Source organism: Salvia splendens, chromosome 5, assembly GCF_004379255.2.
Source record: "Salvia splendens isolate huo1 chromosome 5, SspV2, whole genome shotgun sequence".
Classification (NCBI taxonomy): domain Eukaryota; kingdom Viridiplantae; phylum Streptophyta; class Magnoliopsida; order Lamiales; family Lamiaceae; genus Salvia; species Salvia splendens.
In genome coordinates, this window is record NC_056036.1 from 6,707,229 (window position 1) to 6,765,910 (window position 58,682).

A 58,682-nucleotide genomic window follows, 5' to 3' on the forward strand; every position below is an offset into this window, starting at 1 on the left:
GGCAGCAGATGATGCCCGGGATGCCAGCCGGGGGGAGTCCGCCGGGGGGGTTTCAGGCGATGTCGGGGTGGGCACCCAGTGCCCAGATGATGCCGGGGTGGGCACCCGGGATGCAGATGATGCCCGGGGGGATACAGGCGACGCAGGGGACGCCGGGGGTACCGGCGACGGGGGGATCCCCGGCGACACAGGGGACGCCGGGGGACGTCTATCGCCCCAGTTTCGATTTTTCGACTGGTTCGTCGCACACATCGACCCCAACGGAGGCGCAGCCGTTGCCCCAATTTGACACTTTCTCCTTCGATGAATTGGGGTTAGATCTTCTCGGTGTTCCGGATGCTCCCGTTCAAACGGGGGGCGCAGGGCGGGGTCGTGGCGCCTCAAAGAAGAAAAACAAGGGGAAGAGGGTCGGCGAGTCCTCGCAGCCGGGTGAGGACGACAGCTCGGTACGGAGGAGGTGGACGGACGCGGAGAACGTCGCGCTGGCCAAGGCGTGGGTGAGTGTTTGCGACGATCCTCTCGTTTCGAACAACCAGAGGATCGTCAACTTGTGGGGCAAGATAGCAGCAGCCTACCAGAGGTTTTGCCCGGAGGGGAGACGATGCACCGGGGAGGATTGCCGGAAGGGGTGGGACCGAATCAGGGTTGCGGTCTCCCGATTTTCGGGCTTGTACACCAACGCCCTCCGCATGATGAGCAGTGGCCAAACGGAGGAAGACTACAGGAGGATAGCGGAGAAAGCCTCCCCCCTGAAGGGGGTGTATAAGGACTTCACCTACTGGAACTGCTATCTTGTGCTGAACGACTCCGAGAAGTTCCGAGTACGTGTCGACGTTGGCTGGCCGAAGAAGCAACGACTGAACTATACCAATGATTTCAACGGCAGCAGCGGTGGTTCCCACGACCTCCCCGAGACGGCCCAGAAGGTACCGACCCCTTGTTCGTTCGCTCGTCGAACTCGCCCGGTTGGGCACAGGCGGGCTCAACGGGAGGCGAGGGGGGTCGCCGGGGGTTCCCAGGAGGTCCAGTCGGCATCCCCCTTGGCCAATCCACAGCGGATCTCAAATTCTTCGTGCTTCAACAAACGTGCGCTCAGATGGTCAAGACGATGGCCGAATGGCTGGCGGCGGTGGACCCCGTGGAGAAGAGTTTGCTTCAAACATTGCTCCTGAGCATGCAGGAGGATTTGGAGGCGGCACGGAGGGAAGCCGCCGGGAGTAGAGGCGGCGGCGGCGACGGAGGCGGAGGAGGCGATGGTGCCGACAACGACGGAGGAGACGACGACGGAGCAGAGGAGTGAATTATTGTACTTTTTTGTTAATTATTGTAATTTTTTAAATTATTGTACTTTTTTTTAATTATTGTACTTTTTAAAATTTTAATAGTATTATTAATGTTTCTCGTATATGTCTCGTAAATTATTCCGTATATTGTGTGATTGTTAATTATTTCATTTTTATATAATTGTTATTAGTGATGTGGCTATTGATTTGGCTGAGCTATTTATGATGTGGCTAGGCTATTGCTGGGCTATTTATGATGTGGCAGAAGGAGTTTGTGGCTATGCTATGGCTGAGCTATTGCTGAGCTATTCCTATTGTGGATGCTCTAATAAATATACTTTGTATTTAGATTTGATTCACATTATGACCAATTGAACTATGTACTGACTTGATTCGACTATTGTTTTGATTTTAATAAATACTTTCTATATCCTATAAAAATAAACTTTGTTTTTTCTATTTTGGATTGTCTTATAAAATTAATTCACTTCTATTTTTAACAAGTTTTTCTCTTTTATGAGGTGGACTCCATTTTCACTAAAAATACTCCAATTATTTTTTTCTTACTATCTCATACTTATAGTTCCATATTAAAACTCGTATCATTCTCAGAATTTTTATTTTTATGTGACGGAGAGATGAGTAAGTATTGGTTAAGAAGCATGATACGAAGTTGGGGAAACTAAATAGGTGATGAACAAATATATTTAATATAAGCCAAATCATCTCAGGGATTTCGGAAAAGAAGTACTCCCATGTCCAATAAAAATATATCCACTTTCTAGAAATTAATGTCATGCTGGAAATATTTCTGAAACTGTTGATAAACACTCACCGGATGAAATCTTTGCAGATGTCAGTGATTTGCTTGAAGAGCGTTGGAAGAAAAGTATATTCTGATTGAAATAGACAAAGAATTGAAAGAGCGTTGGAAGAAAAGGGCATCAAGGAGATAAAATTTCTATTTTGGATTCATTAATAGAGGTAGATTGCAATCCGATGAATTTGGAAAGATACATATCAGCTCTTTTTTATGTTGAATCTGTCGGGCCAAGGTGGGCTATAGAGAAAAACAAGGACTTGTAAAGCACTTGAGATCACGTATGCCATTTCCTACTCCATAAGAAATGGCATATGTGATCCTCATTAATCTTTCTCGTCGCAATTTCCAATTCTCTTTCATGGCCCGTAATACCTAGATATAGATATGTATCTATACATTTCTGAATGTTTTGTATTATACAAGTAATTACAAAGTTTTATTTTGCCAGCATGCCATAAGTATAGAAGAATTAAAGAATTGAGATTTAAATTTTATATGGTTATTTTGATCAATTCATAAATGTAGCACTCCTATTATTTTTATATAAAAAAGAAAACAAAAACACATATTCTTAAAAATTCACGTATATCAACGAATTTAATCCTAGATTTAATCCCTGAAATTTCTCAAATCCATCTTCCTCAATTTATTTCTATACATATTCAAATCGGAAGAACGGGTGCACCAAGGAAAGGGGAAAAATGGCTCAATTAGCAAGAAATGCAGCTCGTCTACTCCCTCGGACGGCGCCGTTTAACCACCGCGCAGCCCTAGCTTCGATCCACACCACCACCCCCGCTCTCGCCGCAGCTTCCTCCTCCACGCCGACGCCGTACTCGCCCTCCCTCCCACCGACGGGCTCCTCGCCCCCGGGGATGTCCAAGGCGGCGGAATTCGTGATCTCGAAGGTCGATGATCTCATGAACTATGTCCGCCGCGGCTCCATCTGGCCGATGACGTTCGGCCTGGCCTGCTGCGCCGTGGAGATGATGCACACCGGCGCCGCGCGCTACGATTTGGATCGCTTTGGGATTATATTCCGGCCGAGCCCTAGGCAGTCCGATTGCATGATTGTCGCCGGCACTCTCACCAATAAAATGGCCCCTGCGCTCCGCAAGTAAGGTTTCTGTGATCGAAGGGGTTTCCCCCAATTTAATTGGCGAAACATTTGATATGTTCGTGTATATGCGTTTTGCTGACATGCTATTACTTTTTCTTTTTATTGATGTTGCTAAGTTTGATTCATGATTGTTAATACGGATTTAGCTATTTTCTGCGTCTACACCATTTCCCCTTTCCGAGTTTGTTGAAGTAATGACCTTAAATCGCCTCTATAGTCAGCGATACCCATTGCATAGCTCTATTGATTATGAGGAGATGTGGATTATCACTGTTTATTTTGCACAAAGCTTGTTCCAAGAAAATGGTGATGTTTGTAATAGACCCAGGAAAGTTGGAACTTGTTTAGTTTTGGGGGATTAAGTTGTGAATAGCACTTAATCAAAAACTCTCTGGGTAAATCTCACATGTTGTGCCGTTCTCTTAATGTGGTTCAGAGAAGTGAAAAATATTTTGAAAATACTGCATTCTGTTTTTAAGCAATATAATGGATTGCAAAAGGCATGGAGCAGTGCTTTTGCAAGAAATGGGGGATAGTATATGTTGCAAGGTGGCAGTTAGTAGCAATGGAATACATTTGACTGTTAGATGAATCTAATATTTTATCTATATCCGTTGGTTGATGCTAGTATTTGGTCACTTAGGACGTAGGTTTCTTTGCTTTGATATTAAGGATGATATAATCTTTAGGGGGATGGGGGCAGCTCACGCTCCGCTTGAAGTTGGAACTCTATTCGTCATCTTCTTTCCCTTTGTATATTTACATGATATTGGATTGACCCTTTTCGTTTGGTTAATGGGTTGGGAGCTGTCTGATATTTTATCTGATTTGTGCAGTGCCTCTAGTATATATCTCTGTTACACTCTAACTAAGTGCTCAAAGAGTGCTGTGGGGACCTTATTAGGCTATTTAGAACCCTAAGATCCTATGTCTTATTTGACTTCTCAACTTTCAAGGCTGATTCAACACCTGTAAAGGTTTTGCATCCTCAACCCGAAGACTCATGATTTAGGACCACCCATTACTCCATCCCATAGATTGCAAATTATTTTGTTAAGTTGTTATTTTAGTTTTACAGAAAACTGGTTATCAAATTGGAATGTTGGATGTTATGGAGTGATGATTGGGTACGAGCTGCATGACTAAAATATGATGGCTTCGCCCACATAGGTTCAAATCCAACATGTGGAATTTTTAATACAAGCCTATGCCACAGGTGATCTTGATCGATGCTGCTCGAGCTGGCTCAAGCTTCAGTCATGTGACTTAAGCCCTTTTGAGTCTAAGGCATCGCTCACTTTGAGTTAGTCTTAAGAGTTAAGACTTGTCACGGTCAGGCAGTTACACATTCAAAACTCAACCATTCTAGTCTTGAGACCTATTTCGACCCAAATAGGATCAGCGGTCTTATTACAAAAATAATCAGTCTAAATCTTCTTATAATTACACTCTCTTGTCCTGCGTGATTAGAGATGTGCAGTTATGTTGAACTTTTGATATATGGTCTATTTTCTGCATATCTTAATTTTTGTTGAGTGTGATATACTCGATGGTGTCTTATAATTGTAAAGATTAAAATCTATTGGCCACTTGTGCTAATTGTCCATACAGAGTCTATGACCAGATGCCTGAGCCACGGTGGGTAATCTCTATGGGAAGCTGTGCAAACGGTGGTGGTTACTACCACTACTCGTACTCTGTTGTCCGAGGTTGTGATAGGATTGTCCCCGTTGACATCTACGTACCTGGCTGTCCACCCACTGCCGAGGCCCTCCTCTATGGACTACTCCAGCTGCAGAAGAAGATCAACAGGCGTAGAGATTTCTATCACTGGTGGACCAAATAAGCACACAGCTTCAGTTTGCATCTGTGGATGCGGGCTTGTGCAAGGTTATATGGAATCAATTGTAGCTTTCTCGAAAATAAATTCCATCGCGAGGGAGAGACGTAATCAGGTGTCACCGGTATCTGTTCCCTTGCTAAAACTCACTTTTTACTTTTTAAAGTTGTTTGGGATTTATACTCTTTTGTGATATACGTCAACAACTAGTGAGAACCTTCATTGGTCGTGTCTGTACTCTGTATTAATTTCAAGTAAGAATACTTCATTATGTGTCATTTAATTTGATACACATTGAAAATTGAGCATTGCTTTTAACTTTAAGAAAGGTGTGAAAGTCTCATGAATGTATGATGAATATGTATATTCTTTCAATCCTTCAATTATAACATCACTTTCATCAAGAATTGCATTCCCATACATTGGAGAGAATGGATTATACAAAACACTTCCAAATATCCAATTTTCTTGATTTTCACCTGGATCCCATTTTGGAGTTTCAGTATACGTTGTAATGATATATCACCATACAATATAATGCAATGATTATAAAGCAGGAAATGCTCAGAGCATTGTGACAAGAAATACATATAAAATACACATATATATATAAATATACACCTTTATCAATCCCTTGTAAATCTCCTAGTTTCAAAGCGCATTTGGTTTCTGTGGTTGCCTTCCATTTCTTCGTCTTCCTCCCGTCCTTTTCTTCTGTTCATTTCTGCACACATTTCCTCTATCATTGGCTTCCATAGCCGGACACGAGCGTTTATAAACCAGTTCGACACCTGCAGAGATAGTATAGTAAACGAGTCGAGCTTGAACTCTGAACACGAGAGCTTACGTCCAAATGAAGTCAACAATTATCCAGATTTAGATTCTGTACTCCAGATTTGAAAAGGCTTAACTTCAATATGTAGGAGCTTTTCCATACCTGATTCCTAGTTAGGCCACTTTTCAAAGCAAGCAAGTGCTTCTCCGAGTCCTTTGGATACCTGCAAAATCAAGACATACATGGGTGTTGTGGTCAGATTTCCGATGGAATTCGCCTATATAAGTGAAGTAGGACCATAGGCAAGAAAACGGGTGTTACGGGTGGAGGAAGTTCTGAAACATCCATGTCCTCAAAACGGAGACAGATGTTTCCGGGAGGCCTCGTTGAGGCCTCCACAGTTGATGATCTCTCTTGCTAAGCTGCTGCAGAGCCCATTGCTTCTGGATGAAGCATGCCTCGAATGACTTGTTTTCTCGCGTTACTCCCTCCTTGAGATGAGCTCCGATTGCAAGAATGTGGTTGCTGATCCTCTCCCGGAGGCTCTTGTACATGAACGAGATTGTGGGAAGAGCAAAACGAGCGTGCAGATTAGGTTCTAGCTCCGTCACAGCATGAAATGCAGAGGTGACCGTGTGGATTTCATCGAGGCATTGGCTGTATTGGTCATCAACCTGAAGACGAAACAAGAGAATATAAACATTTTTAAAGACTATACACAATGGAATCAATATAATGGGGCTAAGTAGGTATGTATATACCATTTGCAGTAGAGATAGGAGATGCTTTCTCTTTGCTTCTAGGCTTGTTTCTTGCATTTGAAACACAAACGCTTGATCCACTTCAATCTCGTTGGAGGAGCTTATTGAAGAATACGAGACGTTTATTCCAACATCTTCGATGTTCTCTAGTGCATAGCAAGCTATTGCAGCGAGTATTTCTTGCAGGGCCTCGAGAAACCTTGATCCTGACAGAAATGGTGGAAGTTGGAGAGGTTTGGAGCCTGATGATTGGTTCTTGCTGCTGGAAGAAGTATGCTCGGGCAACGAGTAGCTAGTCACACCATTGGAGCAGCATATCTCCAAGCACTGCTCCTGTGGTGTTGAGTGCCCCTGTAGAATGGAAGGCTTTGATGTCACGAGACTCAGAGATAGCTTGTTGCTATACTGAGACGAGTCTTGGCTGTGGGAACCGAACCCTACTTGCTCCATCACCGGCCATTCCCTTGAGTTGCAGCTACGAGCTGGTTGGGCCGGTGGTGGGAGGCTAGTTCTTCCAACTACCATCCCAGTGAGCTCAGGAGCGAAAGGTAGGCCTCCGTAGCCATGGGGTATTGGATCGAGGGAGGGACCGACGGCATCTAGGCCGTTCATCACAGCACTATATCTCATGTTTTGAGGACATCCCCGAATTGCAACCTTTTCCTGATGATTGTCAATGGAGGTATAAGGGAAGGTGCCAATGGATAGATTAGGGAGAGGAATGGCCTCTAAAAACCGATCAGCCCCATGGAACGGGCTGATTTGGGGGAACGAGGAGAAACTCATGGCTCGGTTTGCTGATAGGATATTATTGGGACAGAGAGCATCGCTTGCTGTGGCAACACGACTCGTTAGCTGGCCAGAAAGCTTGTTCATGGCATCTCCGACTATGTAAGTCGGAGGCAGCCCGAATCCGCCAACAGTTTCATCTGTTTGCATATTGATAAGGCCACTTCTTTCCAACATAACACGCAAGAGAAAGAGAAATGCAAAAATGTTAGATATATCAAACATTAGTTTTGAGGAAGCAATTTCAAAAATTTTAAACCGAATGTGAATAGCAATATAGCTTCATTAAACAAACACAAGCCAGTGTCAACATTTCTATGCTGATATATCAAACTACAATATTAAATATTCTAATGCTATAGAAATTTCAAACATTAGTTTTGAAGAAGCATTTCTAGAATTCAAGACAAAAACTAAAACCAAAACTGGAAATGTCAAATAGCATCATTGCAGAAGCATGTACAAAACAGGCATTATAATCAAGCACAATATCTGCTTTTTCCACTCTCAACAAGCATGTACATGTAACTATGTATGAAAAAAAAAGCATATAGGTAAGAAATCAATTAAGTAGAAGTTAGAACAAAAGCTCAACCACACACACGAAAAAATAGCAATCCAAATATGATTTCATGACAACAAGAAAAGGCAATAGTAAGACAAACCTGTTATCTTCGAAGAGGAATTATTGCAAGAACAGATGGCAGTGTGTTTGCTAAAAAAATACTACTACAAGGTTTTCAGAGAAATACTACTATAGTAGTATGATTTTTTAATAGGTGGGTGTAAGAAGCAGACATAAAAATGGAAGCTTTGAAGTTTGATTTCTACACTGATCAGTTCCTCCCTCAAATAATGTAAATTTGCAGAAGAATTTAAAAAGAAAAAAGAACACCTGAAAATCTTTTAAGTCCAAGCTTTTTTACCCTTTTACCTTTTTACGAGAAAGATTAAAGTAGTAGAATAAGCTAAAATAACCATGAGAAAAGAACAGAATATCTCTTGCAGTAAAAAAACAAAAGAGAAAGAGTAGTACTTCAAACTTCAAATTTCAGACTTCACAAAACCCCACCAACAAAAACACAATGTAGCAAAGAATAAAAAGATGCCCAAAAAGTGAGCTGTTTTTGCTTGCATGAAGAAGAGAAAAAAAGAACCCAAATTTCAAGAAACTGGTAAATTTCAGAGATTCAGAGAAAACCCATATCTAAGAAAAAAGTGAGTTGCTTTTTCTTGCAAAAGAGTGATTAAACCGCTAGATATTATGATTATCATATTTTGAAGGGTGAAAACACAAAGGGTCATAGAAATTCAAGTACAAAATGCATTCTCAAAAGCAAGAAAAAATGGGCATCTCTGCAAAGGATTAAATGAATCAAGAGAGAGGAGAGTAGAGTAGTATAGTATGTATAGTAGTATTACTGTTTGGTGTTTCAGTTCCACTCATTTCTCCTTGCAGCCTTTTGAGGGCCCATAGCTCTCTTTCTCTCTCTTGATTTCAAGCAATGATCACCAAAAACAAAATATGTGGATTCTCTCTCTCTGTGTGAATCTGTGATGAAGCAGCTTTGTGCATGGCAGGATTGCCATGGAGTAAATAAAGGGGATTGCTTTTTTAACCATTGCAAGAGAGAGAGGTGATGAGAAAGGAGAGACATAGCTTTTTGTAACTGAATTGAACCACTAAATGGTTATGGAAATTGGATGGGAGAATGAATACTATTGCACCACTAGTCTACTTTTAGTCCTCTCTCTTGAAATGGGATTATGTATACTGTAATGACTAATGATGATGCAACTTAAATTGCATATCTTTGACAAAATTTTATCTCTGTACGTGTAATAACAATACCTCCTTGCCTTTTCTATTTTCTGCTAATATTTTTTTATATGGATGGAAAAAAGCAAAATAATGGAATAGGAGTAATTAATAAGGTGTAAGAAATGTAGATGAAATAATTGTGAATTGCATGGCTTCAAAAAGGAAGAAATAATGTGATAAGATTCTGAAGTCGTCTGGTCGGATTCTAGAATATTCCGAACATCTTTTTTGAATAGAGAATTCTAGGTAGAAATTTTAATCTATACATATAAGGAGAGTTTTGTCAAAATGTACCAGAATGCCATTTTATTTTAAAAATTATATTAATGTTAAAAAATAATAAAAACTATATGATGGTTAAAAACGTGTGATTAAAAGGGCCTATAAATTTTGCAGTTACATAAAACAACAAATGTGTGATTAAAAGGGCCTATAAATTTTGCAATTACATCAGCAACGTGATATGAAAAAAAATGGACATTAGGATGACTAAAAGCCATTCATAGAATTCCAAACGTTAAAAATCTTCTATAAATTTGAATTCCTTTAATTAAAAGTATAATTTCAATGAAGAAATTTTCCAAGTTGTATATCATCACCCCATCGCCTTTATGATTTTATTTGTAGGTAATGAATTGTATTCTCTATCAGTTTTATGATTTACATGTTTTCTAAACTATGTTATGTTATCTTTTATGTTTATCTTATTTTAGTTCTTCTCTTTATTTTTGGTAAAATATTTTTAGTACTATTTTATTGCGGATAATATAGAATAAAGATGGAACTGTTTTAAATATATCACCATTTTTTGCAGCATCATGTAACCTTAATTTTGCATCTAACACTTGCCTGTCACAAGAAAGTGAAAAGAAAAGGTGAGAAGAGCCACATAGTAAGAGCATCTCTAAGGGGAAAGGTAAATGGAGAGGTAAACTAATATAACTACCATATTTATCTTTTTTTTAATGAAAAATCATTCTCCAATGGGAGAGGTATTTGAGAAGGTATTATACTTTTTCTCAATTTGAAGAGGTATCTTTACCTTCCCATCAATGGAGAGGTAAAATCTTATAACTACCATATTTGCCTTCTTTTCATGAAAAACCATTTTCCAAGGGGAAAGGTATTTGAGAAGGTATTACACTTTATATTTTTTAATACATTTTGTATTATTATTTTATTTTTAAAAATTAATTTACCTTTCTATATACATTTTCACTTTATAACGCGTTACTTTTTAGAAGAGTATATTTCTCTTTTTTAAGAATGTAAATATATAATATACATTTTTTATATACCTTCTCCCCTTGGAGATGCTCTAAGTTCAACTAACAATACCTTAACAAAAGATTAGTGAATCGTATGTTATTTTCTAACAAATCTACACCACAATAGGACACCACAACATATTACTTTGAAAAGAGTAGATATTAACTATATTGGTTTGAAAAGGGTAGATATTAGTATTTGGTAAGATATGGTTAGAAAAGAGCTTTGGAGGTCACCTGGTCTTCGTTTGACGAGTGGGGTTTGCAGCAATAAACAAAAGAATTTGTAATTTGTGGAGTTATATGAGAGAGTATTAGGTTTAGGTTCGTAATTAGGGTGTATAAGAGAGGTGGTGGTATGGTCTTATGATGGTGCGATTGGGCGTCGTGTTTTGCAATTGGGGAGGCGTCGTGAATAAAACTATAACCCGTGAATTAACATTTTTTGGTGGTATGAAGACCTAAATATTTTTTGTAAATAATTTGTCCCATTAAAATTAAAATTAAAATTAAAATTAAAATTGTAAATAAAATGCGTGCTCATAATTTGAGTTTTTTCTTCATTAATAGTAATACTTATTTTCATAAAGTACTTATATTAGTATTAGAGTGTGAATAAATGGTACTCCCCCGTCCCATAATAGATGTCACACTTTCCTTTTTAGTTTGTCACACAAAAGATGTCACATTTCTTCTTTTGAAAAAAGTTCTCTCACATCAATTATAAAATTATATTTTCTCTCACCACTTAATACACAAAATAACATCTCCTAAAATCTCGTGCCATCTCTCAAGTGTGACGTCTACTATGGGACGGAGTGAGTAGTATAATGTCATTTGCTGTAATTTTTTGCCTATCCTCTATTTTTAATATTGTTTGCAAGGAAATTTTTTAAACTTATAAACTATTCTTTTATTATTATCATATGAAATTATATTTATTTATTAATTGTGTAATTCACCATTTAATTCTCTATGATCAAGATTTAGATGTTTTGAGTATTACTATAAGTTATTAATTAATTATTTTATATTTATGGTGTTTCAGTATTAAATTAGATAGGTTATTGTATTATAGTTGTTCTACATATAGTATATTTAAAATAAATTAAATATATCTTCATGTACACGTTACTATTATTTCAACTAAGATGTAGTACTCCACTAAATAGAAGTAAAATTTCTTCTAATAACTAGGGGAAGTGAAAAGATTTAATACTATTAGAGAGTGAAAAGTGAAGATGGTCATGAAACATTATTTGGACTATAAAAATTTATTGCATTTAAGTGCTCTAAATCCACCCACTCACATATAATGTTTCATTCGATTTACAGCGAAACTATGTCTCAATTTTATGTAATTTTCTGTCTTTTCAAAATAATTGGTTTAACTTGTGGTTAAGGATTTTTTTTTGTTTTGGTCTATTAATATCGTATATTGTTTGGCAACAACAAATACACTCTTTCAACTCAAATTTTCCATCAGTATTCACTCTATTCATTAGATTATCATGTTAATGTATTTGTTGTAGGTGAAGATTTTTTTGTCTATTAATATATATATATATATATATATATATGTAGTTTTATTTATTATTTTTAATTATTGTGTTTTACGTACAGTTTCAAATTTTTGTTCACAATAATTTAATAAGTATTATATACATATTTTTAAGGAAAATACAATGTACCGTGCATCGCACGAGTGTGATGCTAGTTTAAATAGAATGAATCATTTATTTTTGGGATATTGGCACCTAATAACATGGAACTTTCAAAAAGTTGGGTTTTTCCCATGAACTTTGAAATTGACAAATAATATCACGAACTTTACCATGAGTTTGTTATTTCCACCAATGAAAAAATTCTGGCAAATAATATCATTTTTTTCGTAATTTCTCGACAACAACTTTAGAGTTTCAAGATTTTCAATCTTTGAGAATAGTTTTTCTTGAAGCACACCCTCCAAATTTGTTCTTCAATCTATTAATATAGCCAAAAAATTTTCATTAGTGGGAAATAACAAACTCGGGGTAAAGTTCGTGATATTATTTGTCAATTTCAAATTTCGTGGGAAAAACCCAACTTTTTGAAAGTTACGTGATATTAGATGCCAATATCCCTTTATTTTTTAATGCTACTCTTTGTTTTTATTTAATTGTGTTCATTAGTTATCAAATCTTTGCTATCCATATAGTATTTGATGTCTCAATTGCAATACATAGATAATAAACTGTTAGTCTACATGGATACGACACTAGTGTTTAACTTTGGCTTTATATTTAGTAAAACTATCCACTCTGTATTCTTATTTTAGGACGTGTTTGATTTGCTAGATAGATGCAGATAGTGCTCTTTAGTTGGGTTCATCAAGAGTTTGGTTTGGAGGTACAATAAATGGATGGCCCGCCGATAAGACCTAGGCTAGTTGAATGGGCGTCTGCCCTAATTGCTACGTTAGTTATCAGCCTTGTGTACAATGACTCAGTTAAGAAGTGCAAATTACCAGTATACACCCCTACCTTTGTTACACCTCTCTCACATTGTCTGCACTGAATATTTCTTACGACAACATTTTCCGAAGAGAGGTTAAGCGCAACGGTGCCTGAAAACGAATTATTTGCAAGTTGAGGTGCCCCCTGTTCCTGAACCGGTGGTTTCCGAACTGGCGGTTTTTTACGGTTTTTCACGGTTCCAAACAGTCGGTTTTTCGCGGTACCGGTTTGGAACCGCCTGGAACCAACGGTTCTAACACTGTTTCAGTTCGAAAATTTTTGAACCTGAACCGAACCACGGTTCAAAAATCGACGATTTCGGTTAGAGTAAATTCTCACTGTTTCGGTTCGGAACCGTAACCGTCAATTACGATTTTGGTTTTAACCGCCGGTTCAGTAAACCTTGGGCAATTTATTTGCAAGGTAGTACTATGGAAAATGGAGGTGGGGCATTTGCCCCATCTGATTATATACACTACCTCCGTCCTTGGTTACATAGGTTTTGGGCTTTGTCACAATTGCCCAAAATATCTATTATAAATGCGTTACATTACATGTTACATATGTTTTGGGCTCTGTCACAATTATTTGGGATGCAGTCCAAAAAAGTAATTTTTTCAAATAAATTGCTTATAAAATTAAAACTTTTCCTTTGGCAAATTATTTAAATCACAATTACCACGTGTTACAAATGTTACTTTCGAAAAATTTTCCATCTTTTTTGTCAAAGCATCAACCATTTATCATCAATTCATCATACACACTAGAGACATTTGTTATACGATACAAAACGTTCATATCAAATTAAAAAAGTGAACTACAAAAACAATTCATGGACTATATGTTTATCTCATTCTTAGTCCCTGAACTTTCAAAATATCCCCAGACAACCCTGGACTAAGCGTTTATCTCGAAAATGATATTTTTTCACTGTTTTGGGTCGAAAATACCATTTTGGGGGTTTGTGCAATTTGATCTTTTTACACTTTTAACATTTTAAATCTGATATTATTTTAGTGACGTACTAAATCTGATATTATTTCAGTGACGTACTAAATCTGATATTATTTCAAAATTATCATTCTTCTTCCCTTTTGCCATCCTTCACTAATACTTTGTTTCTTTAATTCAATATTAGATTTAATTTTATAAAATTAAATTTTAAAATTTAATTTTTAAATATCAATAAATTTTTTTAATTAAAACTATTAATTCATGGACACTATAAATATTGATTAAAACTATGAATTTTTGTTATTTAATATAATATTCAGCTGAATTGAAGAAGTACAGATTAATCAAGATGGAAAAATAAGAGCTATTCTATTTAGCCTTCGTTCGGTTGTTATAATTGCTTGTGATTAAATATTATGAAGTTGACTAAAAATTTGATACTACTAAAAATTTGATATAGGAGATTTTTTTTTGAAATTTTCTAGTTAGTTTTGATTGTTTTCAAATTAATAAACGAAATTATATTAGTCTTACATTAGATGCATATTTATCTCAGAATAAATCGTGTTATATGATCTATTCATGATTAAAACTATTAAATATTGATTAAAACTAAGGCGTCGTCGTACCTTATTGATTAAATATTAGACACTATTAAATATTGATTAAAACTATTAATTTATTATTTAATAGTGATTTTAATAATTAATAAAAATTCAATATTTAAAAATTGAAATTTAAACTTTAATTTTATAAAATTAAATATAATATTGAAATAAAGAAACAAAGTGAAGGATAGTAAAAGGGAAGAAGAATGATAATTTGGAAATAATATCAGATTTAGTACATCACTGAAATAATATCAGATTTAAAATGTTAAAAGTATAAAAAGACCAAATTGCCCAAACCATCCAAAACCCCCCAAAAGGGTATTTTCCACCCAAAACAGTGAAAAATGATACTTTTTGAGATAAACACTTAGTCCAGGGTTGTCTGAGGATATTTTGAAAGTCCAGGGACTAAGGACGAGATAAACGCATAGTCCAGGGACTATTTTTGTAGTTCACTCAATTAAAAAAGCCAAGTCAAAAAGATACAATGGAGATAGTAAAAAAAACTTAAAGTATACGATGAACTGTCATAGACTATAGAGTGTGATACAGTGAAACTAATCGAATTCTGGGGCTCGTTCACCTTCCTGGTTATAGGTAGAATTTGGTTCAATTCTAGGGTTTATTTGGTGTTCAAGGTTCTTGGTTCATTTGTGGGAAGCCCTAGAATTAAAAGTGAGCCAGCACTGTTCACTATAGAAATATGCATAATTGAATTCTTAAACTTTTGGTGGTATTTAAATCTGCATCGATTTACACACCAAGATATGAAGACAAATTTTCCATTTCACCCCTAAAATTTTCCCTTCCCGCAGCTGTCACTATGAGGAGTATTTAGTAAAATCACAATTATCAAAAGTCAAATTCATTATTTTAAACCACAAATCAAGACCCACCCACACTCATTTCTTGTTCATTGAACAACGAAATCAACTTTTCTAATTTTAGGCCAATCAATGCCAAATCCCATCATAATTCAAAATTCAACAATCCATATGAAAGAAAGTGAACATGCCCTCAATGGTCGTTTTAACTTACAACATAAGTACAAATAAGAGCTATGGTGATGAGTGGCTATTATCTCATAAGTCAATAATTTGAGCAAAATAGGTTTTGGGTCAAAAAGTCAATGTATCCTCATCTACTAAATCAAGCATACGGATTTTACATGTTGTTTCTTATTTTTTATTTCCATGTTTATGTTATTAAAAATATTAATCTGTAAACATGGGATGATGGGAAAACTAATTTGAATGATTTCTAGGGGTTTAAGTTACTAAAAATATTAATCTGTAAACATATGGGATGATGGGCAAACTAATTTGAATGATTTCTAAGTCCTAGGTATATCTTGAATGTATAGTAGGTTAATTCTGATTTTATGTTGTGCATAATTTGATATTTTGACGTGTTTATTGAGTATTGATAGAAAAAAACTTGAAAAAGGTAAGAGCATCCACAATAGTAAATAGGCCACCAAAGGCTAGCCACAACTCTTCTTGTCACATCATCAGCACTTAAAAACTCCTCATGCCACATCATTAGGACAAGCAAACTGGACAAGCAATAGGCTAGCCATAATAAACAAAATTATAAAAACAAAAAATTAACAATCACACAAAATACAAAATTAAATTTACGACACAGATACGGGAAAATTCAATAATATTATTACAATTTAAAAAAAGTACATTAATTAAAAAAAATTACATTAATTTAAAAAAACTCCTCTTCCACACACGAGCCCCCCGCCTCCGCCTCACTCCTTGCCGTCGTCGCCGCCGCCGCCGCCGCCGCTATCCGGGACCCCCAAATCTACGGCATCTGAGCCCGCGTCTGAGCCCCCCAACTGTGCCGCGGCGGCATCCAAATCGACCCGCATACTCACGAGCATTGAGTGAAGAAAACTCTTCTCCTCGGGGTCAGTTGCCGCCTTCCAGTCAGCTAAGATCTTGTACATCTGAGCCCGCGTTTGTTGACGCGTGAAGAAGGCGAGCTCGGCTGTCGACTTGGCAACAGGGGGATGCCGACTGGACCTCCTGGGACCCCTGGCGAGCCTGTTGCGCCCGCCTTTGACCAACCGGGCGAGTGCGGCGAGTAAACGCGGGAGGGGACGAGAACTCCTGAACATCCTCGGGGAGGTCGTGGGAACCGCCTCTGCTGCCGCCGCTGTAATCACCGGTATAGTTCAGTCACTGCTTCTTCGGCCAGCCAACATCGACACCTGCCTGAAACTTCTCGGAGTTCATCAGCACCTCATAGCAGTTCCAGTAGGTGAACTCCTTATAAAGCCTGGGCACGGGGAAGACTTTCTCCGCTATCCTCCTGCAGTCCTCGTCAGTTTGGCCACTGGTCTGCACGCAGAGGGCGTTGGTGTACAAGCCTGAAAATCGGGAGACCGCAGCCCTGATTCGGTCCCACCCTTTCCGGCACTCCTCCCCGCTGCGTGGCCTCCCCTCCGGGCAAAATGCCTTGTAGGTTGCTGCTATTTTAGCCCACAAGTTGACGATCCTCTGATTATTCGAGGCGAGGGGATCATCGCAAACACTCACCCACGCCTTGGACAGCGCGACGTTCTCCGCATCCGTCCACTTCCTCTGTGCCGGACTCTCGTCATCAGCCAGCTGCGACGACTCGCCGACCACCCTCTTGCCCTTGCCCTTCTTCTTCTTTGGCGCGCCCCGACCCCGCCCTACTCCCCCGTTTGAACGGGAGTGTCCGCATCCCCGAGATCTATCCCCAACTCCTCTAAGGAGAAAGTATCACACCCAGTGAACTGGGTCTCTGATGGGGTCGATGTGTGCGAAGAAGCAGTCAAAAAATCAAAACTGGGGCGATAAACGTTGTCCCCCCCCGGCGTCCCCTGCATCCCCGGCTGCCACCCCGACATCATCTGCATCCCGGGTACCCCCTGCCTGCCCGGCATCGCCAGCCCGCCCTGCATCCGCTGCCATCCCGGCATACTACCCCGGGATGCCATCCCGGGCATCATCTGCTGCTAAGGGTACATGTTGTAGTACCCGGCCATCGGACCCCATCCACTTCCCATGGGTACCGTGGGAGTTTGAGACCCGCTCATCGCTGGAGTAGACTCGTTTTTGTGCTCCATTTCGCATTGTTGCTCTTATATATAAATTAAGATAGAGAGAAAACTCGTTAAAACAAGTGGTGCGAATGAAAATGACGTGCAAATCGCGTATACATAGTGTTTCAAAAATTAAATAAAAAAATAAAAAATCGGCTGATCGATCGCTCGCCGATCAGGAGCCTGCAATGGCGGTCAGCCGATCGGCGAGCGCATCGGCCAGCGCCCGGGAATCGGCGTGCGCTCGCCGTTTTTCTCGCCGATTTGGCGCTCGCCTGCTGCAATGGTTCGGCGAGCGGACCAGCCAGCGTCTGAAATCGGCTAGCTGGTCCGCTCGCCGCCATTGTGGATGCTCTAAAGAAATGAAAAAGGGGAACATTTGGAGCCACTAGACGCGTCCAATGGTCCGCTGACTTCATGTCAGTGGTCGTCGAGTTCACCAGCTGTCAATGTGCAAGAGCTAGCAGCCCGCTTCAGAACGTGCCTAGACAGACATCACACCCAACGGTCCGCTAAGCAAGGGTCAGCGAACCCCGAGCCAAGACCTGGGAGACCCGAGAGCAGTCAGCGATCCGCTAAGAAATACTATATCAAGACAGAAAATAAACCCTGTTTCTAGCTTCTTCTTCGTTGCTTTTCTTGATTTTCTTTGTGAGTGGTAACTAGGGTATTGTAGTTGTCAATGTGCATTTGTGGTGTCGCATTTAATTAAAAGTTAGGGCCCCTTTTCTATAATGTTCATGATTCATTGAGCCCACAATATACTACCCAATTGTTCAGCATTATTGGATTCTACATATATGATACCATGTGAATTATTAAAATTAAGCTTGAAATTTGTGTCTTTTGTAAAATGATTTTAGACGTTATTAACATGATCCCCGTCGTTTTGAATCACAAGTAAAATAAAATCAATTATCGTACTCCTTTAAAATTAGAGCTACTTTTTAATTTTGACTCTATTGTACTGAAATTAGTGCAAAGTTAATGAAGATATATACCCTCCGTCCCATTAAAAATGCAACATTTGCTTTTCGGCACGGGATTTTATGTAGTGTTGTTTTGTGAGTGAATGAAGAGAGAGTAAAATAAGAGATAAGAAAAAGTAGAGAGAGTATTGTTTCCATTTTTAGAAACGTTTCATTTTTAATGGGACAGACCAAAAAGGAAAACGTTTCATTTCTAATGGGACAGAACTAAAAGCTTATATCCCATATTGAAAAATGAAAATAAAATATTGTATGATGTGACTAATAAAACAAAAAAGATAGTAAAACATTATGGAATATCAACATAAAGTCTTTTGTTACCCAATTTAAGCATGCGCCATTATGAAATTTAAATACGGAGTCTTAATCTTTTTAAAACATTTTTTATGAATAATATTTTTAAAATAATAAATAAATATAATTTTGGTTAAATTGATTCAATCGATCATGAATTAACCGATCAGTTTTGCCGGTTCACAAACGGTTCATTTGCTATTAACAAACATACTACTCCTACTATAATTTTCATTTTTCAATGTATTGACAAACCATTCATTCTATCAACAAACCTATAGTACTCATCTTAAAACCAATAACAAACATAAAATATCATACTATCACTTTGTAGTAAAAGAATACCAATTTTCATTTTTTTCACCGCAGATTGAAATGTACAAATTAAACTCAAATCAAGGTACAAACTGCAGAGACCTTTTTTTACATTTGCTATTTTGACGATCTCAACAACTCCCTTTTTTTCTGTTTCCTATCTTCTCTTTATTTAACACATTCTAATAGATGATCAAAACTAAATTGTTTTTCAACCCATGTTTTTATGAATTCCTTATGAACATTAAGAGAGAAAAAATCCTTACGAATTCCTCTCCCATGTTTTTAGAACCATACAAATTTAAGGACCAAGCTTTGCCCAGCAGAAACTTACCCAACTGCACACTTTTGTGCCAACTTTGAAGTTGAGGACTTACTCTATATATTCTGAATCGGCTGCGTTCAATTCCCACTTTGAATGAATCAACGCTTCCCAATTCAGCAACTTTCCTGCATAGCAATGGCCTTGGTCCAAACGAATTCTTGAATTATCGATTTCTGCTCAAACTGGCTCTTCGAGTCCAGAGACGAGCTCTCAGCTACTGCTACAATGGTATTATTCCTGATACTTACAACTCTCGGTTCTACGCACACTGAGGCGCTGCAGACCCTTGAGGCCGGTTATAATCTGTGCAAAAGAAGGGCGTGCCTGTGGATTTCTGCACGGATGGAGCCTCCAAAGTTAATTTCCAATGAATGAACAACGGGCAGTAATAGCTATGTCGTGAACTTTTACCTATTCCAACAGTCACTGATTATCTCGAATACCAGGGGATCAACCGTGGGTGGGATATCAAGGTGCCTACCCTGGAATCCAACGGCTCCAACCACCTGCATTGAATTCATCTCTGTCCATGGCACTCGCAGAGTTGCCAGCTCCCACAGTATGACTCCGAAACTATATACATCAGATCTGTCAATGCAAAGAACTTGACCTATTAGTGATATCCAAAACAAGAAACCAGTTGCTCAAAGTTATAGGGAGACCATTAAACTCACTTCTCATTGGATGGTTCATTTCTCAGAACCTCTGGGGCCATCCATTCTGCCTGTACGACCCGAAAGATTACAAATAAATACTAGTATATCAATTCAAATGTTTTTAGCACTTCAAAAAGAAGCAAACGCCAACTTTTTTCTTTTTCATTTTAATCTTCTCATGCATTACCGTCCCAGCTGCAGACTTCGAAGATAGGAAAGTATTGTGCTGCAGACGAGACATGCCAAAATCACACACCTGACAGGTTGTGGTGGATAGCAAATGTTAAGAGAGAAGGGAAAACTCAATGTCAAAATATATGGAGTTATATTGAACATAAATTGAACCTTGACAACCCAATTTGTATCAACGAGGAGATTTGGGGTCTTCAAATCTCGATGCACAATGATAGGATGGCTAGTATGCAAGTAATTCATTCCCTTGGCCTGCAAAGGATTTGCTCGTTAGTGCATACCAAGAACCCTGTATATGCAAATATCACTTATCGACCAATACCACATCGAAGGCCATTTTTATTCTCCTTTTTTCGTCTATCTGGATACCTGGTCGGTGCAGCAGCTTATATAAACTACCCCTGCAAGTAAAATAGGGTTTATATGAACAAACAGAACTGAGCCCAATAAATGAATGGATTATTGAGAAAAAACCTTGGAAGGAATTCAGTCAATATGGACATATGAGGGGGGCGTGTCACAGCTCCCATGAAAAGGACAACATTAGGATGTCTCAACCTTAACATGATCTCAATCTGCAATGCGCAATCAAAAGGATTTAAATGCCAAAGCGCATACACATGTAACAAAATCTTATAAAGAGCACCTACCTCGCATTTGAATTGTGCAAGTGCATCTCCTGAGATATCTTGTTTCATAAACCTCTTCACTGCAACTTCCTGTCATAAAATCACAGCAGCAAATTAAAACTACTGCAGATGAAGAATCTGGTACCACTACCTAGTGCAATGACAGTAAACAAGAAACAGACTTCAAAATCAGAAACAGCAAATCTTAAAATGCTATTAACTCCAACCAAAAATAACACATACATGCACCACAACAAGAAAAAGAAAAGAGCCCCCCAAGTAAATTTCTTATTAGCATGTGCAGTATTCACATACCGTGCCATTCCATTCTGCTCGGTATACCTCACCGTATGAACCTACAGAAGGAACAAGAACAATTAGAACAGTCAGTTTAAGAATACTGCAATTAAGTAAACATCATAACATCTCCACAGAAATCCTTAGCATACAACACGAGACATGTAGCATCATGTATAACAAACCTGATCCATTACAAATGTGTAAAGAAAGTGGTTTATACTCAAAGGTGCACCTGAATAAGGCATAATATTGTACTCAATCGCAGGGAGGAAGCTAATCAAAGGAGATTTGTGTGCGAGCAAACACGCCCTACAGGTAATGCTCCATTTTCATAAATTCCAACAAGGAAAATAAAATATACAGCTAAAATGCCTACCTATACCTATACGTTCACCAATCTGAAGATCCTCCCATAAAATTTCAGCAACTCCATTGAGCACAGGATCAATTTGCAAATTATTTCCAGAAGAGTCAACATCCATACCAAAACCAGCATTGACAGTTGAGATGACCTCGTCATTTCTATCATCCACTGGCGTGTTTTGCTCCCACCAGGGATTATTAAGAGATGACTTATGTCCTGCTGAATCTAGTTTAAACATGTTTTCTCTACGACTATTCCTGGTTGAAGATACTTGATCTTCTCTACAATTGTCCTCCTGTGGAAGATAAAGATCTTTGACATTATGATCCAACTGCTCTGTCAAGATTATTCCTGCAGATCTCTGGGCTACTAAATTTGAGTGGAAGGAAACCACAGATGGTGCACTTGAAGTACCAGGTGGAAGTGATCCATTCAGAGCCCTTTGTTCAGGCGCTGTACGGCAGGTTTTCAGACTCCCTGGAGAAGTAACAATACGCCTTGCATCTAATTCAAAAGTATGATGTTGGGCACTAGGTACCTCAGTAGGAATGAGTGTGCCTGGAGCACCCATTAGATCAATGATGTACTCACTGCATCAATATGGAAACAGAAAGTCTAGTTATCAACTATAATATTGTTCTCAGTAATCAAATGCTTAGATGACTTCTGAGGTACTATTTTAAGCCAGACAAGATTAACAAGAAATACATTTTACACAACATGATTTTGTAGGTGTAGTCTGAGAAGAGAGGAGAATTATGGCGAACCCCATTTAAAGATCCTGATTAGACTCAGAAAGAAATTCTGTTCACAGGGAAAGGCTATGTGCAAATGCATATATTAAACCAACATTTCTAAGAAGACATAGGCTCACACTGCATACAGCCATACAGCTGCACTATTCAGTGCAACCGATTCAATCGCATTCCGAGACCCAACCCATGTACTGGGGGGGGGGGAATCAAATTGAAGTAATGGGGTGAGGGTGGTAGGTGAGAGAGAGGAGGGTGCTCATTAACTTATTTCAATTACTGACCTAAGAAACCAAGCACCGTCAATAAGAATGCTTACCCCCACCCGTATTCCTTTGTTCTTTTACTCCTTATGTAAGGATTGAAACAAGAGAAAATGGCAGAACTAGCATATAAGCAAGTCAATTACCTTCCATCCTCTAATTTTATCATGTTCACAGCTCCTTCATCAGTACCAGTGAAGTAACTGCCTTTGACTAGCTTGCATGGAAGGTTAACCCTATCAGCAAGGACCTAGAAGAAACTATCACAGTTATTTTCTTCCTTATGCAGTGTGGTGCGAACATGCGTCATAACATGTTATCACATTCTAAAAACAATTCTTAATCAACCTGACCACTCCAAACAAGCTTAAATGATCAGGAGGTCCTGCTACCTTAAAGAGTAGAGCCCTTTGACGCGAATGACCAACATCAAGGGAGCCAAGGGGAAGAATGGCCGAATTCAAATAGACTCGTAACTCATGATTCCTTGCCCTCCACCTTCTCAACATTTCTTCAACATCACTAACAGGACCTCCCATTCTATCAACAATAAGGACAGCAATTTTCTGCGCTAGAAAACTTGTACTCAAGGTCTTGTCAACAGACATACAACAAACTATTTCTTCAAGTTTCCAGAGATCCACATCATCTATACGGTTGACTAGAACCACCTCACATCCCATATCTTCCAAATGAGACATTGCTTTAAGGTCCAAAAGTGACGGCATTTTCTTTGTGACCGCCAGAGTTGAATCTATTCCACAAACATCATAGAACCCATCTATAACCTTTTCACCGTAATTTACAACATTAAAACTCTGCATCACAAAAAACAAAGACCTATGAATCATCAAATGTACTAAAAGCTAAAGTGGGAATTACATAGAAAAATTAACAAAAATATAAATTGCAAACACTTTTTAGCTACACAATATACAAGCAGTGATAATTTATGTTGCTTGGATTCATAAACAGATTGAAGGAACGCAATTCAAACATATCAACAGCCCACATGATAAGAAAATTTTTACACAAGCAGGTTCACCATGGTGCAATGTCTGCTAAACTCTAACTTAGCACGGCTTAGTTCTTGATGGAGTAATAACAGAAAACACCCTCTATCTCATGAGATTTTTATTTTATTTATTTGTTCACATCACATGTAGTAAAGATGTTGGAATTGAACTCATGCAGAGACGCAGTCAGGCCTAGGCACACCTGGCAATTGTCCCTGGCAGTTTTCTTCGGCTATTATATTTAGATTGATTTTTATATTTTCCTCGATCTTTTATATAGTACAAATTTGTTCCTAAATGCAAAATTGTAATTTTTCCGATCCATTTTAAATTCGTAGCTTGGTCCCTGAAGACATGGTAGGAACCAAGAGGGCATTATATATGGACATGATCGTTCACAACCCCTATTCTTGGAAAATTTTCCGACTAAGTCACAAATATTTCTTGCAAATCCATAATACATGCGAATAGCATTTCCCGTAACTAAGTCACAAGACTCACAACCTAAAGCAATCATTGCATACAAAACACAAAAAAAAATACTAAAAAATAAAAACACAACAGACCCAAGAATTTCAATCAACCGACACAGGCAACACAATTCAAAAGGGAACGAAAAAACAAAACAAAATCTGGTAAAACGATGTACCCAAAATCGGAGCGACGTGAATTCCGCGAGGTTCTGAGAAGGTGCGCAGCCAAGGCTAATCTGCTTAGCAACGTTGATTTGGGCGGATTCCGGGTCAATACAATCCTGACCCGGATCGGAAACGCTTATTGCCAGCGCTAATTGCATCTGAAACTCCTCCTCGAAGAAACTGGAGTCGCTATTGCTCGAATTGTCACCCGAAGACGAAGCCGGCGGCGGCGCATCGGACGACGTCGATGTGGAGTTCAATTGGTGCGACGGCGCCGTTTGAGATGAGGAATCCAGTGGCGGCGGCCTCCTGTGATGGTGGTGATCGCGGATGTGAAGCTTCCGCAAAAAGTGTTTCATCTTCGACATTTTCGTCGCCTCTCATCGATCGGAGACAAACTAATTTGCAAGAATAAACAGTAGAATCGCGGTGATTTACTGTGTCGATTCCAATCCAAATTGATCGATTTTAGGAGAAAAAATTCTCTGAGTCCAGGAACACCATGTCAATCTTATTTGGTATGCCTCACTAATAATATTTTGCCAAATGAAAATGTATAGCATACATGGCCAAATAATTATAATGGCATATTATGATATTTTAAGAAAATTTTTATAATTCCCATATATAATATATACAATCATATATACACACAATATGTTAAATTATTAATTGTTCATTTCAAGTAAAGAATTAAAGTGGTTTGAGATTTGATAAGCACATTCTTTTTGTATAATGCTTTTTTTCCTTTGTATTTTTTTTCACTTGAGTACATATTTATTCATTTTTTATATTTCATCATATAATTTTCTAGAATCGTTTGTATCAAAATCTGGTCTTTTTTTAGTCAAGTAGTTATATATTATTGACTATATTTATAATTTATTGATTATATCTTTATATATATTTAATTTTTATCTTCATTATTTTATAATTATTTTTTACAGTTAAGTAAATATAAATTAAAAACAGGCATATTTATGACTAGTAAAGTCTCATCTTCTTAGATTTATAGTTGATGTTCCTTTATCAAGATAATCTTATTTTAATTACATAATAGAAGATTGTAATCCTTAATTTGAATACCCTAATAAATAGTTGTAGTATTTCAATTTCTTTAAATTCATATTAAATTTTATTCACATATTGTCTATTGTATAAGATCCATCATATCATTTTATTATTATTAACTATCTTAATTAATATTTTAACTTAACATATAATCATTATATAGTTTATGTGTAATGATAAAATAAAAAAAATAGAACCTGGTTGCGTAGTCATTCATATATTAAACTTATTGTGTGCGATGCTAATATAATTAAATTTATGTATATATCGATAAAAAAGGATAAAAGTTTCCATTAAATAAATAAATATAATTTATATTTTATATATCAATATAAAAGAATAACAGTCTCGATATAAATTGGTGGTACAATATTATAATCATTTTAGTGCAACCAATATGATAATCATTTTATATATGGAAATTATAAAAATTTCCTTAAAACATCATATTATGTCATTATAATCATTTGGCCATGTATGCTATACATTTCCATTTGGCAAGATTTTATTAGTGAGGTATACCAAATAAGATTGTCATGTGGTATACATGGACTAGAGAATTTTTTCTCCGATTTTAGGGGGATTTGTGGGGAGCTAAAATGCGCCGCAGTGGGTGGCGATTAAGGACAGAAGAGGTTTTAACTGCGCACTTGAGTAAGTCTGCATCACCTCTACCAAACAAATCCACAGTTGGGATTTTGGAACTGCCCAAGCAACTAACCATAGTATTTTTATTACTCCTAAAGTCATTTGAAATTTTATGTGGCAAAATTTTTAAGAAAAATATTTTATCGAGTAATTATCTATTTTTAAACTATCGACAATGTTGGTTCAAACAAAATCAGAATTCAAATACATATTCAAACATTTTTGTATTATACGCTATCGAGCAACGGATTTAAAAGATGTGGGATTACCATATCGTTTAGGTGAATCAAGAAACCTATAAAATCTTTAACAAGTGTTGATTAAATCAAAGCAAACTTTTCTTTTTATGCTTTTGGTTATTATACTTTTAATGTTACGGTTAATTTCCAGAATGAAACAATGTATAACTCGTTGGCATTAAATTTAGAAATTTATTGCTATCAAACATTTAATCCACACTAATAACAAAATTCTTAAACATTTTGTAGAGATCTAAATTTATTTACATCCTAAACAAAATCATTAATTTTCCTACACGAAGGAACTTATTTCAAGTATATGAAACTGCAGAATTAAGAGAAAGTGGTGATTACAGCGTGAGACAGAGTTGCAATGATAAGCAACAATGTCTATTACTGATTAAAACAGACATGTATAAAAACAGAGTTACAACTTGAACATAAATATCGTTTATGTACAATGACATACAGCGGAGACGGTTGTGGTGTTGCATTCTCCTAAAAGGAACCATGCAGCCTTAAGCAGACGCAGCCGCTGCCTCCTCCGCCATCTGTGAGACTGGGAGGAGGGTGCAGATGAGGTTCCGGTCTCCATAGACGTTGTCGACGCGCCCTGAGATAAGCAGAATCTTCCAAATTTAGTATCTCAAAGCCAAAGTAGAGAAATGGGGTAAAACTATTGTAGGAAAATGTGGCTGTTGACTTGTTGTGTCAGTGTTCGGTTGACTGAACCGAACAGAAGCCTTTCGGTTTGGTGCAGTTTTTTAGTGTCAGTGTTCGGTTATACTCACACTATATCAATCGACTCAAACATCTCAAATCTACGCACCTGTGGTTGGCCAAAACTTGCCATTTTTGAGCCACGCAGCAGGGAAGGCTGCATATTCTCGCGAGTACGGCTTAGTCCAGACGTCAGCCATGAGCAACGAGGGCGGATGAGGCGCACTCTGAAATCAGATCATTGTGCTCAGCTGTGTTGAAAGAAAGAAAACAACAAAAAAACATGGAAACTCTGTTAACTAAGAAGTCGTGGCTGGAATACCTTGAGCACATTGTTATTGATGTCGGCTTTGCCTTTCTCAATCATCGAGATCTCTTCCCTGATAGAGATGAGAGCGTCGCAGAACCTGTCTAGTTCAGCCTGCAAAAAAGAAGCGGAAGGGGGGGTTAGGTTCAGATTCTCGTTTGCTGGAAGGGGACAGGAGTCTATGTTGCTGTGGTGAGCTTGCTTAGTGCTACCTTGCTTTCACTTTCAGTCGGCTCAATCATGAGCGTGCCAGGAACGGGCCACGACATTGTGGGTGCGTGGAATCCATAGTCCATCAGACGTTTGGCAACATCCTCGGGCTCGATCCCAGCAGTGTTCTGCAGCAATGGCCACTTGCAGTGTAAGGAGGTGATAAATGGCACACAGTGTATGAATGCAATTAGTGTTCAAGACACGAACCTTGAAGCCTCTCAAATCGATGATGAACTCATGAGCGCATGTTCCATTGACTCCACGGAAGAGAACGGGGAAATCCTTCTGTTCAATCAAGAAGCAAAACATGTTAAACAGAGAGTGATGGCATAAAATTCTGCAGAAATGATCGTGTGATTTAGATAACAACGCGTGATGCAAGAACGAAAGAGACAGGACCTCCAAACGCTTGGCCATGTAGTTCGCATTTAAGATGGCAATCTTTGATGCGTCAGTTAATCCCTTTGATCCCATCATGGCAATGTAGGTATAGGATATAGGTAATATAAGAGCGGAGCCCCAAGGCGCAGCAGAGATAGTACCGAGTGGTTGAGATTGCTCGGGTTCTGGTATGCCTCCGGTGGCTATCTGTAACACAATATAGATACCCGTACAGAATCAGCCACCATTACATTTAAACACACACATATATACGTATGGATTACTGCAAAAGCATTTCAACATACCACTGGATGCGAAGGTAGGAATGGTGCAAGGTGTTTCTTTACCCCAATAGGCCCCATACCAGGTCCGCCTCCACCGTGGGGTATACAGAATGTTTTGTGGAGATTGAGATGGCAAACATCGGCACCAATGAAACCTGGGCTAGTCAAACCAACCTGTAGGCACAAAAGATTGATCATCAGAAGCAACAAACGAGCAATGTGCAACCTACGTGCTATCAATATCGCTATACCTGAGCGTTCATGTTGGCTCCATCCATGTAAACTTGTCCACCATTGTCGTGGATTATTTTGCAGATCTCGTCAATGCCTTCCTCGTAAACTCCGTGAGTGGAAGGATATGTGACCTGGCATTCAGCAGAGTTTATCAACACTAAGACAAATTCAATGAATTGTAGATTCAAAAAAGAGTCACAAGGCAATCCATACCATAAGAGCAGCTAAGTTGTTCTTGTTCTTTTCAGCAGCCTTCCGTAACTCCTCGATATTGATGTTTCCCTTGGAATCAGTTCCAACAGCCACGATTTTCATCCCACACATAGCAGCACTTGCAGGGTTCGTTCCATGTGCTGAGACTGGAATGATGCACACATCACGGTGGTGATCTCCTCTCGACTGCATTAGATGTTCACCAGAAACCAACAGTTACTAATGGTGGATTGTATTAATCACAACGCAAAGTCAAGAAATTTTCAGCTTTCATTTTGCAAATGTAACAAATTACAAAAAAAAATATTGTTTATTATTGGTCAATCTTCTACACTATAAGTACAAAAAAATATTGTATATTATTACCCTGTGATATGCTCGAATAACCATCAGCCCAGCGTATTCTCCAGCTGCACCAGCATTGGGTTGTAGAGAGAAAGAATCAAAGCCAGTGATCGTACACAATAGGTCACCCAAATTCTTGAACATTTCCTGCAAGATAAAATGATCATATAGAAGAATCCTTTGAACCTCCTGAAAATGAACATATGAATTTCAAATATTATACAAATACCTGGTAACCAGCAGCCTGTTCTGTGGGGGCAAAAGGGTGAATGTCCGTGAAGGCAGGCCACGTCACCGGCATCATTTCTGTAGTTGCATTCAGTTTCATTGTGCAAGATCCCAAGGGAATCATGCTGTGGCACAATGACAGATCCTTCGACTGAAGTTTGTAGATGTATCTAAGAATCTCATGCTCCGTGTGGTATCTACACCGACCAGTACAGAAATAGTCACATCTAATCTTACAAAGATGAGCTTAAACTGCAAGATATTTCAAGGAAATGTCCATACGAGTTGAATATCGGGTTTGTTAGAAACGGGCTCTGTCTCACAAGTCCCGAAGGGATCAAGTTCTCAACTTCTGATGCAATGGATGCAGCAGTGAATGGCACCTGAAAAACACAAATCCTCAACTCATGATAAAAAACGAGAGGCTAGAAACATGTCTCTAAGGATATACACCCTTACTTACAGGCTTGCCAGATGCAAAGACAGCAAACAATTTGTCCACATCTTCCAATGTAGTTGTCTCATCAAAAGCAACAGTTATCTGAGAGACAAAAGGTATACAGTTACTCACAAGCTGTCACAATTTACGGAAAAAATTTAGATAGGCAACGCTTACAGTGTTCTTGTCGACAACCCTCAAATTTATTTCATGCTTGTAAGCAGCATCAGCAATCGCCTTTGCATCTCTGCATGTGACCTTCACTGTATCAAAGAATGGAAGGCTTTGAACTTCTACAGTCCCAAGCTTCTTCAACCCAGCGGAAAATGTTCCAGCCAAACCATGTACCCGTTGAGCAATACTCTTAAGGCCTTCCGGTCCATGATAGACAGCATACATAGCAGCCATGTTTGCCAGCAAAGCCTATAACGTAACAGAACCATATTTTTGTCATAAAAACTCAAGCAGAGTTTCCATATGCACATTACCACTTTCATATTTGATTCAAGACACAAAATACTAAGATCGCACTCAATACATGACAGCCATGTTAGCCAGCAAGGCTATAATGTAAAAGAACCATATTTTCATTATAAAAAACCCCAAAAAAAAATATTTTCATATACATATTGCCATATTTAATTAGTAAATGATTCAAGACAAATACACATGCTAAGACTACTTCTCAACTATCTACTGCAGGCTTGCAACATGATTTCACAGAACAGATTCCAAGCACAAACAATTGAGATTCAGTTCACCAAAAAACACACTCACTTGAGCAGTGCAGATGTTGCTAGTGGCCTTGTCACGGCGAATATGCTGCTCCCTAGTCTGCATAGCCATCCGAAGAGCAGGCTTCCCCGACGAATCAACACTGACACCAATAATCCTCCCGGGCATCATCCTCTTGTACTCCTGCGAGGTAGCCAAGAATGCAGCGTGGGGCCCTCCATACCCCATCGGAACCCCAAACCTCTGTGCTGACCCCACCACAATATCGGCCCCCAACTCACCCGGCGGCTTCAGCATTGTCAAGGCCAGCAAATCAGAGGCCATCACAACCTTCACACCACTCGCGTGTGCTTTCTTGATGAACTCCCCGTAGTCCAAAACCTCACCCTCCGTCCCCGGATACTGCACCAGCACTCCACAGACATCACCGGAGCTATAATCGATGTCCTTCACATCGGAAACAACCACCTTGAGATCGAATCCATCAGCCCTAGTCTTGCAAACATCGATTGTCTGTGGATGGCAATTGCTAGCAATGACAAAGGTCTTCTTCTTCCCCTTCGAGATGTTGTTGCACATCGCCATTGCCTCTGCAGCCGCAGTCCCTTCGTCGAGGAGGGAGGCGTTGGACATAGGCAAGGCAGTGAGGTCAGTGATCATGGTTTGGTAATTCAGCAAGGACTCGAGCCTCCCCTGTGAAATCTCAGCTTGGTAAGGGGTGTATTGAGTGTACCAAGCTGGATTCTCCATGATGTTTCTCAAAATCACAGGAGGCACAAACGTGTTGTAGTACCCCATTCCAATGAAGGATTTGAAAACTTTGTTTTTGGAGGCTAAATCCTTCATGTGCTCAATCATCTGAGCCTCTGTCAACCCCTCATCGAAGATTGAGAACTTCATGTCACGTGCGCGGATGGATTTGGGGACGGTTGCGTCAATTAGTGAATCTAGGGTTTCGAATCCGACGAATTCCGCCATTTTGGATTGGTCCTCCGGCGTTGCGGAATTGTGGCGGCGGGGGAAGGTGTCGCTGGCTTTGAGAGCGTCGACGGAGATGGAGCGGGTGGCGACGAATTGGGCGAGGTTTCGGGAGTAGAATCGGCGGTTGACGGAGGAGGCATTGGCTGCAGCGGCGCCTTGGGCGATGGAGGATACGTAGCGTGAGGATTTGTGAAATGGGTGCTGCTTCGATTCGGAGAGGAGGCGGCGGAGGATGGCTCTGTTTGCTAGCTTCCTCGCGCGTTCCATTTCTAGAGAGAGAGGGGATTGAATTCAAGCAAAACGGAGTGGTTTTGCTTTCGCCTGAGCTTCTACTTCTCTCACTGAAATGATTTCATTTTTGCTTTTGTTGGTTTTATTGTTGTTGGTGGTGGGAAATGGAAATGGGTTGGTGGAATATATATACTATTATTTTATTGTTTGTTAATGAATATTCTATTATTCTGGTTGGTGAAGCGTGACGTGGCACCAATTCTTTCTGGTGAAAATAACGAATCTTTTCTGTACAATTTTATTTTTTAGGAGTATAAAAGTGCAGATTGTTTAATATTGTATGGAAGGAAATGAGTTGGAGAGGATTGAGATTTTATGGTTAAAAAAGATTTCCTTTTTTCTGGAGAAGAATTTTAAATTGGAAATTTTTTTATTTTTACTATGAAGTTAAAGCCTCAATAATATTGTTTCGAGGAGAGAAATATTGCATGGAAAAACCTCTTTCACATTTGGCTTATCTTGAATTTACGCCTCACAAAAGTATGAGATTTTTTTAAACTCATATCAGTTGAAAAGACAATTTTAGTATCCCAGATATTAGGAATACCTTTTTAATGAGTACTAAATATTATCTACACTGAGCTACAAATTAATTATTTAAACCTTATAAAATTTTTCATTTTTTTCCATTTTTGAAAGTCTATTTTTGAATTATTTCTCATTTTGTCATGAAACCAATCCTACGATGAAAATGAGTATACTTGAATTGGTTACGTGAAAATGAATATATTTCGTTGGTCTTTGTCGCAATGGAATATTGCATCGGTGCTATGTTGGAAAGAGAAATCAAACATTAAACTATTTTTATATACTTCCTCGGTCTACCATTTTGACTCAGACACAAATTCATTAATGATTTTGAATGTCTTGAGCGCCTTGTTTTAATTTTTGCTCAATTTGAATTGGTGTAGTGATGTTTTAGAAGGTCGGGTATAAAGTGTAGAAGCCTTGTAATTCTTGGCCATTTGTGGCAATACAAAAGTAAATTTTGAATTCTGGAATGGAAAATTTTCATCTACATGCATAGAACAATTTGTCAAAAGAGTTTCATCTCTCCTCTTTCAAAGTCGATCTCTGTTGTAGTAAATTAGGTAGTAGGGCAGCAAGATCATGCTGATGCAGACGTGCTCGATTTCTGACGAGGAGGAATCTGCAACCGAGTCTTCATCGAGTCATAAACTGTGAAACCAATTGCAACAGATGGTACAACCTGCAGGAAAGGATCAAGCAGCAGTCTTTTAGCTAGAGAGCAGAAAACTAGCTCGTGTCGATAAAGTTGTTTACAGGTGAAAAATACTGTACGAGACTTGAGGCCCGTGTTCAATAACTTAGCAACCATAAATGATCAGAAAAGCAAGATTTGTGTCTTATGTTCATATGTTACCTTGATGTAATTGATGCTTAGGCCAGCGAACAACTGCCTCCAACCGTGATTACGGACAATGGAAGCCAGCCCCTCCCACGTGCTCTTATACACGTGACCACCTTGTGATGAAGGTTGCAGATGCTCGACCTAGAACAACTCGGGATTAGTAAATGTGGTCGATATTATTTTAATCTATGGATGAAAATAAACAAGAGAAGGGATGGTGCAATACCTGCATCTGCCTCCTGACAACATCTAAGGGGTATGTCAGAGTCTGTCCAAGTACGCCAGCTATGGCTCCACAAGATAGCCGCATTGCAATCGACTTCTGGTGTTCTTCGGGGACGTGCCTCTTCAGCTCCTCGTAAACATAAAATTTAAGGCCAGCATATGGAAGAATACCTATAAGTGTCGGACCTGCACGAAGAAATTCTTTGATGTTTGTAAAATTTTGCAAAATTTGGATTATTATTATTAGTAGCAAACAAGTAGTAGAAAATAAGTGCATTGGCCTCTAATATAAGATGGAATAGTTTAATCAAATTTAACGTGGATGGTACCTAGGCCTCGGTATAGACCTCGGACTCCCCCTTCTGTGTAGACCGTCTTGAATACGTTTCCAATTCCAGTGTAAGCAGGATTGGAATGAAACTGCCTCGTCCCGTGCTTCAAATCTCCTCTTGTGTCTACAACCTTAAAAATAGGAATAACAAATGAAAATTCAATCACACAGGCAGAGACCTTTATGTATTTAAATCAAGACAATCAATTTTTGGCATTTAAACATTCGATTGAAAGAACAAATTTCATAGTACTATAATTTAACCGCTTATTATTTCAGACACACAAACTCATAAAATTTTGTTGAATCTTGAATTTCTCAATTTAACTTCAAAAAAGAGAAATTCAAACGCTTACCTGGTAGGCGAGTTTGGTGCGAGCCAAATCTAGTGGATAAGTGCATAAAACTGCAGTCCCACCAGCGGCCGAGCCAGCTAAGAGATCTACAACGGGCCCTGTTCCCAAAGCCGAGTAGTTATCCAAGATTTGTGAACGATACTGCTCGTAGGCCATGAAATGTAATGCTGCATAGGGTACAATCCTAAGTACACTTGCTCCATTTCCTCTGTATCATGAGAAAATAGGAAGGAACAAATAATAATGAGCTAAACGGACATTCTGGTGATGAATGATGATAAACAATTAAACAGATCACGACTCGAAATCAATGGTTTGACACTTACTTGTAAAATCCTGCCACACCTTCATGCTTCAGTAGCTTCTTCAACGAGGGGTAAATCCCAAGAGAATGAAAACCTTGTGTTCTAGTCTACAAGAGCATCGGCGAACAGAGTAGAAACATGTCAAATTCAAGCAACAAATTCATTTTCTTGTGTGAAGGTGAAAATGATAGGGTAGCTTCAACTCTATGTGGAGAAAAATCAAATAGTTAAGCTTAAGTAGCTACAGGAATATCTAGTTATCTACTGGTTTAGGTTTCAAAAATAAGAGATGGATGCTGGAGTCAGTCATGGAGATGGTGGCATACAAATCATGGCATCCAAACCACTACTCAAACACGATTTCAAATACTTTTATTTACATATAAGGAGCCTTGTATAATAGGATAAACTGCCATACATGCTCGAAGTTGACAAGTACAGAGTAGGTACTAACAATTTAATCCTCTGAAATTTTGGATTTCTATATATTGCAATCATATGAAACTTGCTCCCAACCATACAAATAGTCCAATTCACTAAGTAATTTGGGATTACAACATCAAAACTCGCCTGATTAGGGAACGTTGCATCAACAACTTTCATAGTCATGATCATTCAACCCTTTGATCTCTCCCATAATGGCAAATTACCTAAGGCTATCATGTGAGACTTGATCTCAACCAAATACCGGAACAATTAACCAAATCCAACAACACAAATATAAGATCATCATCACAAGGCAATGTTGCACCAACAACTTTTCATGTGATGATCATTCAATCCTTTGACCTCCCTATGAATGGCATAAACACCTCACACGAAACTCGATCTGACCAACAGAGCAAATACAAGGTTATAACATCAATATCCACTCTTGCTAAATCATGAGATCACATCAAAATCCATTCTTGCTAAATCACGAGATCAGAATTCAATAAGCACAAACAAACATTCAATCAACTAATTCAACATCAAAAAACAATTCAGCACCTGCAGAAGTATTTTAGTTCGTTCCAACGGGGCAACAGCCGTCTTAGCAATTCCACCAGCTGCACCACCAGCAATGAGCTCCTTTACATACACAGGAACTGTATCTATGTACTTGGCCTCTCTATGAGCAGAAGCTGCCCCAGCAAATCCAGTCACATTCGATGAAAGGGTAGAACCCTGTGAAGAATTCATCATCTTCAAAACCTAATCTCAACAATTCAATCCCAAAGATCCAGTCTTTTCGCCCAATTTTCAACCAAAATCAGGAAGAAAAGACTAACAACAGATTTTTTTTTATCCACCCTTCAATTTATAAAACTCCTTATCCCATCTATCTCTTGGAATAGAGAAGCAAAACGATTTATTCCCAACAGGCAGAATCAAAGGCGTGAGAACACAAATTATGTTCACAAGCCAGTCTTCTAAGCTGAAATCAAGATTCATCAACATTCACAGCAAGAATCGAAAAAACGATCGACGCCCTTCACAATCCAAACACAATCGCCATGAAATCGCGACAGGGTTTCAATCAAAATCGGATCTTTATACTCTCGAGAAAGAGAGTGAAGGGATTCAATCCCAGAAAAATCGTAATCAACAGCCAAATTCGAATCTCTAGAACAAGAAAATAAACCTCCAAAGTAGAAATGAATGAGGCGGCTTTTCTTAGAAGTATAAAAACTCAATTTGAATTTGTCTTCTAAAAATTGAATTCTTTATTATGAATTGATTTATATATCCACCTATTTCCTTGCTTCCTGGAAACTGGAAAGTATTGTTGGCTATTACCAGATTCTTAAAACGATATTTGACCGATAAAACAACTGATTATGAAATTCTTAACGAAATTTGTCCAATAAAAAATCAAATTTCAATTTATTTATGTTTAATGCTATCAATTTTAAAAATGTACTGCAGTAGTTTTAAATTTTTGAATACATACTAGAAATTTTTTAAATAAGAAAGATAAAAAGAAAATTTGATTACTATAATATTATTAATAGATAATAGAGCAAACTTTATAAAGATTTTTTTTATGACGGACCAAATTAACAAAATGGTGTATTCTTTTTATGGAACGAAAAAATAACCCCAAGTTTTTTTTCTTATTTGTTTTATTGATTCCATTTCCAATATTTATCGAATTGACATCATTCTTAAATTTGGTTCAAGTCCATGAATACAAGCATACAACTTCACTGAAAATAGAGTTTAGCTGACTTGGATTACATAGAACATACATTAAAAACACAATATAGTTGTAAAAATATACTAGCACGATACAACTTTTTTTAGTCTCTTTACAATCACAAAAAAAAAACTCATAAAATACTTATATTTATTACAAAAAAACAACAAATCAATTCTATTATTCATGTTCAGTCTATAATTTTTATTGAAATCATAAAACACAAGTATTTTTTAGATGAAATATTTATTCATATTTGGAAAGATTACACGTATTCCTGTACACACTTCTATTTGGTTGATTTGTATAGTAAATTAGTTAGTTTTTTTTTATATAATTTACTTTAATAATTCTATTCTCCATTAATAATGTAGGAGTATTATTTTAATTACATTTTCTTTTCCAAAGTCTGATTGAGGCATATAAATATATGTTGCCTTAAGAGCATCTCCAATGGCGGACGTCCGGTCGGACGTTCGCGACGGGCGACCGGAACGTCCGCCATTGTGGCGTCGAAGGTCGGATACTGACGTCCCGTGAGGACGTCGCGTGTCCTCGGACGTGCGGGCGACGGGCGGGCGGACGTCCGCCACTGTGGACTGGGTCGGACGTCCGGGTCGGACGTCCGGTAATTAATTTTTTTTTAAACTCTATATATACGGCTCGTTGAACTTCATTTTCATTCGCACCACTTGTGTTAACAAGTTTCTCTCTTCTTTTACTACATATTTCATTTCTACTTAATGGAGAATGATAGGAACTCTCCTGCCACGAGCGAGTCGCAGACTCCGGCGTTTCCCATCGACCTGGAGGGAAAGTTAGCGGAAATGCGACTACAGTTCCGACAATGTCGGGGATAGGTGGAATGGGTGAGATGATGTCCCCTTATATGTACAATTGGATGAGTGAGATGAGTGGTATGATGCCCAGGGCTGCGGGGATGGGGGGCATGACCCCAAATATGATGATGCCAGGGATGATGGCGGGGATGGGGATGGGGGGCATGACCCCAAATATGATGATGCCAGGGATGATGGCGGGGATGGCGATGGGGGGCATGACCCCAAATATGATGATGCCGTGGCCGGGGATGGCGATGGGGGGCATGACCCCAAATATGATGGGGATGGGTGGGATGATGCCTGGGATGATGCCGGGGGGAGGGGGTGGCAGGGGCCCACAAGCGGACGATGTCTATCGGCCAGTTATCGATATGACTGATACCCCCTCCACTTATGTTCCGGAGACTCAGTTCACCAGCTTGGAAACTTTCTCTTTAGAGGAGTTGGGGCTATCTCCAGTCAGGGAGACTCCAGGCAGGGGGAAGGGACGTGGCAAGGGCAAGGGGAAAGCCCCGGGCTCTTCCTCGCGAACGGTGGCAGAGGAGGAGGATGAGGATGAGACGGGAAAGAGGACGGTATGGAGCCCGTGGGAAAATGTCGCGCTTGCGAAGGCTTGGGTTTCAGTAGTCGAGGATCCCTATGTCGGTGTCAACCAACATATTGACAGACTGTGGTATCGCATCGCTGAAGCCTACCACATACACAAACCGGCTGGGGCGAAACGTCGCGTTCCCAAACAGTGTCGGAAACAGTGGGAGCGGTTGAGGCCTAAGCTTAGTCGATTTGCGGGCCTCTACCAAAACAATCTCCGCCAGGCAAGCAGCGGTATGTCCGAGGAGGATGTCCGGAACCGTGCCTTTGCTCAGTATCCCGACAGAGCCTTGAAGTTCAAACAATTCGATCAGTGGGAGGCCTTTCTCGTGGTGAAGGATTCCCCAAAGTTTTGTGGGGGAGTCGAATCGGGCTGGGCGAAGCGGACGAAGATCAACGCTTCTGGTGAATACAGCAGCAGTGCTGGTTCGCACGAGCTCCCAGAAGCCGACGAAGTGTCCCCGCTACCTCAATCAGACTCTCGCCGTCGTCGTCGCCCGGTTGGGCAAAAGGCTGCACAGCGGAGGGCTAGGGGAAGCAGCAGCGGGTCGTTCGAGGTCCAATCGGAGGCCCCTGCTCCCCTAGAAGATATCGACCGACTCGCCCGCGCGCAGTTAACGACTAGCTTGGTCCGGACCATGCATAGGTGGCATAGCACTACAGATCCTGTGTACAAAAGGATGTTGAAGGATGTCATCGATGGATGTCGGCGCGATTTGGGCATGCCACCCATTGGAGATGATGGCGCCGAGATTAGCGGCGGGGACGGCGGGGGCGGCACGGGCGAGGGCGACGGCGAGGGCGACGGCGAGGGCGGCACGAACGACTAGGAGTGAGCCGAGTCAAAAATTTTATTATGTAATTTTTTCTTTTTTATTTTGTAATTTTTTTTATGTTAATTTTTTTTAATGAAGCATTTTGCAATTTTCTCGTATTCCGTGTCAAAATTATAATTCCGTTACGTATATTTGTGAATTTGTGATTTTTTTTATTGCGGGAAGTCCTAGTGGGAAAGGCGATGGGAAGGGCGGATTGTGAAGGGGATGTCCTAGTGACGTAGCAGTGGGATGGGAAGTCGTAGTGACGTGGCAGGAGGTGTTTTTGGGATGTCCGAGTGGGACATCCGACCACTGGAGATGCTCTAAGTGTTTAAAAGAGCGTGAAATAATTACTGTAATTGATTAATTTGTTATCTCTATTATTAACCAAAACATCGAAACTGCTTTGAATGGCTTACGGCGGCCCCGCCGTTGCTCAGACCGCGCCACCAGGTAGCTCGGAAACAGTGAGGCAGGTGAAGCTGGACAAAGAATGTGAGTTGAGAGTTGAAGTCGGTCCCAATTTTCCTCTTCGCCTCCGGTTGCTCACCGGCACCGCCGAGATATTCGGAACGGAGATTCCGCCCGAGATTCGCCTCACTTTTCCTCCCGGTCACAAATTTGCTGTACGTAGTAGTGATTTTGATTATTTATTTCCGTTATTACGCAAACACGTTTGAGAGGAGTTGGATTATAGTAATTTAGACTTGATTCTTAACCCTCTCTTTGCTTTATATGTTCAATTTGACTAGTTTCTTCTTCAATTGCAGATGCTCAACTTTTAACATAATTTGTGAGAATAATTGGTGTTTTGTCCAATTTGAAGACCATTTGCATTAAGATGTGTAGCTGAAAGGGATTATGTTCAGATTATTGTTTTTATTTCCGTTATTGAGTGAGAGTTCTGATTGAAAGTTATGTTGAACGGATCAGGTTTTTACCTGGTATGGAGCTACAATTGAAATTGATGGTATTACTGAAACTGATTATACAGCTGATGAGGTATTGTTATTTTATCATGTTTATATACATTAGCTCCATCACTGCTGTTGTATTTAACTGTATCTCTGTGTGTGGATTAGACGCCCATGATCAGCTATATCAATGTGCATGCCGTGCTGGATGCTAGAAGAAATCGTGCTAAGGGTTCACCCAGTGATTCTGATGATTCTCAGGTAGCATTATGTTCATGATTGTGTGTGACAGGAAATAGAGTTCTTTTACTCATCTAGTTTCTCTTTATGTTGTTATTATATATTCTGGGATGATTTACATTTTGGCTTTTGAAAAGTGTTACCTGCCCTGTATTTTGCATATTCATTTAACATTCATAACCATGGAGAGAGCATCAATCCATAGTAAAACTGTGAGTGATCTGTCGATACTCCATTGCATGGAGGATATGAAGAACCTCCATGTTAGCTGACTCCACATAATGGGATAATATCTTGTTGAGTTGAGATAAGTAAATGAGTTACATGGGGGATAAGATAATGGGTTTGCCCCTACTTCATTGTGCTCTAATCTGTCCAAGGCGCAGCTCAATGTGATCCTTTAAAGACATAGTTCTTTGTGATTAAATGACATGAATTTCTGCTCTTATGTCATTTGTTTAGATGTATTAATTTACAAGGAAATATTAATCACCACCCAATGACAGTGGTCTCTTTAACCGTTTACCATGATATCTAGAACAATTGAGTCAAGGTTGCTCTATTGCACGTATGAGCTGATCTTGTGGTCTTGTTTCTTCAGGGACCAAGGGTTATTGTCGTGGGACCTACTGATTCTGGAAAGAGTACATTGTCAAGAATGCTTCTAAGCTGGGCAGCTAAACAGGGATGGAAACCTACCTTTGTAGATTTAGACATAGGCCAAGGATCTATAACAATTCCGGGATGTATAGCTGCAACTCCGATTGAGCTTCCTATTGATCCAGTGGAGGGAATTCCTCTTGATATGCCTCTAGTTTACTTCCATGGCCATGTAACCCCTAGGTAATAAAATTGGCCTTTTTTTAATTGAATCTATCCTCTGTGCTTGGTGGTTCTCAGTTTCCTAGTACTCACTTGTTGCTTTTTGAGAAGTTCGTTTTCTCAATTGTTATTCCTTACTCATTTGGATTTGGTGCTTAACAGTGCCAACGTAGAGTTGTACAAGGTATTGGTGAAGGAGCTTGCTCAAGTTTTGGAGAGGCAGTTTGCTGGAAATGTTGAATCTAGAGCTGCAGGCATGGTGATTAATACCATGGGATGGATTGAGGGTGTTGGTTATGAGGTATTTAATTTAATAAATTTTCAGATGGCAAATATGCCTTTCATGTGTTAAGGAAAGTGTTACCTCAGATCTTTTCTAATTATTTTCTTCTCTTGGCAGTTACTGCTGCACGCAATTGATACGTTCAATGCCTCAGTTGTATTGGTTTTGGGTCAGGTATCTCTTTTTTGCTGATTCGAGCATGACTCCTGGACGTGTTATTTGTTTGGCTGTCTGAAGGCGGTTCTTGCCTTTTACACCCAAGTCTTACTTGTGATATCGCTTCCTCTTGCTTTCTTTGGAACTTGAACATTTCTGCAGGAAAAGCTTTGGAGCATGCTTAGAGATGTTTTGAAAAGTAAACCTAATGTAGATGTGGTGAAGCTTCAGAAGTCAGGCGGTGTTGTCTCTAGAAATGCAAAAGTCCGTCAGAAGGCCAGGGGCTCTAGGATACGTGTATGCATCTTCAAACTAATAACATGGCTATTTAATTCTGCATTACCAGCGTTACTTTTTTTTCCCTCTGTTCCTCTACTGAGTTGCCCTTTCCCCTGACTGCAGGAGTACTTCTATGGCCCTGCGAATGATCTTTCCCCTCATTCTAACACAGCCAATTTCAGTGATTTGTTAATCTATCGTATTGGTGGTGGACCCCAAGCCCCACGCTCTGCTCTGCCAGTTGGCGCAGAACCAGTCTCGGATCGCTTAAGAGTGGCTCCTGTTAGTGTCAACCAAGACTTGCATCATCTTGTATTAGCTGTCTCGTTTGCTAAAGAACCAGACGAAATCATGTCCAGGTACACCAATTTCCTTATTAGTAGCATCTTGATGCTTACTTATGACTTCCATCAAATTTGGCTCGTCATTCAGTTTATCACTCATCTCTATGAGCACTCATGCAAGGGGAGAAAACTAAAACACTTTATAGGCTTCAAAAGTAGTGCAGTGCAACTATAGGATTTGGAAATGAGGAATGAAATTCTCTTTCTGATTTTTTTTTCTCGTCTCTGTTAGTAACATTGCTGGCTTCATCTGGGTCACTGATATCAACTTCGAAAGGTACAGACCTGAAAACCCTATTTCTTTTAGTGCAACTATGCTTTGAAATTTGCATAATCATATCTTGATCGGTGACCAACGCAGCAAGAAAATCACGTACCTAGCGCCCTCTGCTGGAAGCCTTCCCGGTAAATATTTGATTGTGGGAAACCTAACGTGGTGTGAATAGTGCAGTTCCGTTCGTTGCAAGCTCGTTTCCATCATCATTGGACTTGATCTCTCTAGGGTTTCTATTGTAAAACTGATGCAAGTTCCATAGTGTTTAGTGCAGAATTGAGGTCTTGCAGATGTCTGTATACTAACTAGTTTTATCATGACTTGTTCTCAAACGTGTTACTTTGTTATATGCATGTTTACTTTATTAGACAAAAACTCTTCTTCATTAGCTCTTTTCTAGAATAAGATAATTACAAATTTAAAATACCAGTACTAATTATATAATGTACAGTATATATTAATTTTAGAGTGAAACACCCTTGAGTCCTTGACAATATATTTATGGGAAATGATTTTTTGACATTATGGCATTGGCATAATAGGATTTAAGTTATAATTTTATACTACTGTATTTTATTTTTTATTAAAATTTTCTTTGTATATATACCTTAAATAAGGATAGCTTGAATTAACGAAATATGTTTGAATTATGAATACTTCTAAACTATTCACTATATCATGTAACAAATTAAAACATACCGCTTATTAATACTAATTGAGTTTAAGGTTCTAATTTAAGAATGTTTTAATTTTAATTCTGATTTTTTATTTTCTAAAATTTTAATTTTTGGAAATTTGTAAGATTCTGTAAATTTAATGGGTAGAAAGGTGAAATAATATTTAATACATTATGTTTAAGAAGAAAGTTGCAAAAATAAAATCTATTACTACAAAAATTAAAATTAGTTGATATTTGTTTATTGAAAATATAGTAATGAAAAACTTGGTATTTGTATATCAAAATTAAAAACTAACATTACAGCAAAACTTCTAAATGAAAGAAGACGTTCTGTTTTCAAAAAATAATACTATAGCACTTCAAAATAAAATAATGCGATATATAATATAATATTGTATTAGTATATATGAAATAAAATATTGGATTCTGTTTTCGAGCAGAAGAACGAGATAGCCAAATCCGTGGAGCAAGAACTCGAAAAGGTGATGTGTTCATTCACAAATCACACTATTCTGTTCCTACATTCCGTTATTCAAACTCTTTACGTGCATTCTTCAGGCGATGTCTGCTTATGGCTTCGAGATTGTCCAAACGCTCATCGTCGATATAGAGCCTGACCTTCATGTCAAGAAGGCTATGAATGAGATCAATGCAGGCAAGTTTGCTACTCCTAATGAGACAACGCCTTTGTATTGGCACAGTGCTCTCGATTTAAATTTGTCGTGTGTGTGTAAATAAACAGCTTCTAGGATGAGGGTTGCTACTAATGAGAAGGCTGAAGCAGAGAAGATTCTGCAAATCAAGAAGGCTGAGGGGGAGGCCGAGTCCAAATACTTGTCCGGGCTTGGGATTGCGCGTGGATGGGCTACGAGACAGTGTGCTGGCCTTCTCTGAGAACGTGCCTGGGACTTCAGCAAAGGACGTGATGGACATGGTTCTTATGACTCAGTACTTTGACACGATGAAGGAGATCGGGGCGTCCTCCAAATCCAGTGCCGTGTTTGTTCCACATGGACCCGGTGCTGTCAAGGACGTCGCCTCACAGATTCGAGAAGGCCTTCTTCAGGCCGAGAGCCTTCACCACTGACCTCACCTTGCCTCTGCTCATCATCATAGCTTTTGTTTCTAAAGATTGCTTTTTGTTTTTAAATGACCGAGTGTTATAGGTAGGATAATATAATGATAGAGTTACATTGCTTTTTCTTCAACTAGAACCGGTATACCAAATTAATTCTCTGTGTTGGCAATTGAAACTAATAACTGTCCCACATCGGTGTATAAAGTTCTGAAATCACTATATAAGTCTCATGGACCCCTCCTCTTATTACCAATTGATTTTAGGATGGAACTCATAGATTTTATCACTATGTCTAATCCCAAGATTGATGATTCAATATACATGCCAAAGAAATCAACAATGAAACTTTGGAAGTATGATAATAACAAAAACCACAACTACACAAGATGCAAATGATTTAAATTCAATAATGCTTATGCCAACTTGAAATATACTGGTTCCAAACTAATTTTCATCACATTAACAACTATTCTCAACCTTCATCAAAATGATCGCACATTTCACTCGTACACATTTAATGAATTGTAAGACTCGAAAATGAAACACAACTGAATTAGTAAGACGTTTCATCTCCATGCCCTCAATAATTCTTCTTGATTACATATTTCACTTTATACAAATTAAAAGGCCGCTCTCTCTCATGCTCAGTTTAGTTTCGGTTTCGGTTTCGGACAATAACACTCCACGAAACAGACTGACAAAAACAAAAAACATGGGAAAAAAAGGGGAAGGAGAGAAATGAAAAGTGATAAATTACATCGAAAACTCCTCGAAAAAGAGCCTTTAAGCTTGGCTTGAACAGTATAAGTCTTATAGCTGACGATCCTCTTCTTCCTCTGCATCGTTAAAACTCCAAGACCTTTTCTCCTTCTTCAGCTTCTGTGGCGGCGTCTGGTAGTATGGAGTCACGGCGGAGGATGAAGTGCTGTAAGACCGGAAATCGCCGCCGGTGGGTCCGTAATAAGGCTCTATTTGCATGTCGGAATCGTTTGATCTGTAATTCGCCATTGACTTATTTTGTTTTTGTTGTTGTTGAGTTGTTTGTGAGTTTTTATATCTGGAGCTGTAGTTTTTAAAGGAGGAATTATGGTTAGGCAAGTTAAACACTATTAAAATTCATAATTCTTGTCCCACATCGGTTTGGTAACGATCCTAGCTCACTTATATAAGTGTGGATAACCATCCCCTTATAAGGCCTTTTAAGGGATGAGTGACTCATTCTAATATGGTATCAAAGCGGCGGCGTGTTAAAATTCATAATTCTTGTCCCGCATCGACTTGGTAACGATCCTAGCTCCCCTATTTCTAATAAACACGATTTCCCATTTTATATTTTGGCATTTTGAATTGTATTTCGTGTTTTGATTTAAAAAAAATAGGGAGTAATTAATAGTAGTACTGTTTGTTTTGGATTAGTGTCTAATTTAGACAGCTAATTACGCTTTGGATTCAGGGAAGTACGACGTGGGCTCAAATTCACCTGCGCCGAGTTAATTTAAAAAAAAATCGAGTTACGATTGTATGGGTAGTGAGATTAATTAAGTAGATGTAAATGTTTGTTTTGGATAATAGTTTTTCCTCAATTAATAAAATGTTCCAAAATAAAAGAATAAAAAAGTTTATGAAATACTATCTTCATGTTGAATATACTATTTGGGATCACAACATGTGTCTGGAGTTGGTTTCTCATCCGCTCACAAGTCACAATTTGTAGTGACCACCAAGCAATTGTAAAAAAGTTGTGCAATAATTAAGTAGCATGGAGTAATTTAAGGGTTTGGTTCCACTTTTGTGCTCAAAGCAAGACAGGATGTACTATTCCACACAGCACAATATACTAGTATAATTTATAAATAATAATTAAAATATTAATTTTTTTAATTAAATATTGTGCTATTCCACACAGCACACTCTCTCTCCTCCTCTATTGAGACTTTGAGCACAACTGGGATTGAAGTAACTTTTCGAACAGGCTAATAATTCCAACGCAGGAAAGGAACAAGCGACTTAGAGCATCTCCAATTGCGGACGTCCGACTTAGAGCATCTCCAATTGCGGACGTCCGACCGGACGTCCGCGACGGGCGACCGGGACGTCCGCCATTGTGGCGTCGAAGGTCGGATACGGACGTCCCGTGAGGACGTCGGGTGTCCTCGGACGTGCGGGCGACGGGCGGGCGGACGTCCGCCATTGTGGAGTGGGTCGGATGTCCGGGTCGGACGTCCGGTAATTATTATTTTTTTTAACTCTATATATACGGCTCGTTGAACTTCATTTCATTCGCACCACTGGTGTTAACAAGTTTCTCTCTTCTTTTACTACAAATTTCATTTCTACTTAATGGAGAACGATAGGAACTCCCCTGTCACGAGCGAGTCGCAGACTCCGGCGTTTCCCATCGACCTGGAGGGAAACATTAGCGGAAATGCGACAACAGTTCCGACAATGTCGGGGATGGGTGGAATGGGTAGGATGATGTCCCCTTATATGTACAATTGGATGGGTGGGATGGGTGGTATGATGCCCAGGGCTGCGGGGATGGGGGGCATGACCCCAAATATGATGATGTCGGGGATGGGGATAGGGGGCATGACCCCAAATATGATGATGCCGGGGATGGAGATGGGGATGGGGGGCATGACCCCAAATATGATGATGCCGGGGATGGGGATGGGGGGCATGACCCCAAATATGATGGGGATGGGTGGGATGATGCCGGGGATGATGGAAGGGAATGATGCCGGGGGGAGGGGGTGGCAGGGGCACACAAGCGGACGATGTCTATCGGCCAGTTATCGATATGCTGTCTACTGATACCCCCTCCACTTATGTTCCGGAGACTCAGTTCAACAGCTTGGAAACTTTCTCTTTAGAGGAGTTGGGGCTATCTCCAGTCAGGGAGACTCCAGGCAGGGGGAAGGGACGTGGCAAGGGCAAGGGCAAGGGGAAAGCCTCGGGCTCGTCCTCGCGAACGGTGGCAGAGGAGGAGGATGAGGATGACACGGGAAAGAGGACGGTATGGAGCCCGTGGGAAAATGTCGCGCTTGCGAAGGCTTGGGTTTCAGTAGTCGAGGATCCCTATGTCGGTGCCAACCAACATATTGACAGACTGTGGTATCGCATCGCTGAAGCCTACCACACACACAAACCGGCTGGGGCGAAGCGTCGCGTTCCCGAACAGTGCCGGAAACAGTGGGAGCAGTTGAGGCCTAAGCTTAGTCGATTTGCGGGCCTCTACCAAAACAATCTCCGCCAGGCAAGCAGCGATATGTCCGAGGAGGATGTCCGGAACCGTGCCTTTGCTCAGTACCCCGACAGAGCCTTGAAGTTCAAACAATTCGATCAGTGGGAGGCCTTTCTCGTGGTGAAGGATTCCCCAAAGTTTTGTGGGGGAGTCGAATCGGGCTGGGCGAAGCGGACGAAGATCAACGCTTCTGGTGAATACAGCAGCAGTGCTGGTTCGCACGAGCTCCCAGAAGCCGACGAAGTATCCCCGCTACCTTAATCAGCGGAGGGCAAAAGGCTGCGCAGCGGAGGGCTAGGGGAAGCAGCAGCGGGTCGTTCGAGGTCCAATCGGAGGCCCCTGTTCCCCCAGAAGATATCGACCGACTCGCTCGCGCGCAGTTAACGACTAGCTTGGTCCGGACCATGCATAGGTGGCATAGCACGACCGATCCGGTGTACAAGAGGATGTTAAAGGATGTCATCGATGGATGTCGGCGCGATTTGGGGATGCCACCCATTGGAGATGATGCCGCCGAGATTAGCGGCGGGGACGACGGGGCTGGCACGAGCGACGAGGACAGCGCGGAGTGAGCCGGGGATATTGGACTATGTATTTTTCTTTTTTTGAATGACTATGTATTTTGTTTTTTTTCTAACTATGTTTTTTTTATGTTTTATGACTATGTATTTTTGCCCGTATTTTGCTTTCCCGTATTCCGTATCAAAATTATAATTCCGTTTTTACGTAATTACATTATTGTGATTTTTTTTTATTGCTGGAAGTCCTAATGGGAAGGGCGATGGGAAGGGCGGATTGTGCAGGGGATGTCCTAGTGACGTGGCAGTGGGATGGGAAGTCCTAGTGACGTGGCATGAGGTGTTTTTGGGATGTCTTAGTGGATGTCCGAGTGGGACATCCGCCCATTGGAGTTGCTCTCAGGAGAAAGAGATTTGGTTGACTAGATAATTAAGTACTCTATTTTATGTTTCTAGGAATGGGCATAATCAATTATTAATTCACACCTCTCTCCTAGTACACATAAATAAAACCTAGTCTTCTTTTTAGAAATAAAAGAATACTACTACTACTACAATTGTTATATATTATGGGGTGTTCGGTTGGCAAGATTAAATTTTATGATTAAATATATATCATGATAATTAGTCATAGCCTCCCCTCCAACTAAAATAACCTCACAACTTAATCCTAGATGGATAATCTCATGATATTAGTCATCCTAGATGGATAGTCTCATGATATTAGTCATGGCAACCGAACGCCACCTATATGGATATGTAAAAGGGCAGACTAAAACATTCAAAATTTAAATAAACTATTTCAAGATTTCAACCCTTGTAGCACATTTTGCTGTCGGTGATATATCACCAATTATCTAACAAATTTCTATTTCATAAACAAAATTTCTAGCTTCTAGAGTGGATTACAAGTTTTATAAGAAGAATAAAACATTGGAACTATATATCCACCGATATATATAAATAACCTACAATAGTGGAAGAAGTGAAACGAAGCGAAAAAGGTGAACTTAAAAAGACCAAAATAAGAAATCCAAATATCATCCAAATTCTTTTGACAATTACAGTAGAAAGACAGAAACCAAAAATGTTTGTAGCTTTGGGACAGCAATAAAGTTGGGAGATCGAAGTCCTCTCCAAATAATGGTACTTAAAATCTCCCTCTTTTACACGTTAAAACTAACCTACGAAGATAAGGGAAAATTTAACCTCTGGCACCTCAATCCTCTCTCTCTAGAGAAGGTCAGCAACGTTGGCTGGGAGCTCCTCCACAGTGACATTGTAGAACTTTTGAATGTCAAAGAGCATGCGCTCGTCATCGGTGGTCACGAAGTTTATAGCGACACCCTTCCTCCCGAATCGCCCACTACGTCCAATACGGTGGAGGTAGTTCTCCGGCTGGGTGGGCAGGTCGTAGTTGATGACCAGGGAGACCTGCTGCACATCGATACCACGGGCCAAGAGATCAGTGGTGATGAGCACACGGGAGGAGCCGGATCTGAACTCCCGCATGATGATGTCTCTCGTGTTCTGGTCCATGTCACCATGGGTAGCAGAGACGGTATGGTCACGGCTGCGCATCTTGTCGGTCAGCCAGTCAACCTTGCGCCTCGTATTGACAAAGATGACACTTTGGGTGATAGCTAGGGTCTCGTAGAGATCACATAGGGTCTCGAGCTTCCAGTCTTCCTTGTCCACATTAACGTAGAACTGCTTGATACCCTCTAGGGTTAGCTCATCACGCTTCACAAGGATACGAACTGGCTTGTTCATGAATTTCCTTGTGATCTCGAGTGCCTCTGGTGGCATAGTAGCGGAGAACACACCAACTTGAATCTTGGGAGGCAGCAACTGGAAGATGTCATAGATCTGATTGAACAAATCACAGGTTTTAGAAAAAATTAGTAACATAAGAAGCAAAACTTCAAAATAAGTGGAAACTGTGAGAAATATGGTATAACCGTGTAAGCAAGAACTAATTTCGTGGGAGCAGTGACTAGATTAGAGCAGAGAAACCAAATGAGAAGGTGAGTCAGAAAAGGCAAAAATGAGAACCTGATCCTTGAACCCTCTGGAGAGCATTTCATCAGCCTCGTCCAAAACAAACATTTTAATGTAATCAGGGCGTAGAGACTGCCTTCTCAACATGTCAAAGACACGTCCTGGAGTACCAACCACAACATGAACTCCACTGGATAGAATGCGCTGATCTTCACGCACACTGGTACCACCAACACAAGCATGAACTTTGACACCGAGGTAGTCACCCAAAGCTCTCATCACCTTCTCAATTTGCTGGGCAAGCTCACGAGTAGGTGCCAGAACAAGAGCCTGGCATTCAACAATGTTATAGTCTAGCTGCTGAAGAATCCCAGAGCAGAACGTTGCAGTTTTTCCAGTTCCAGATTGGGCTTGTTGAATCACATCAAGTCCCTTGCAGAAGGGGACAATACCTCTCTGCTGAATTGCAGACGGCTTCTCAAAACCTTTAGAGAATTGTATAGTAAGAACAACATAAAGAGGAGAGGATGCCATATTGCATCACTCAGTTCCAAGAAAAAGAATTTGAGATTGATCTCAATAATTTAGTTCCATCTTACATAAACATTATATATTCACATTGATAAGCAATATAGTAAGTTTATTTGAAATATTTTGTTCAAGTACCATATGCATAGATGCCTCTCAGAAGATTTTCCTGCAAGCCCATGGCATCAAAACTGTCGTAGACCTCATCGTAGCTTGTGAAGAATTCCTCGCCGCCTTCAGCTCCAAGTCTGTAACCATTTATTACAGTGGGTAAAGGAAACAAGGAGTAACAAAAAATAGTCGTGCTAGTAACTTCTTTGTGCAGTTACTAGACAACAAAATGGAAGCATGTGAATCAGAAAACTAACAGCTCGTTCATCTTTGTATCAAACTGGCGAGCATCAAATTGAGAACCTTCGGAGGCTAATCCAGCCATGACTGCAAGAAAAGACTAACATAAGTAAGCGAATAATAATTGTGCCATTAATGTAGATAACAATATTATAAATGGAAACCAAGGTGCACGCTTTAATTAGAAAAAACACAACTTAATAATAATAATAATAATAATAATAATAATAATAATAACTTCTACCCTTAACACCAGCTACTAGAGTGAATACAACTAAATCAATCCTAAACAACTACGACACTAAAAACTATTCTGGTTCTAAACTAACAAAGAAGCAGAAATAAAACATCACAAATCACACTCTTTGAATTATGATAACACCAAGAGATGACTCGTGTCTGGTTGGGGAAAGAATAGTATCAGTAACAAACATCCACATAAGATTGCACTCAACTACAATGTTCAACGATTCCAAATACATCAAAAAATAGGTAGAGGACGAAATCTCCTCCAGTTTACCGAATTAAACTGAATTCAATGCAGCTTACGGGTTTAACCATGCAGTAGCAGTACAAGATCGAGCCAGGAAAAAAAGAACGCATACAAAATAAGCTAAAAACGAATCTTCAAAAGTTACGTATCTCGAAAGGCAAATTTTTCAAAGAAAGCACAAGATTTCAGTTCAATTCTCACTCCGAGGTCAATAAGGAAATTAGTGGTTCTTCAGAAGGAAGATAACACGAGCAGGATGCGAATACAAGCTTGTCAGAGAAACAAAATCTCAGAAAATTAAATAAAATTCTTCAAACAAACAGATCTTCCAAATAAAAACACAAGCGATTCAGATAAGGGGAAAACAAAAGGTAAAATTTAAAAAAAAAGCAATCCATCCTGATCAAAACAATTGAGGCAGCTCAACATCAACCTAATCCGACGAATACATAACCACGAACAACAAGCGAGCTTTTTCAAAGAGAGAAACAATGAAGTTACCTGAATGAAAAAAAGAGATCTGAAGAGAGAGTCGGTGATTTAGATGTTGATTTTTGCGGCGACGAAGAGCCAAAACTCCTCGGATCTACGCCGCGGAGTTGTAGAGAGAGAGAGAGAGAACGTGGTGGTGGTGTGTGTAAGAGAGAGGTAAAGAGTTTAGACGCTGCAAAGCCTCTCTATTTTTAGGGGTTTGGATTGAGAATGTAATCCATCGTTTATTGACGGTTATGCCCCTTCCCTAAAACGACGCCGTTGTTAGGCCAATGGAATGTGTAGGGTGTGATCTGTTGGGCCTGAGTATGGACCCGTAGTAGTGGGCCAAGAATTGCTATTGATATTTTTAGGATTTTATTTTTTGGGTCCCGATCGATTTCCATAATTTAATACTAATATAGTTATTCAAATAGGTCCTAGGTTAGATTTCTTAGCTTAATTGATAATTGAGATGCATTTTCAGCTACTCATTCACAACATTTTCAAAATGTCAACTGCAAGTAGATTATGTCAACTCAGGGGTATTATCGTCAATAACCTGCACATCAAATGTCAATAGTCTGCACATCAAATGTTAACAACTTATAGTTGACATTACATGTGTAGTTGACATGAATTATATATGTAGTTGACATTATATGTATAGTTGATATGAATTGTATATGTAGTTGATAAAAAAAATTTTAAAAATTAAAAAATAAAATTAAAAAAATACCATTCTTCCCTTTAATAATTAATTAATCTAAAAATATATTCTATGTGGTAAATTCTGGACCACTCATTTAATAAAAATTAGTGGCTGGTAATGCATCTCAATTCTCAATTAGGCTAAAAAATCACAATTGATCACAACCCTATTCACAAATATGAAATGCTAAATTAATATAATTAAGAATTAAACTATATAATCATTCATAATTTCACATAGTTAACGTAAAGCTACTGAATTTTATTTATGGTTTCATTATGGTTAATATATTTTGTTTGTAATGATAACTTAAATTTCTTATTTTATTTTTTTCTTGTCAAATAGCATGCAGTGATTTGCGAGATTATGATTATGAAAAAAAAGAGATTATGATTGATTATGCAATTTCATTCTTATAGTATTATTTTACCATTTTACATGTATAAATAATTATATTAAGTATAAAGGTAGCTAATAATAATAGGTAAATGACCTGAAAACTATTTATTTTTATATTAAGTCCTGATCTGTCTAATGTAATGAGTAAATTCTAAAAACAAAATATACGAGTAATATATATTATTTCATGTATTTTATTTTATTAAATTCATATAACTAAAAGGATGAAACAATTTATAACTTATGGTGCAAAATTAGAAGTAAATACTCCCTCCGTCCCAAGAAAGATAACCTCTTCCTTGGACGGCACGGAGTTTTATGCAGTTTTATTTTGTGTGTTAAGTGGAGAGAGTAAAGTAAGGGAAATGAAATAAAGTAGAGATAAAGATTTATAGTAATGGGTCATACTGGATGGGACAAACCAAAAAGGAAAGTGGGTCATCTTTAGTGGGACGGAGGGAGTACAAGTTAGAGTGTCCACTATAATACCGGCGCGGCTATAGCCACAGCGGGGGCGACGGCGGGGTGGTCTATAGTGCGTGGGACGTCCGCCCCGCGGCGGACGAAAAAAACGGGGCGGACGGGCATTCGGCGAGAAATGTGCGAGGACGCGCCGGTAGGCCATCGCCGCGCCTGTAGTGCGCGACGATATGCGCGTCGGGCGCCCCCTTCCGATTTTTTATTATTTTTTTCAAAAATTAACCCTATAAATACCACTCTTCCACCACCCATTTTACACCCTTTTTCACACACTCTCCATTCATTCACTATCTACACTTTCACTCTCTAAAAATGCACGATGGAGACGACGAATCACCTTGCTCGCACGAATCGGGATATGGCGGCAATCCTTTACAGCCGTCGGGATATGGTGGCTATCCTTCTCAGCCGTCAGGATATGGCGGCTATCCTTCTCAGCTGTCGGGATATGGCGGCTTTCCGTCCCAGCTGTGGAGTTGGAGTCATCTCCCTGCCGTGGGCATCGAGTCCAACTCCTCCTCCATCTCAGCCGTGGAGGTCTTCTCCCACGTCCCAACCTTTTCAGCAGAATCTGAGTCCCTCGGCGTTTGGAGATTACAGACCCAACATCGACGCGCTTAACCAGCCGTGTCCGGAGACCCCTTTCCAATCCAGCCAATCTCCTTTCACCGAAGCAGATCAAGACGCACTGGATATCATGATGGGTCTGCTCAGTTCCAGCGTACCGGATATGGCGGGTGGAAGCAGTGGCGGAGGCGGAAGAGGTTGTCGCGGTGGCAGCGGAGGCGGCTCGGGCAGCCGCGTCGGGAGTGGCGGCGGCGATGGCAGCGAGGCAGCGGCGCCGGAAGCTGGACACAAACGGGGCACGCACTACACCAAAGCGGAGTCCATTGCTGTGGCGAGGGCGTGGGATGCTGTCACATCGGACCCCATAGTGGGCACCGATCAGACCGAGGGGAGCTTTTGGAAGCGCGTCCTGTTGGCATACAACGAGTTCAAACCTCAAGGCGCCAAACCGCGTGACGGAGAACAGCTCCGCAAAAAGTGGTCTAGAATTCTGCCGACCACCAAGTGGTTCGCGGGCATATACCAAACAACCTGCTCAATGCTGAGAGTGGCCGAAGCGAAGCCGCCGTGAAGGCACTGTCCATGGGCCAATACAACACGAAGGGCTGACCGAAGTTCACAATGTGAGAGGAGTATCAAGTTCTCGAGCACTGTCCGGAATTCAAGGTCATCTGTGTGCAAGAGCAGGCTGGAGCTCCTGGGCCGAAGCGTACTAGACACAACATTGCCGGGGACTACAGCAGCGGCAGCGGCTCGCAATCATTCGACCTGAACGACGAGCAAGCGGAAGAGCCCTCCGCTACACACTCTAGGCGCGCACACCCTCCGGGACAACAGGCCTCTATCCGACGCGCTAGAGAGGCTGGAATTTCCTCCCGCAGATCGTCGGCCGCGTCTGGATCCCGCACCCCGCAGCCCGCCCCTATACCGCCGCACATGGTCCCCTGTTGCCAGCGAGGTCTTGAGGGAGAACCTAGATGTGCAGTTGATGCAACAATTGCATGAAGTCTGCAGCAAATACGAGGCCGCAACCGACCCGTTCATCAAGGATATATACTTGAAACTCATAAGTCGGATCCAGCGCCGTCTACGCTTGGCTGATGAGGGTCCTGGGGCAGGGGCGGCCGATGGCAGCGAGGGAGAAGAAGAAGAAGAAGAAGAAGAAGAGAAGGAATCCGACTCCGCCACCGATAAGACGGTGGCGGCGTTTTTATTTGTATTTTGTTTTAAATGTTCGTTGTATAATTTTACCGTTTCCAATACAATGAATATTCGGTCTCAATTACCTCGTTTTATAATTATTTAAATTCCGATGATTTTAAAACTAAAGGAAAAAATTAAAATGAAAATTGATTATAAAATTTCGGGGCTATTGGAAGTGTCCGCCTATAGTGGCGGAAACCTTTTTTTTGGGTGCGGACAAAAAAACTGGAGCTGTGGATAAAAAAAGGGGCGAGGCTATTGAGGACATCCTCCTTATAGTGGACACTCTTATACAACAACTCCTAAATTTTTGGATAGTTTCCAATTTTAAAAGAATATCCATTTTTATAAAGACCTAATTGTATTTAGTTGGGCCTCCATAAATCCATATGTCAAATAATTATTAGTGAGGCATACCACGCTACACTGCCATTTGATATGCCTTGACCACTGAAATTTTTCTCGCCGATCGATTCCCATAATTGATTTCTAGAGTGGACTATATTGTTTGGTTATACTTTCTCTCAAAATCTGACATGTGACAATGTATTTAGGTTTCTGTTTAAAATGCTGAGATTATATTTTGTATTACGATTATCTATTATACTTTACTTATATGGCTAATTTAATCTAAGATATTGTTAACTTTTACAACAATGTTTCTTATTCATTCAGTATTATTTTATTTAACATATCGAACGTCAATGTTTATTGACGGCTATGCTCCATTATTGTGTGAGAGATGAATAATTCGAACGTATATTTTTTTTTACGTAATACTCCCTCCATCCTATGTTACGTGTGACATTTCTTTTAAACACATATTTTAGAAAAACTAAATAGTTAAAGAAATGAGAGAGAGTAAGTAATAATGAAGTATTCTTCTTTACTTTATTCTCACACTTATTTACTCTATCTTCACTTTAACTATTTAATGAGATATATTTTTTAAAAACTCGGTATTTTTAAATAAGTCACCTATCATAGGATTGAGGGAGTATTCAATGACCATGATATTCCTAATTGTTCACCAAATTTGAGGAGTTTCAGTTTGGAAGATTAAACAATATCGAGTTTTTTTTGGTTCAGTTAAGTCCATATCTTTCCATTTCCATGTGACAAAATTTATATCAGATAATCACATACCCATACAATATCTAATAACGTGGTAACAATTTAACCTCGAGCAGTTGAACACCTCTAGTGTTCGGCTCAATGTATTAGATCAGATTAGATTAAGTCTTATATATGTTGCTCAATTACGTAGATATACCACTTAAATTATTATTTCCGCCTTGTACGTCTTGGCACTTTCCGCAAGATAAAATTAATCTCAAGTCAATCAATCTTACTATCTTAGACAATCCCACAATAAATTAATCTTAAGCAAATCATAGGGACGTAATCAAATACAAACTCTAAATATTGTACAAACTCCAAACTATATTGTGTTGATATTTTCTGTTGATGTTATTTTGTGTCATTTATTGACATTTTCTAACGGTCAGATCATAGTTTGGAGTTTGTACAATATTTAGAGTTTGCATTTTATCACTACTCTATATATGATCATATCTATTAATTCAAAATGATATTTTTCAATGTAATTTGAGATCTATTTCACGTAATTAAACATTACTCGTAATGCACGCCGGTATCATAGTTTCGATCACTACAAAAAAAAGCGGCCATTTGCGACTTTTTTCTGAGCACACCACGGTGCATACGAGCAAAAACGCAAACAACGACCAATATTCCAGTTCAGGTTTAAAATGGTGAATTAATTAATACCACTGCAAGGGCTTCTCTATCTTTCTCCATATTCCTAATCTTGTAGACAAATTCCAATCAACTTGTCACGCCTACATTAACATTGAATGAGTTAACCAGTGTCAGTGCAGATAATTTTAAAAAAAGAACCAAACAGAAATAACTGAAAAGTAAATGATTTCGAATTACTACTAACTACATGCAACCTGTAACCAGAATATCTTCTATCGTCATATCCCCTAATTTCATCATTTTATTTTCTTCTATTGTCATATCCCCCAATGTCTATTCAAAATTAAATAAAAATTAAAAATAGATGATAACCTAATTGTTGAATAACAATCCATGAAAGGTCGAATATTTAGACTAAGCCTCTTTTGGATCTAGGGTTGAGCATATGGCTCACATTGATATTATGATGAATCATTACTATTGAGATTATCAAGATTCAAGAGGATAAGGGTCAAAGGGATAATTTCTGTATGTTCTGACATGACATTATCAATCAAGAATCAAGTAGATAAAACACACAGAATGCGTGATCAGTTTTTTTTTAATTCTTTAAAAATAAGAAAGTGTGCGTAGTACTCCCTCGGTCCGCGAATAGGAATCTCATTTTCATTTTAGTCCGTCCGTGAATAGGGGACTTGGTTCACTTTTACCATAATTAGTAATAGGGTTTCACCTTCCACTAACTCTTTCCATCCACATTTCATTTAAAACTAATATATACAAGTGAGACTCATATTCCACTATTTTTTTTTCATCCTCTCTTCTTAACATTTTATAAAACTTGTGCCGACGAGAAATGAGACTCCTAATGGCGGACGGAGGGAGTATTGTCTTGGAAGTTTCAAAATAAAATATTAAGTGTCAGCAACCGGCCCATTAAAAGATAAACCTACACATTTATTCCCACCTCAAAATCAAAGGCACTCTTCCTTTTTTTGTAATGGAACAGTCCTCACCACATTTTTTTTATCTTCTGCTTCTCTTTTTGAGGGTTTCTAGATTTAGGGTTTTCTAAATCTCCCCTCTTCAAAAAACACACATACTCACGCATAATCCCATACTACATGATTGAAACTTCTTCATGAATTAATTGGAATACAAGGGTAAGGGAGGTGACAGAAGAGAGTGAGCACACATGGTGTTTTCTTCCATGGATAAATCTTTCTACATGCTTGAAGCTATGTGTGCTCACTCTCTCTCTGTCACCCCACTCCTCTCTCTCTCTCTGTCACACACACAATAAAAATTCAATCTTGTTATGTGCAGTTTCGTTTGTAGCATTAGGGCTGTACATTTATCTGATGTATTTCTGTAAACCCTTGTTTTTGTTTGTTTGTGTCCAAGATTTCAACTTGCATTGAGAATTATAAACAATTATAAACCCTTGTTTTCTTGAGGGGTATGCAAAAATTTTAGATCTAGAAAGTATTACTCTAATATGAGTTGTTTCCAGGTGCAATTGATTTATAATTCTCTTAACTAAGTTAAATTTTCCTGATAATTATTACATTTGTGTGTGTAGTTGAGTGTTTCCATATGTTAGTCACAATCTTATATCAAATTCCAACAGTGTTTTTGCAACAGCAGAATAAAGTTGACTTAGTTTCTAGGATAACTGGTCTAGTGGGGAGTTAAAAATTATGTTTGTGAAAAGGGGGTTTGTTAATATTTATTCTCAAGGTAATTTTGTCAAAACCTTTTGTTTTGTTGAGGGATTGTGGAGTTCCCTATATTTTTTCATTCAAGTTTGCAGTTTGTTATAATGAGTGACTTGGGGGTGCCTTTGTAGATCTTAATCAGTGTCAGTGTTGAAGAAGATGACATGATATATCATATTTCTTTGGCTCTCTCTCTCTCTCTCTCTCTCTCTCTCTCTCTCTCTTGCTGTGGTTAATGTGCAGATTCCAATATTGAAACTATAAATTGAGAATATTGAAATTCTTCTTTGAATTTCTGCAGATATGAAATTGTTATTACATGGTCTTTTAATTCTTGTGTATATTCATGTCAAGATATATTAATGCGAGATCAGCCAACACCATGTTTATTTTGAAGAGCAAGTTGCAAATTTATTGTTTTGTACATATATTAGTTAGGTCATGAAAGTCTATATGCTCACACACACAATATGTTCACATGGAAAAAAGAAAACATCTG

The 58,682-nt window shown here is 39.3% G+C and overlaps 7 protein-coding genes and 1 pseudogene across 11 annotated transcripts; 3 read left to right on the forward strand and 5 right to left on the reverse strand.

The window, feature by feature from the left end:
* The first annotated feature begins 2,679 nt into the window (after window positions 1-2,679).
* LOC121804916 (NADH dehydrogenase [ubiquinone] iron-sulfur protein 7, mitochondrial-like) lies at window positions 2,680-5,390 on the forward strand. The gene is made up of 2 exons (XM_042204627.1): window positions 2,680-3,223; window positions 4,838-5,390. The coding sequence occupies exons 1-2, from the start codon at window positions 2,808-2,810 to the stop codon at window positions 5,070-5,072; spliced, it is 651 nt and encodes a 216-aa protein (XP_042060561.1). The 5' UTR covers window positions 2,680-2,807; the 3' UTR covers window positions 5,073-5,390.
* Window positions 5,391-5,571: 181 nt separating this feature from the next.
* LOC121804915 (homeobox protein ATH1-like) lies at window positions 5,572-9,114 on the reverse strand. 4 transcript variants are annotated; one of them, XM_042204626.1, is made up of 5 exons: window positions 8,814-9,114; window positions 6,603-7,557; window positions 6,163-6,515; window positions 6,004-6,064; window positions 5,572-5,857 (listed from the first exon to the last, which is right to left on the reverse strand). In XM_042204626.1, exons 2-5 carry the CDS (start codon window positions 7,539-7,541, stop codon window positions 5,693-5,695), a joined length of 1,518 nt encoding a protein of 505 aa, XP_042060560.1. In that variant the 5' UTR covers window positions 7,542-7,557; window positions 8,814-9,114; the 3' UTR covers window positions 5,572-5,692. The 4 variants fall into 4 exon arrangements, with proteins under 4 accessions (XP_042060560.1, XP_042060559.1, XP_042060558.1 ...); XM_042204625.1 differs by having other exon boundaries at window positions 6,603-7,554; window positions 8,057-9,114; XM_042204624.1 differs by having other exon boundaries at window positions 8,057-9,114.
* Window positions 9,115-19,236: 10,122 nt separating this feature from the next.
* On the reverse strand, window positions 19,237-24,885 carry LOC121804961 (probable serine/threonine-protein kinase SIS8). Of its 2 annotated transcripts, none has more exons than XM_042204695.1 (13): window positions 24,371-24,885; window positions 23,098-23,523; window positions 22,852-22,955; window positions 21,709-22,280; window positions 21,342-21,382; window positions 21,048-21,116; window positions 20,872-20,972; window positions 20,720-20,798; window positions 20,551-20,649; window positions 20,393-20,461; window positions 20,224-20,273; window positions 19,961-20,137; window positions 19,237-19,883 (listed from the first exon to the last, which is right to left on the reverse strand). In XM_042204695.1, exons 1-13 carry the CDS (start codon window positions 24,725-24,727, stop codon window positions 19,781-19,783), a joined length of 2,247 nt encoding a protein of 748 aa, XP_042060629.1. In that variant the 5' UTR covers window positions 24,728-24,885; the 3' UTR covers window positions 19,237-19,780. The 2 variants fall into 2 exon arrangements, with proteins under 2 accessions (XP_042060629.1, XP_042060628.1); XM_042204694.1 differs by having other exon boundaries at window positions 21,703-22,280.
* Window positions 24,886-26,623: 1,738 nt separating this feature from the next.
* On the reverse strand, window positions 26,624-31,793 carry LOC121804849 (glycine dehydrogenase (decarboxylating), mitochondrial-like). Its single transcript, XM_042204546.1, has 15 exons — window positions 30,459-31,793; window positions 29,859-30,104; window positions 29,706-29,783; window positions 29,525-29,625; window positions 29,244-29,439; window positions 29,036-29,161; window positions 28,670-28,855; window positions 28,474-28,587; window positions 28,244-28,396; window positions 27,957-28,145; window positions 27,765-27,842; window positions 27,557-27,682; window positions 27,360-27,458; window positions 27,147-27,264; window positions 26,624-26,930 (listed from the first exon to the last, which is right to left on the reverse strand). The coding sequence occupies exons 1-15, from the start codon at window positions 31,662-31,664 to the stop codon at window positions 26,836-26,838; spliced, it is 3,111 nt and encodes a 1,036-aa protein (XP_042060480.1). The 5' UTR covers window positions 31,665-31,793; the 3' UTR covers window positions 26,624-26,835.
* An 826-nt stretch (window positions 31,794-32,619) lies between these two features.
* Window positions 32,620-35,968, reverse strand: LOC121805457 (mitochondrial carrier protein CoAc1-like). The gene is made up of 7 exons (XM_042205306.1): window positions 35,268-35,968; window positions 34,299-34,384; window positions 33,973-34,180; window positions 33,615-33,747; window positions 33,287-33,471; window positions 33,073-33,201; window positions 32,620-32,898 (listed from the first exon to the last, which is right to left on the reverse strand). Exons 1-7 carry the CDS (start codon window positions 35,460-35,462, stop codon window positions 32,797-32,799), a joined length of 1,038 nt encoding a protein of 345 aa, XP_042061240.1. The 5' UTR covers window positions 35,463-35,968; the 3' UTR covers window positions 32,620-32,796.
* A 3,118-nt stretch (window positions 35,969-39,086) lies between these two features.
* On the forward strand, window positions 39,087-42,394 carry LOC121805268 (protein CLP1 homolog). The gene is made up of 10 exons (XM_042205067.1): window positions 39,087-39,333; window positions 39,641-39,709; window positions 39,790-39,882; window positions 40,463-40,704; window positions 40,846-40,984; window positions 41,084-41,140; window positions 41,285-41,419; window positions 41,525-41,760; window positions 41,978-42,022; window positions 42,107-42,394. The coding sequence occupies exons 1-10, from the start codon at window positions 39,118-39,120 to the stop codon at window positions 42,189-42,191; spliced, it is 1,317 nt and encodes a 438-aa protein (XP_042061001.1). The 5' UTR covers window positions 39,087-39,117; the 3' UTR covers window positions 42,192-42,394.
* A 720-nt stretch (window positions 42,395-43,114) lies between these two features.
* On the forward strand, window positions 43,115-45,787 carry LOC121803707 (annotated as a pseudogene).
* Window positions 45,788-48,548: 2,761 nt separating this feature from the next.
* Window positions 48,549-51,574, reverse strand: LOC121805106 (eukaryotic initiation factor 4A-2-like). The gene is made up of 5 exons (XM_042204893.1): window positions 51,413-51,574; window positions 50,436-50,505; window positions 50,206-50,315; window positions 49,594-50,024; window positions 48,549-49,407 (listed from the first exon to the last, which is right to left on the reverse strand). The coding sequence occupies exons 2-5, from the start codon at window positions 50,501-50,503 to the stop codon at window positions 48,772-48,774; spliced, it is 1,245 nt and encodes a 414-aa protein (XP_042060827.1). The 5' UTR covers window positions 50,504-50,505; window positions 51,413-51,574; the 3' UTR covers window positions 48,549-48,771.
* Between the last annotated feature and the right edge of the window lie 7,108 nt (window positions 51,575-58,682).

What these genes read in the sequence shown, in the direction of transcription:
- LOC121804849 (XM_042204546.1), bottom strand. Translation starts at nt 31,664, where the DNA reads ATGGAACGCGCGAGGAAGCTAGCAAACAGAGCCATCCTCCGCCGCCTC. An exon ending in TTATTCGAGCATATCACAGG is followed by an intron (nt 28,856 to 29,035) that starts GTAATAATATAC and finishes CATCTAATGCAG; the next exon opens with TCGAGAGGAGATCACCACCG. An exon ending in ACATGGCCAAGCGTTTGGAG is followed by an intron (nt 27,843 to 27,956) that starts GTCCTGTCTCTT and finishes TTGATTGAACAG; the next exon opens with AAGGATTTCCCCGTTCTCTT.
- LOC121805457 (XM_042205306.1), bottom strand. Translation starts at nt 35,462, where the DNA reads ATGATGAATTCTTCACAGGGTTCTACCCTTTCATCGAATGTGACTGGA. An exon ending in AGGTCTATACCGAGGCCTAG is followed by an intron (nt 33,472 to 33,614) that starts GTACCATCCACG and finishes TTCTTCGTGCAG; the next exon opens with GTCCGACACTTATAGGTATT. An exon ending in TAAGCATCAATTACATCAAG is followed by an intron (nt 32,899 to 33,072) that starts GTAACATATGAA and finishes CCTTTCCTGCAG; the next exon opens with GTTGTACCATCTGTTGCAAT.
- LOC121804915 (XM_042204623.1), bottom strand. Translation starts at nt 7,616, where the DNA reads ATGTTTGATATATCTAACATTTTTGCATTTCTCTTTCTCTTGCGTGTT. An exon ending in TCCTATCTCTACTGCAAATG is followed by an intron (nt 6,516 to 6,602) that starts GTATATACATAC and finishes TTTCGTCTTCAG; the next exon opens with GTTGATGACCAATACAGCCA. An exon ending in TTTCAGAACTTCCTCCACCC is followed by an intron (nt 6,065 to 6,162) that starts GTAACACCCGTT and finishes TTGATTTTGCAG; the next exon opens with GTATCCAAAGGACTCGGAGA.
- LOC121805268 (XM_042205067.1), top strand. Translation starts at nt 39,118, where the DNA reads ATGGCTTACGGCGGCCCCGCCGTTGCTCAGACCGCGCCACCAGGTAGC. An exon ending in CTCCCGGTCACAAATTTGCT is followed by an intron (nt 39,334 to 39,640) that starts GTACGTAGTAGT and finishes TGAACGGATCAG; the next exon opens with GTTTTTACCTGGTATGGAGC. An exon ending in CTGATTATACAGCTGATGAG is followed by an intron (nt 39,710 to 39,789) that starts GTATTGTTATTT and finishes TGTGTGGATTAG; the next exon opens with ACGCCCATGATCAGCTATAT.
- LOC121804916 (XM_042204627.1), top strand. Translation starts at nt 2,808, where the DNA reads ATGGCTCAATTAGCAAGAAATGCAGCTCGTCTACTCCCTCGGACGGCG. An exon ending in ATGGCCCCTGCGCTCCGCAA is followed by an intron (nt 3,224 to 4,837) that starts GTAAGGTTTCTG and finishes TTGTCCATACAG; the next exon opens with AGTCTATGACCAGATGCCTG.
- LOC121805106 (XM_042204893.1), bottom strand. Translation starts at nt 50,503, where the DNA reads ATGGCTGGATTAGCCTCCGAAGGTTCTCAATTTGATGCTCGCCAGTTT. An exon ending in GATACAAAGATGAACGAGCT is followed by an intron (nt 50,316 to 50,435) that starts GTTAGTTTTCTG and finishes AAATGGTTACAG; the next exon opens with ACTTGGAGCTGAAGGCGGCG. An exon ending in CCAGAGGGTTCAAGGATCAG is followed by an intron (nt 49,408 to 49,593) that starts GTTCTCATTTTT and finishes TTGTTCAATCAG; the next exon opens with ATCTATGACATCTTCCAGTT.
- LOC121804961 (XM_042204694.1), bottom strand. Translation starts at nt 24,727, where the DNA reads ATGTCGAAGATGAAACACTTTTTGCGGAAGCTTCACATCCGCGATCAC. An exon ending in CGAAGTCTGCAGCTGGGACG is followed by an intron (nt 20,274 to 20,392) that starts GTAATGCATGAG and finishes CGGGTCGTACAG; the next exon opens with GCAGAATGGATGGCCCCAGA. An exon ending in ATCAGTGACTGTTGGAATAG is followed by an intron (nt 19,884 to 19,960) that starts GTAAAAGTTCAC and finishes CCATCCGTGCAG; the next exon opens with AAATCCACAGGCACGCCCTT.